The sequence below is a fragment of the Armigeres subalbatus genome, chromosome 2 (assembly GCF_024139115.2).
Source record: "Armigeres subalbatus isolate Guangzhou_Male chromosome 2, GZ_Asu_2, whole genome shotgun sequence".
Taxonomy (NCBI): domain Eukaryota; kingdom Metazoa; phylum Arthropoda; class Insecta; order Diptera; family Culicidae; genus Armigeres; species Armigeres subalbatus.
Genome location: NC_085140.1, coordinates 243,369,769 through 243,441,857, shown reverse-complemented (window position 1 = coordinate 243,441,857; position 72,089 = coordinate 243,369,769). Strand labels below are relative to the sequence as shown.

The window sequence follows — 72,089 nt, the reverse complement described above, 5'->3', positions numbered from 1 at the left end:
CAAAAGGCTTGCAATGTTTAAATAGAAGACTAGGGCATTGATGACTTGTTTTCAATATTAATCACCTGCTTATGATTTCAGGTTATAAAAGCATCAAACATGCTCGATCTTTATTGATCAGTAAATCGTTGACACTAGTGGAGTAAATACCAAATCATAAGACAAACTGAAAGAATGTGGTTCGTACTTGGCTATACGATTTATTATATGATGAGAAAAGTAAGGTCGTCTGCAAAGGACTTATTTCTATAGAATCTTTCAAGCCTTTTCATGACATGGATTAAAAATAAAGTTCTTTTTTGTTTTACCAAGAAACAACGTCATCATCAAGTTAAGCAAGCATGTTGCCTATTTCATTGCGTAATTTAAAACAATAGCCTGTTGGCGAGAACTGTTGAGATTAGATTACATTTTTTTCTTTAGAAAATCCAGGCAAAATAAAGGTGTTGAAGTGGTCAATATTTTTAATTTTACTTCATAGAATTCTAACAAAAAATAGCTGACTTTCACTTACATAAAATACATGCAAGTGTTGTATGCCAGAATAATTTTATCCCGAGATTTCTATAAGCTATGTTTTAGCATTCGGCCTACCGCTGAGAACTGTACTGAAGTTGTTACCTTGACAAATTTAGAAATTAATCAATTTAATTTATATCTTTGAATATAGGTATAATGCTCCTGGTTTTTATCAAGATCGATCTAGATTGTGTAAGTGCTTTTAGGAGTACTCTAATCTAATCAATCAACGAACTAGGTACGCATTTTACTGAAGAAGATACAGTGTGCAGTTATTCGTTGGTTTTATATTTATGTTAGCGGTTATAAATCGGGTTCTGGACCTGTTCACCTAAAAATATGTCTCAACAAAACACACAATCCTGCTGACTAAAGCCATTTAATATTTATGACAGTCTAATTTTTTTATTCGTATCCGTGATTCCGATTCTTTAATTAAGAGCCAAGATTAACGGAGAACTTGAAGAGGAATGGAATCGTTTGGAAGAAGATGAAACTTTGGTAAAAAAAATTGATTAGCGAAAATATCAACTCGTTTGAGGACACCAACGATATAAACGAAAAGCGAAAAAAGAATTAACAAATCAAAGATTCCACCGGGTTCTAATGAAGAGTATCAATTCTTGTTTTAGCCATGGATTTCGTTTGCATATCAAATGGACGCTATGGGACTAATAAGTTCAAGATCAACTGGATTCTGGACTGGTCCATGTGTTACTCATTTCTTGGCAGTCAAGAAGATTTAGAAGATCGAATAATACTTCTCGCGCTGCGACATGTGGGGTCGTTGATCCTATATGCGATGTCCAGAGATGTGCAATGGAATTGATAGATAGGAGATGGTATTTTTGTGTTTCCATACGAACCGTCTATTATCTCCAAACAATCATAGCATCACGATTGAGCATGACATGTAAAGACGCTTAACGTTATATTTATTTACTTGTACTTCACTGAAGTACGCATTCGCCCATCTATGTGTTAATGTTACTATAGTGATCACCATCTAAACCATAATTATTGTTTCAAATGAGGTTGTTATTTGAGCCTCTACCATACAAGATATTACGGAACGACTGATAGTAGACAACTTTACCATCTGCAACTTTGCAACCAATAAGTCAGCAGAAGCATTTATATTGTTTGACACTTGTTTACGTAACCACGTGTCTGATTTGTGATTATGAATTCGATAGCGCTCAACGAACAATAGCTCGCGAGGTGGAAACTGTTCACTTGGAGAAAAGTGGTTGGTTCTACGATTTAATCTTAGGTAGGTATAAACTGGTGAGCTGTAAGAAGTCCTTTGATTTTAACTGAAGTTTTATATCTGCCTTTTCCTACTTACCCGTTAGATTCTCAGTACATTGGTCAATATAAACAACCAACAAAGCTTTTGTCCCATTACAAAGCGTTTGATTATTATGACAATAAAGTCTGGATGCGTAGTAAAAATGATATTTCCGTGGATGCATGATAGCACATTTGAAATCTTGCCTTCGGTGGGGTTCGTCGCTTATGAATTTCAAAGGCTTGGAATCAGTCGAAGTCTTTTGCATATTTGAAGTGTTGTTGTTGTGCATCATCAAATGACCCCGACAATGCGATATGTTTATGTCACTAGGACTGTTGTTCAGAGTCAAACGTGGCTAAACATTGGGCGGCTACAATACGGTAGATTAGCTGAAACTCGCTAGCTCACGGGAGGGTATTCTACCGGGTCGTTAACGCTACTTCAATCACCCCAATACTCAAGCTGAGGATGTTTCTGTTCTTCGCAGGAGTATAAAACAGAGCCGTCATAAAAAGCACCAATGCGGTAGGATGGGCAAAGCTATTACTCAAAGGGGGGGGGGGGTATCTATGTAGGGATCCAAGAATGACGAGGCTTGGTGGTCCCTTTGTGGACCCGGGAAAACGAAAAAATAGAAAGATGGTGAAAGACCTTAAAATCAAGGGTTACTCTTTCTTAAAGATGGCTACACCTGGCTTATACATTTTACAATTTATTTTGTGACGTCACATTCGGGGGTACTTGCATGCTTGTTGTTGGATTCGGTGTTTTCTGGTGCAATTCTGGAGAGATGGCCTTGATCTAGCCGGCTTGGTGTGGCACTGAGAGATTGATGACGTGGCTTTTCCGTATCGGTGTTGGAAGATGGCGGCCACACTTCTGCCAGCGATGACGCTGCTTTATCGAAGCCAACGGGCACTCGCCAAATCTTCCCGGAAATCACCTCTGTGGCACTGCACTCTCGAGACCTTGGAAAAAAGGTGCATTAGAAAAAGGCCCCTTTGTCGTGAACCTGGACACACCGGATTAGCACCCTGCGACGTCACTTCCTAACCTCTAAACTTTGTTCTACTTTCTGCACTTGATATTTACCTTTATCTTGGTGGTTTTTTAATTTGTTTGTTCCTGTCGTTTTTGTTGTTCTTATTGTGTCGGATTTCAACTATAATTTAAGTAGTACATTAATTTAGGCTAAGTTTTAAACACTAACATTACTAACCGTACTAATAAATTAACACAACTAATTTCCGTACTTTCTAACAAAAATTATCAACGTACTTTTGCTTTCAACGACTAACACAATTAACAAATCCTATTTTAAGAAAAGAAACAATACAAAATTAAAAGAAACTTCACCAACAATTATTCAAACAATCAACCTTTTACAAATTAAACATGCGCGTACTACAACTTCATTCAAGGATCACTGGTTGAAAGAGGGAGAACCCTTCTTTTTCCGAACGAGACACTTTACAAACAGGCGTGGAACAGACAAAATTCGACTTTTCGAAGGAAAAGCGTCAGCAGGAAGATCGAGACCGTGAAGAGACGGAGCAACTGTATCGTACCCCCTATTTTTTAGCGTAACTTATAAGATATATGAAAAATGAAATGTTATTGTTTGCAAAACAACATTGCTTTGAAAGGCAAATTCGATGCAAGACAGATAGCAGTTGGATACACACCTTCAGAAGTTCTTTGCAAATCTGCCCTCACTGCATAGATCATTGGTTCTGAAACTCATCCTGCAAAACATTGAATTTCGTGGTTCTGAGTTTCTTGAAAGTAGGCTTCCAAGCCTCTTGAAAGAATAATTCCGAGCCCTTTAAAGGGAGGCTTCCAAGTCTCTTGAAAGGAGCTTCCGAATATCTTGAAAGGCTTCCGTCCCTTTTGAAAAGAGGCTTCAGAGCCTCTTGAATGGCGGTTTTCGAGCCACACAAAAAGAGACTTCCTTTGCATTTTGCAAGGACGCTTCGGAGCTTCTTGAAAGGAAGCTTCCTGGCCTCTGGAAAGCGGGCTTACGAGTCTTTTGAAAGGAGTTTTCCGACCCTTTTGAAAGAAATGTTTGGACATTATCCTCTCCAACAACTTGGTAGACATGTCAGCACCAACAGTCATCGACGAACTATCCTCCGACCACCTGCCAGTAGTTTTTTCCGTCGATTCCAGCCTTTCAGTTACTCCACCAAATACCCGGTATTGTTATGCTGAAATCGATCGTAGTAATCATCGCTTACAAGCTGACGTGTTTTAGGACTTAAAATTTTCTTCCTGCTGATTTGCAAGATACTGTGAAATCGAGTCTATTATTGGAAAAGAGTAAACTCTATACAAAAAACCGTCATTTATTCACGGATAAAATATAGTCCCTTGCATGAAGTTGAATTCTGAAGGCCCTTGATTCGACAATCCATCCTCATGCAACTCAAAAAAGTGAGGATTTGAAGTTTCAATCGCAATTCGTATGACAAGCTGGAGTCCCGTCTACTATGGAATGGCTCAAATAGTATCCTAAGCCAAGCGAAGAAAATTGAACGAAGCGCATCTCAACGATGATTTACCTGGTCGAGGCCTGTTTTCCGGTTATCCTGGCAGTACGAGATCCTTATCAGCGCTTGGCATTCGGCCAACAGAATTGCGGCCGTCGAATGGTCACGTATGTTGGTGCTGCACATTAACAGAAACCCTTTAAATCTAGTGCAATATGGTAAGTGTTTCCTTCGTTAGATGAATCTGTGGTCGTGTGTTGCACGACAGATATTCCGTGACAACCACATTTTGCCGCTAGTTCTAAATTGGTAAGTAATTTCGACTTATAGATATTCACAATGGCATATTCAACGTGGATTTTAAGCAAAAATAGTCAACTTATGAATGATATATTGATCAACTTGGCTGCCCTACAGATTCTCTTTGTTAAAAAAAACTTTTCATAAAGTAATTTGAATCTAACGCGGATCAAACTCGAGGTACAAAATTTCCATTTTTTGTAGCATTAGATCTCAATACTTACTTTTTTGCCTTACTTGTCCGTTGCGTGGGATGCAAGTGTAACAAAATTTCCTATGTGTTGCGTTTGGTTGATGAGACAAATTCTAATTAAATAACTATTTAAGTTCAAGTTCTAGTTTTCTCCGACAAAATATTTTTTGGATGCTGGAGAAGTTCAACATATTGAGCAGGGCAAGATTTTTCAATGAGGTTTGCGTTTATCAATTTTAAATTTGAATGACAAGGGTGCTCATTCCAAAAAATGTATTTTTTCGTATAATTAATAAGCTTTATAAATTCCATATCAGAGATTGAATCCTAAAGAGAAAGAGCAAGTCTCTCACTTATCTTCTCTGTATACATATACGATATGTAACATACCGCGAGAAACATTTTTCGCAAGTTGTCATGATAAAGAACTGATTCGGAATTTTAGTTATTGAAGTCGGGTTTTGCAGTACTTTCCAGTGAAAGTGGGGATTAGTTATTATAAACATTACGTGCTAGAGCATTCTGTATTGTTTACAAATTATATTATAACCGCTTACTTCCGACAGTTAACCCTTGTTTGAAAAAACACATCCGTTACAACGCAATACAATCTTCGTACAAAAAAAATGCAATTTTATAAATCAAATGAGGATACGATTCGTTTCAATCATCTATTAACAGGACTAGGGTGATTGTTTCACACAATATTTTTCTATTTTCAGATTATTTCGAAGAATGTTTTGTTCTACGTTGTGCGAATGAGTGAATTAATTAACAAATACAGAACGATCATGCGATCTTCGAAATATTTTAATCTGCTTTGTATGGGTAAATAAATTAATTAGCAAATGAAATATTAGTGCGCGTCCGATCTTGTTTCCTTTAATATGCAGAACGATTGCGCGGTCATTGAGATATTTGGCTCTGCGTTGTGCGGGTAATTAAATTAATTAACAAATAAAATTTAGTGCGTGTTCTATCGTGTTTGTATTAGTACGCAGAGCGATCGCGCGATCATCGGAATATTTTGTTCTGCTAAGTGTGGTTGATAAGTAGATTCATTAGTGCGCGCTCGATTGTGTTTTTGTTTAAACTTCATCAAACTACACGCTATACACGCCAAACCGTTTACCAAAACGAACCCGGCTACAATACCTTCCTCATGTATCCAACATTCCAGTGATTTCTCGTGGAAGTGCAGATGACTCGTCGGCTTCCATCAAAGCGAGTATCACGTCAACATGCTCCTACCCATTCCTTAATTGACCTGCATTCGGACACGGCCGGCGCTGGTATTGCTTAATATTTGGGTCACCAGTTCTTACACTTTGAGGATGATGTTAGTCCCAAACATCATCTGTTGGTTCTCTGTGTAATTACAGCTGACCTGGCAATAGCGGAGTAGCAACCGTGGGCGGTCAATCATGCTCATGCTGCTCATGCTCAAATACCCGGTATTGTTATGCTCGAGCAAATTGGTCAAGATTCCAGAGAATTGTCAACAATTCGATAAACCTCACAGCCACAATCATCCTGAATATGAACGATGTGGCCTCAGTCGATGATTCAATAGCATTTCTCAGTAACACAGTTCTTAATGCTGAAAGTCTTTCCATTCCAAAACGACCAGATCGTCCATTTGACATTCCACAAATTTCGCCGCCCCATACCAGAAATCTCATTCACCTCCGTAACGTGCGGCGGCGTCAGTGGATAAGATCAAAAGATCCACTCTACAAAGTCATCGTTTAAGCACTCAACAACAGAATCCGGAAAGAATGCGCGCAGTCCCATTTTGATAAGTACGGTGATGTTATCAGTGACTTAGCTCCTGGTGAAGATAAATTGTGGAAAATTAATAGAGCACTTCGTAACAACTGTAAGTTTACCCCTCTGCGGAACGGCGAAGTCCTAATTGCATCTCCAGTACAGTAAAGCCGAATTACTCGCCGACAGCTTTGCTTCAGCACATAATAATTCATTGGACAGCGACAATACAACGACATCAGCAATGGCTGAATCGATACGTTTGATTGGCGAATCACCAAATCACCCGAATGGAGCTCGTCTAGTCAGACCAAAGGAAGTAAAACAGTTAATTGCTAGGCTGAAAAATAAAAAAGCACCTGGATGTGACCAAATTTGTAATAAACTTCTGAAACACCTATCGCGAAAGGCTACTGTTGTGCTGGCTAAAATATTTACAACGTGCTTACAGCACTGTTACTTCCCTAATGTTTGGAAACACGGTGCTATAATACCAATTCCCAAACGCGGCAATAACATTACCAACCCTTCGAACTATCGACCTATCAGCCTGCTCCCGTCTCTTAGCAAGCTACTAGAGCGCATTATCCTTTCCAGAATAGAACGGCACCTGGATACCGTGGTGCATCGAAACCCGGGCAGAAGCCATGAACAGAATAACAAAACATGATATGGTTTTGATTGATATAAGAGATAAAAGAACAGGCAACAATATCAAAAATTTGCACCGAAATATCATTTGAACATCAAGATATGCTATGGATAAGAACAAACTAATGGCACATGATATTGATCACTTCTTACAAATAGCATAACTTGATCTTCTTATGATATTTTAGTGTAAAATTTTGATTTTGTCGTCTGATCTTTTATCTCTTATATCAATCATGTCAATATCTCATTTTGCTATCTTATCAACATTTGATATTAATGAGCTATTTTCGTCTACTCGGGAACCCGTACACTTAAGCACTTATTGTTATTAGAAATGCTCTAGAAAAAACGAATTAAATTCGAATAGAACGTTTGTTATTGATACAGGCGCCCAATGGCCTCTACTTTTTATGTGCTCTACTGTATTGCATTGAAAACAACGAAAAATATGATAAAATGATGAATAAAATTGATGCATTCTGATTCGAAATCCGTACACCGTGGACGGAATTCGAATCATAGGATCATAATCCGTACAGCTATTATCTAACTAAATATTTAATATAAAGCAGACCGATTGACCAGGCTACCACTTTAAATAATTCAATACGCATCTTGAGAAGCGATCCCTTTGATGTTTATTCTGCTGATCTTACTCTATTTATTGCAATTTGCAAATTAAAAACAGTCACTTTCGGTACAATTTATCCGGCACGCAACAAAATGGCGGCTGAAACTTTGCGTTTTCTGGGTGGCGATTTGTTTTTCAATTGTGATATTTTAATTTCAAAGCATATTTTCCATTTCAACGGCCAGAAAGCTTACTGTCAAGCATAAGTTTAGGATGAGATAAATGATTTGTAAATGTGTTCCCCTAAACACCCTTTAATGTAGTGATATCTCACGAAGTGGACGGAATTCGGTGCTGTACGGGTTTCGGTCCCCCACGGTACTACTCGATTAATCCCCGATGAACAATTTGGATTTAGACGAGGTCACTCGACGACCCATCAGTTAGTTTGCCTAGTCTCTCATGTCAAAACTGGTCTGAGAAAGCATACGATTCAGTATGGCAAGATGCCATACTGCATAAAATGGCACGTGCAAACTTTCCGATCCATTTGACAAAAATCGTTCAATCCTTCATTAAAAACCGAAGCTTTCTAGTCAACGTGAACGGTGCATTATCGTCTAAAAGAGCCATTCCCTATGGAGTCCCTCAGGGTTCAGTCCTTAGCCCAACTCTGTACAGCATATTTACAGCAGATATCGTAATGGTTGATGGCGTGTCTTATTACATCTTTGCTGATGATACTGCATTCATAGCGACAGACTCAGATCCTGCAGTCGTGATCATCAAATTACATGCAGCACAAAATGCGCTAGAAGGATATCAACAGAAATGGAAAATGAAAATTAATTCCACCAAACCCCAATCGATCTCGTCTGCGCGTCACCAACAAACTATTACTCTACAAAGCTATAATTCGTCCTACCATCACTTATGGCTTTCCGGCATGGAGCTATTGCGCCAGGACCCATCGTAGAAAACTTCAAATAAAGCAGAACCGAGTGCTGAAAATGATATTGGATCTGGACCCCCACTACCCAACAGATGAGCTGCACAAATGAGCAAAAATTGGCACAATCAACAACTGGATCCACTGTGTCGAACCGAAATTCTGGAGTAGCTGCGATTCGTCGGAAAATCCATTGATAGAAACCATCCCCCGCCTACTGTGATACTATATCTTAAGAAAATTTTCTTCTAACTATGCCATCTACTAAAAGCAATTGATAAGGTTTTTTTCTCAGCATTTTTCCTTACATGCTAAATTTGTTATAGAACCCAAAATAATGTCAATTACAATGAATCAATATTACTGCTGAAAGGACCCACCAAATCTCAGTTAACATAAAGTATCAAATTAGACCTAAGCATCAAACCAATAAATTATGAATTATGAATTATGAAAGAAATGTTTCCAAGCCTCTTAAAAGCAAGCTTATGGGCATCTTGATGAAGGCTTCCAAGCCTCTTAAAGGAGGTTTCCGAGACTCTTGAAAGTAGGCTTCCAAGCCTCTTGAAAATAGACATCCGTGCCTCTGAACTGTAGGCTTACGAGACTCTTGGAAGAAGGCTTCCAGGCATCGTGAAAGGTGGATTTCAATCTTTTTGAAAGTGAGCTTCCAAACCTTTTGAAAGCAGGCTTTCTTAGGCTGCTTAGAAGGCTTCTGAGAAGGGTAGAAGGATGCTTCCGAGCCTCTTGAAAGGAGACTTCTGAGCCTCTTGCAAGGAGGCATTTTAGCTGTTTTGAAGAAGGTTTCCGAAAAGCGTAGATCAATTGGCTTCGATTTACTGATCGCCATGATTATTATGTACAAGACAAAGTTTTAAAATAAAAAAAAAAAAAAAAACAATTATCGAAACTTTATCAATCCCCATGTACCCCAGGTTGAGAACCGCTGTTCTATGAGAACGACTGGCGACGACTAACACCAATTGGAAGAGAGTTCGTGGGGCAGTACCAGGCGGGATTTATGAGTTATTGCAAGGTGGTTGAAGCAGTTTGTACTCCGCTAGACGCTCCGATCGAATAAAGTTCGCCGACGTATCAAACTGACTATCAACAAAACGCCCATTAGACCGTTAGATTTCTACAGGCATGAGACCTGGACAATGATCGTGGAGGACTAACGCGCACTTGGAGTTTTCGAAAGGAAAGTGCTGCGTAACATCTATGGTGGGGTGCAGATAACGGATGGTACGTGAATGAGGTGAATGAACCACGAGTTTCATCAGCTGTTGGGAGAACCTGGTCCGCGACGTTAGGCATAATTATGTTAGGCATAATGGACGTTAGGCATAATTCTGCCTTCTTCATATCATAGGCTGTTCTTTGAGTCATTTTATGCCTAACGTCTTTATGCCTAACGGAGGCTTCCAAGCCTCTTGAGATTTATTTATTTATTTATCAGACTAAGCCCTCCTTAGCCGTGCGGTAAGACGCGCGGCTACAAAGCAAGACCATGCTGAGGGTGGCTGGGTTCGATTCCCGGTGCCGGTCTAAACAGTTTTCGGATTGAAAATTGTCTCGACTTCCCTGGGCATAAAAGTATCATCGTGTTAGCCTCATGATATACGAATGCAAAAATGGTAACTTGGCTTAGAAACCTCGCAGTTAATAACTGTGGAAGTGCTTAATGAACATTAAGCTGCGAGGCGGCTCTGTCCCAGAATGGGGATGTAATGCCAATAAGAAGAAGAAGATCAGACTAAGCCCGGAGTGGCCTGTGCTGCACATAAAAGTCTTCTCCATTCAACTCGGTCCATGGCTGCACTTCGCCAACCACCCAGTCTACGGAGGGTCCGCAAATCGTCCTCCACATGATCGATCCACCTTGCCCGCTGTGCACCTCGCCTTCTTGTTACCGTCTGATCGTTGTCGAGGACCATTTTCATCAGATTATTGACCGACATTCTGGCTACGTGCCCGGCCCACCGCAGTCTTCCGATTTTCGCGGTGTGTGCGATGGATGGTTCTCCCAACAGCTGCTGCAACTCGTGGTTCATTCGCCTCCTCCACGTACCGTCCGCCATCTGCACCCCACCATAGAACTTCCAGTGCGCGTTGGTCCACCACGAGCATCGTCCAGGTCTCGTGTCCGTAGAAAACTACCGGTCTTATAAGCGTTTTGTAGATAGTCAGTTTGGTACGGCGGCGAACTCTATTCGATCGGAGCATCTTGCGGAGTCCAAAGTACGTACGATTTCCTGCCACTATGTGTCTCCGAATTTCTCTGCTGGTATCGTAATCAGCGGTCACCAGTGAGCCCAAGTACACGAACTCTTCAACCACCTCGATTTCGTCACCACCGATAGAAACTCGTGGTGGGTGGCTCACATTGACCTCTCTTGAGCCTCTTCCTACCATGTACTTCGTCTTCGACGTGCTGATGTCTAGTCCAATCCGTTTAGCTTCGCTTTTCAGTCTGATGTAGGCTTCCTCCATCCTCTCAAAGATACGTGCCATGATATCAATGCCGTCGGCGAAACCAAATAACTGGACGGACCTCGTGAAAATCGTACCACTCGTGTCAATCCCTGCCCTTCGTAATACTCCCTCCAAAGCGATGTTGAATAACAGACACGAAAGACCATCACCTTGCCGTAATCCTCTGCGCGTTTCGAAGGGACTCGAGAATGCCCCTGAAACCCGAACTACGCACATCACCCGATCCATCGTCGCCTTGATCAACCGTATCAGTTTATCCGGAAATCCGTTTTCGTGCATTAGCTGCCATAGCTGGTCCCGATCGATTGTATCATATGCGGCTTTGAAGTCGATAAATAGATGATGTGTGGGCACGTTGTATTCGCGGCATTTCTGCAATACCTGACGTATGGCGAACACCTGGTCTGTGGTAGAGCGTTCACCCATAAATCCCGCCTGGTACTGCCCCACGAACTCTCTTGCAATTGGTGTTAGTCGGCGGCATAACATTTGGGAGAGTACCTTGTAGGCGGCGTTCAGCAATGTGATTGCGCGGTAGTTGCTACAATCCAGCTTATCGCCCTTTTTGTAGATGACACGCGACACCTTCCATCCACTCCTGCGGCAGAACCTCGTCCTCCCAAACCTTGGTAATCACCCAGTGTAACGCTCTAGCCAGGGCATCACCACCGTGCTTTAATAGCTCTCCTGGTAGTTGGTCAACTCCAGGGGCCTTGTTGTTTTTCAGCCGGCCGATCTCCTCCTGGATTTCCTGGAGTTTCGGAACCGGAAGTCGCATGTCCTGCGCGCGTGCTCCTAGGTTCATTACTATACCGCCACCGTTGTCTGCCATATCGCCGTTCAGGTGCTCTTCGTAGTGCTGCCGCCACCTTTGGATCACCTCACGCTCGTTTGTAAGAAGGTTCCCGTTTATGTCCTTACACATATCGGGCTGTGTCACGTGGCCCTTACGTGAACGGTTCAACTTCTCATAGAACTTTCGTGCGTTATTAGCGTGGTACAGTTCCTCCGTCTCTTGACGGTCTCGATCTTCCTGCTGGCGCTTTTTCCTCCGGAAAATCGAGTTTTGTCTGTTCCGCGCCCGTTTGTATCGTACCTCGTTCGCCCTCGTGCGGTGTTGCAGCAATCTCGCCAATGCTGCATTCTTCTCCTCAACTAACTGCTCACATTTTCTGCATATCGATCGTTTCAGCTGCTTTTCCGTTGGAAGTGCCATTTCCAGCTGCTGCGCGTAATCTTGGACTAGTCTACCGTCTTGTAGCCGCCCAATGTTTAGCCGCGGCGGACGACTCCGACGCGTGTAGTACACCATCGAGAGTTTTGAGCGCAGACATACTGCAGCGAGGTTGTGGTCGGATTCAATATTTGCGCTGCGGTAAGTGCGTACGTTCGTGATGTCGGAGAAGAATTTACCGTCGATTATAACGTGGTCAATTTGGTTTTCCGTTACTTGATTAGGTGATTTCCATGTGGCCTTGTGATATTCTTGCGGGGGAAGAAAGTGTTTGCGGGGGAAGAAATTGCTAGCCGTTGTCGTTCGATACGGTATGCAGACTATCCGGTCCGATGACCGGTCTATATACATTTCCTCTGTTCCTACCTGAGCGTTCATGTCACCGATAATGATTTTGAGGTCCCGCAGTGGGCATCCATCGTATGTCTGCTCCAGCTGTGCGTAGAACGCTTCTTTCTCATCGTCGGGTCTCCCTTCGTGTGGGCAGTGCACGTTGATGATGCTATAGTTGAAGAAACGGCCTTTAATCCTCAGCTTGCACATCCTTGCGTTGATTGGCTGCCACCCAATTACGCGTTGGCGCATCTTTCCCAGCACTATGAAGCCGGTTCCCAGCTCGTTGGTGGTGCCACAGCTTTGGTAGAAGGTAGCCGCTCGATGCCCGCTTTTCCACACTTTCTGTCCTGTCCAGCAGATTTCCTGCAACGCTACGACGTCGAAGTTGCGGGGATGTAATTCATCATAGATTATCCTGTCGCAACCTGCGAAGCCTAGCAACTTGCAGTTCCATGTTCCAAGCTTCCAATCGTGATCCTTTATTCGTCGCCTAGGTCGTTGCCGATTGTATCGAATCGTATTATCTTCTATGTCGTTCGTAATGGTTGTTTTTAAAGGCAGCTTATTGGGCCTGCGCAAACCTCCTGTCTCGTCAGAGGGCCGTCGTGTCAGGGCTGTTTAGCGTCCCACCTAACACTAGGACTTGGGCTTGTGCGCTTTGAGCGGCACACGGTCGCTTTGGCGGAGCCTACTTGCGGATACATGCAGCTTTTTATAGAGGTTTAACAGGGCCCACTGTCAAATCCCACCACATCCTAGGCAGGCGCCACAACTCGCAGATGGCCTGGGGAGGGATCGTCAAGCCCTTGGACATAGTCCCTGCTGCCCGCGCCTCTTAAGCCTCTTGAGAGGAGCTTCCGAATATCTTGAAAGGCCTTTTGAAAAGTGGCTTTTATAAATAGGCTTCCGAGCCTCTTGAATGGAGGTCTTTATGCCTAACGTACTTATGCCTAACGGTCCGAAGCGCTCCCTCCTTCTTTCTTCAGCAAATTTGATGTTCGAAAAATCTAAAAATAGATTCTGTGTGGATTCTGGCTGCAGAATACCACAGTAGATCTCGGCACAGTAGCCGCTAAGTAACACAGAGTGCCTACCAAATAAAGAAAGAAATAATAAAAAATTGAGGAGAAATATTTGCGATTTTTGCAAAACATTTATTTTTTAATCCAGCAACAGGGAGAAGCTAGTAATAAGTTGCCCTTTAAAAAAATTTGATGACCAATTGTCAGATCCTATCCTATGGTTTGAGAAGCAACTATCTCGGTTGCTTCGTGCAGTCCCTAGCAACGTGTCTTTCTACACCTGCGAAGACCGGATCTGTCCAGTCTTTTGCATTTCACATTCTCGTGGTAAAAATTTGATCAGGGTGGTCCCTATTTCAATTAAAATCTGAAGTCAAACTTTTTAATCAAAAAACATACGTGGTTGTGCTCTTCAGCAAACTTATAAAAAACCTTATTTCGAAAAAACATTGCCAGAAAAACCGTTTATCTAGCACTTCAATTTAGCTCACTAAATCAAATTAGGGTGATCAAAACAAAACAAAAAAATATTTTATAACAACAACTTTTATGTTTTCAATTTAACGAGATTTGGTTTTCAGATGAATTTCAGTGCACGAAATGTTGCATATCTTTGCTGAACATTACGGATTTATAAGTCTTGTCATTTTGAATATGCGTGTCATTAGCATTAGCATTGAGCAATTCGCACAAATTCGTAGGTGGTACAAGCAAAGACTATTGTATGAGAGTAGTATCACTTTCATTCGTTACCACAGATATTGATTTGGGACTAATCACTATCTCTTAGATGGAAGCAATGCACTCTCCAATAGTCGAGATCTGTCCTGGCCACGTCCTTGCGAATGCTGAGGAAGGGGAAGGATGGTTAGTTGGACACCTACTTAAGAAAGATGCAGAGAACTCTACGACCTTTCATAGGTGCCACGGGAGGTTTTGGGATTGTGTGGGAGGTTATAACAGTAGGAATCGTTTTGGTAGAACGTGAAACACAGAAAGCACTAAGATAGAAATACAAAGTAGGAAAGGGACGAGCCTGGAATTGAACCCACGACCTCCTGCTTATAAGGCAGAAGCGGTAGCCACTAGACCACCGAGCTCGTCAGTCATTTTGAATATGCGTGTCATTTTCAAAAAAAGAAAAGCTTCGGGCCCTCAAAGTATGATCGATACATTTTTTCAAAGGTTAACAACTTAACAAAATTTTATTTTTTATCTACCTATTTTGATACAAAAAATATAGAAGGTGTGGACTGACAAAAATAGTTTAATTCTGATCGTTTGTTCACAAGGAATAATGTTACTATAATATCCGTCCCACTGTTGGTCCAAGTATTTTTTTTCATTTCAATCGATAGCAAAAAATAGAAAGATTAGTCCTATATGAGTGAGCCATTTAGTGCTTATTTGTTCGTCAAATGAAACGTAGTTATATTTAGAAAAGTTTTTAGGGATTCAACGATCTTGTAATTTGTTCAAAATTTTGCTCAACAAACGGTGGTGAAAATAATCCAGAGTTTACTAATGAGTTACAAATATGAAACATCCCCCTAAATGCTGCATCTGTATGTTAAAACAAATTTGCTTGGAAGCCTTCAAAACATCTAAATTTATGGAGATACCGATTTTTACCGAAAAATCGCTATTTTGAACCACTCCGCAATGTGTGAAACCACTAAACCACACCAAATGACACATAACATTGTTTCTTCTAAAGTAGAACGATTTTGTTTCTATCAAGCTGTTGCTAATAGGAAACTAATAATAAAATTGATGCTGATACACGTTCATAGCCACACGATGGCTTTCCGGAACTTTGTCCTAGTTTGCCATTATCTTAAAAGTGACGTACTTGCCATTTTTCTGATAATAGTGTTACCAGGAAGTTAAGTTTTCAATTTGACTAATTTATGGAGTTTGCGAGTGATCTTCTGAGAATCCAACACCCCCACCCCCTGGCGAACCCCCTTCCTAAATCTAACCCTATGCAGAAGTATTGATTCCATTCTCGGTAATAGTAAACCAGATTGCTCTGATTTCATTACAGATGTTCCAGATCTTTCAGGATGCCAGGGTGAATATTCGCACATCATGGGTTAATTAATTTATGTACTACCTATTAGAAATCATTTTGAAAATTGAAGAAAATGCGTCGATCCAAGACGACATCCATGAATTAGCTTAGTGTTGATTATAGGACCATAAATACGTTCCTTGCAAACTCGTTATTAATTAAGAGCCACCTGCTATAAATAAAAATTGAAATAATAAATACTTAGCAGCATCGACTCTATTTTATAGTTCCTATAAGTAATGATTACAAAATTGAACCCAGTTTCTTTATTTTCCGTATAGACATTGTAGTCACTTGTTTTATTACTGCTCAAAAAAGGCCCTTCAAAGTCGGTTTCAAAAGTTGGCAATTAGTTTTACCAGGTTTTACCTATAAAACATCTTAGTTTGACTAAAAGCCTGAAAAGTCGTTGAAAAAATCTGGATCAATATGGACCGTTAATTTTGTTCTTAACTTTCTCGTACAACAAAATAGAATAAAAATGCTATTATTTCACTCCAAAACCATTTTTTATAGAAGGCTCGGAGGACCATTGTGTTATATACCAATTGACCTCAGCTCGACAAATTAAGCAAATGCTTGTCTGTCCGTGTGTACTGCACAAAAGCTAAGAAAAACATTAAACAACCAATTTTCTCACAACAAGTTGCATGGTATGTATGTGCTTTCGACTAATTTGGTAGCATTTTTCCAGTATATAAGGATGTGTATTCTTGGATAAACTTGACCCTAAGCCTAACATCACATTTATAAGCCAAAAAAGATTAATAAACGATTATTCGATTGTAACTTTTGGCACAAACCTTCATCATCTCCACATGTCACCACTTCGTACCATCAATTCAATACTATATGGATGGACATGACCCTTTGTGTGCAGTTAAAACAAGCACCACCATCGAATCGATCAGCAGCCAGGAGCCCCAAGCGAGATCTCCAGCATACCGACCATTCGACCGGACCGGTGTTCAAGGCGAATGTGTATAAAAGTAAACTCAAGACGATTTCAATGTTTAGTCGAATGAAAACGGTCGTCGCGAGGTGTATTTGATTGGCTCGCGGTACGGACTTTAAGGTGCGCGCGCCCTATTAAAGTATTCTAGCGGGATCAAGATCGATCGGGGTGTGCTGCTGTGGTGGGGGTTACTTGTGTCTGATTGTATATGCAAGAACTGTGTTCTTAGTGGAGCTCTAACTCTATAGAAAATAGTAAACAGAGTGGGTGGATAGGAGGAAAGCGATACGGTGTGAAGTGTGGCGGAAGAAAAACTGGTCTAGTTGGTATCCTTGTAGAGTGGAGGGTTCAGCCTGGAGCGGAGATTTTCAACACTGGTAAGTTTCGTTGTGAACTTATGATTTGCAATAAGGTGCAATGACAAATGTGAATAAATGAATTGACAAAGCTCAGGTCAAATTTCCATCAAATTAGATTAATAGAGCTTATTTATAATGTCCAAGATTTCTAAAACAATTCAAAGATGGTGCATTCAAAAAGTAGAATTCTTGGTAATCCAAAATCTGAATTAGAATATTTAAGAACAAATTCAGAAGGAATGACAAACTTTCTCACGAAACAAATAAAATAAACTGTTATTACATACACTATGTGGCGGAAATAAAAAATGGAAAAGAAGTATTAAAAAAATGTTTTGCTATATATATATATATATATACTGCCTATCATCACATATAAGTCCCATATTTGCTGAATTTCCTTTTCATATAGGACAAATATATTGTGAACAGTATATTTAGTCAAATAATCTAAGAAATAACATTTAAACCAGTGGTCTCCGGAGTGCTTACTATCAAGGGCCGCTTAGCAATTTTAAATGGTTGAAGTGGGTCAAATTCAAAATTATTACACAATACTAGAAAATGTTTGTTTGTATATCTTTGTATATTAGATTTGAATAAACAAAATGAATTCTTTAAATCTTTTTCAAATAATATACACACACTTAAAATTCAAATTATTACGAATACCAAGAATCCAACAGCCGAGATCTCGACAATGATTTTGATGAATCTTGGTAAAAGTTTTACCGAGATTTCGGTAACCTTTTTCCAATTCGTTATTGGTAATCGTAATCAAGATCTTGATAAATATTATTTTTGTCGAATTTCGAATTAACGAGATCTCGGCTGTTGGAAGGTTGGCGCAAATTTTTCTGATGTCGGCTAAATCAGGTAAAATTGTCGTAGCCGGCATTAGTCAGTATTATTAATGTGGTGTATACTACCCTTTTAATGACAGGTTGTTAAACTACAATAAATCCAACGTACTATTGTCTGAAATAAATGAATAGACATGTGGCGCTAAGAGTTGAGCCCTTATCGTGTTATCCACTGACCTCAAATAGACCGTGTTTCAATTCAACTGATTCGTCTAAAAGAAAACCTAAATTAAACTGCGCCAGATAATCAATATAGTATTCGTATTATGAAATTATTTAAAAATTACTTTTGCAATAGTGAAATCAACGCGATTTTTTTTTCGCGACATCTTTTCGGCTCAGCTGGCAGAACATATTTGTATCTAGGTATTTCTTTAAATGATCATATGTCGACCAATTTGATTTTGATGTTATTAATATTTTCATTCTCGAGGATAATTGTTCTCTATAACTTGTCGTGGCAAATAACGACAACACGTCTCTAGCGTGTTTTTAAAGCCAGTTGAACTTACCAGCAGCGTTGAAAAGAAAAACGAGTAAATCTGCATTCTGGACTTTCTAGCGTACCGTCGTCGGGGGTGACAATGGGTCAAATGGGGGTGAGAATGAGTCACTGTTTCAACTACTTAGAATGCTTGTAGAATGGACTGAATGTGTCTAAGGGCAAGAAGACTAAAATATAAGAGACCTTTTTGAACGATTTTGCTCTACGAGTGGCAGGCTACCGGTTAGAGCAATGATTTATTCTCACCCCAGACCCATTGTCACCCCCAATGGCGGTACTTCCATTATTTCCGATCATTTGAATTTTATTTAAACATGAGAAATATTGATTTTGTTAAACATTTCTCGTGAAGTTCATTGACACGATTGTTGGTAGTAAACGTATTTTCTGGAGTTAAAAATCAAACAATTTCAAAGTTGAATTTTGCCTAACTTATTTTGAAAAAGGAAAAAATTCTTGCTGCAGAGCAGTGTATGACAATATTATTTTTATCTGTCGTTCAACATTGAGCTCGTTTAAATTTGAGACAAATACATATCTATTATTTTCATAACGCAAAAATTCCGTCGAAGAAGGTTTGCCGTTGGCCTACATAACATCTATAAAGTGGTGAATTTTTAAATCATGATGATTAAATGATTGATGGTTTATATGGCACCTCAACATCATAATTGTGTGAATTTGACAGATTCAACAATCTTTTAGGAGATTTTTTACCAATGCCTTATATGTGGAAAAATAGGCTTCATCACTGAACGAAACCTTCATATTTCCTTACTTAATATTGCTGAGTACTGCCTTCGCATCACAATATTGAAGCTGTGTAAGCATTTATAGGAGCTGCAGAGGATTGGGCAAATACTCTTTTTCCCAATTCTCCTAGCATTCCCTATGAATATCCGTACAGCCGTAAAACGTTCCACTAAGGATAGACCGAAATAAAATCGTTTTCTTTAAAATATTTGTTGTTCAAAAATGTTCTGAAAATATTTTATTTCTTTGGAGTTTATTTGTTTATATTTCATGACGCATTGCTTAATAGCTCTGAAAACTCAAGTTAAGTAATCAATTTCTAGGAATACGAGATGTTAAAAGTTTTCCAAAACGTTCTCGAGTACAGCCTAAGGCAGGGCTGCCCAACGTACGGACCGCGGGCCGGATGCGGCCCTCAGCACCATTTTTTGTGGCCCGCGCACCCTGGTAGAATATACTTCATAACCAGCCCACAAATTTATCTATAAGGCTTCTATTTAGGAGCATTTTTTTATAATTTATTAATACGTACAATAGGATATCACTGGCTCAAAAAAAAATTAAGTCTTTCTTTAACGAAAGGTTGATGTGGAAAACCGCGTTTTCACGTTGAAAGCCGGTTTGCTGAATTTCTTCGGAAAGTATTGCTGTGTTGAAGGAATATGATTTGAAACGGCATTACGAAAACAAGCATCCTAAGAAATACGATATTTACACTGAACTAGGAAGACAACAAATGTTAAGGGAGCTACAAAGATAAGGTGCTCATTTAATTTAAATTTCCATTATTGTTTCAAATTATTGGTGGAACAGTGGATTATCGAAGCACCAAACTCTCTTCATTGTGACAAACATAAAGCCGGAAAATGCAGTACGGGCCAGTTTTGCTGTTAGTGAAATTCTGGCAAAGCGAATAAAACTGTTCTAGGACAGAGAACTTGTTAAAGAATGTACATCGGCTATTGCCGGCATCGTGTGTCCTAAGGAAATGTCTCCGTGACTTGAAAAGGTTGGACAGGCCTGGCCTAAGGTATCTGCCTGATCAACCAGGAATTTGTTATTTCCATCATTGGTTTAAATCCAACCGGCTCTATAAATATAAGATGTCCAAAGTCTTCCAAATGATTTTGAGTTAAGATCAAAGTTCTTCTTCTTCTTCTTCGTTGGCATTACATCCCCCATTGGGATATTGCCGCCTCGCAGCTTAGTGTTCATTAAGCACTTCCACAGTTATTAACTGCGAGGTTTCTAAGCCAAGTTACCATTTCTGCATTCGTATATCATGAGGCTAACACGATGATACTTTTATGCCCAGGGAAGTCGAGACAATTTCCAATCCGAAAATTGTCTAGACCGGCACCGAGAATCGAACCCAGCCACCCTCAGCATGGTCTTGCTTTGTAGCCGCGCATCTTACCGCACGACTAAGGAGGGCCCCTAAGATCAAAGTGTCTAAGCCAGATTCACGAAAATGTAAATCATCCAGATGCAAAATCTTTTACAATAGTTTCATTGGAAGCGTGGACCATGTAGGGCCAATGGCGGCATATGACTCGGGCACAAGAAGCGCAAAGGATTTTTAATATACTATTTCAATTTGCTATTTGCAATGCCTGTATTTTTTACAGAAGTTCGAAATATCTCTAGTTACCTTTAATCAATTTTCTTATTGCTTTTGCTGAAATATAAAAATAAAGAGACAACGAATGAGAAGCATATTCAAGGAAATCTTCTGTATCAACATTTTAGAAACAATCATTTAATCAAGATGGCGAAGTGTCGAAAAATTGACTTCTTTGTAAATTGAACGGCATGGATTTAAAGACTGATTATTTGGATCGGTAGTAAAGTTTCTAGGGGCCCTCCTTAGCCGTGCGGTAAGATGCGCGGCTACAAAGCAAGACTATGCTGAGGGTGGCTGGGTTCGATTCCCGGTGCCGGTCTAGGCAATTTTCGGATTGGAAATTGTTTCGACTTCCCTGGGCATAAAAGTATCATCGTGTTAGCCTCATGATATACGAATGCAAAAATGGTAACTTGGCTTTGAAACCTCGCAGTTAATAACTGTGGAAGTGCTTAATGAACACTAAGCTGCGAGGCGGCTCTGTCCCAGTGTGGGGATGTAATGCCAATAAGAAGAAGAAGAAGAAGAAGTAAAGTTTCTTGTGCAAGTATTCTTTTTGTGATTAGAGGAAGGTAAGCAGACTTGATCCTTTGGGAGACTTGATCTCCTTATGTTTAACCGATTTTTTTAGTATAGATTCAAATGGTCGTTATGCAGTGGGTTATTTTTGGGTTTGATAACCATATTTGATCATTTGTTTAAGAAACTGCATATATCCATTTTACATAGGTCCGAGAAAACAATAAAAATCTGCTTTTGAACAAATTGGCATTTCGGTTTCTTTAATTCAGATCGATAGTTTTTGGCAAAACTCAATTTCCTGGAACCCTTCCAGTTCGATAACTGTAAGCAATACTTCATAATTGCTCTTCAAAGTGCGTGCACGTATGTAGTTTCTCAAACAAACGAAAAAATCAATACATTTGTTAACATCATTTTTTTCCTATTTTTCGCCAGAATGCGTATTTTTCAAAATATATAAACATCTCATTTTGGCCAAAAATGTTATATATGCAGTTTCTCAAACAAACGGTTCATTTTTTTTTTGCAGAACAGTTTGTGTGTTTTGACCCTCCTACAGATTTTTTTTAGTGGTCACGCAAAATTTGAACAACTTCTCCTAACAATGACCAAATGCTATAATTTTTGCACAGCACAAAGCCATAAGTAAATTTAAGGATATGTAGTGGTAAAAATGTCAACATTTCATAACAACTTTAGGATATTTGGACTTTAAGTTATTGCCTCAATATAGGGAACCTGTCCCGGTTCTGTATAGGCCAAACTCTAATCGACAGTCGACTACTGTATGGACTGGAGCTGATTTTCCGACCTCCGTATAGTTTCCTGGCCTTTTTCCTCCACACAAGCTGAAAAGCGGAAGCAGGTGTCCTCCCATTCGCCATCGTGTGCAGGCAGCTAAGTGTCTTGAAAGTGCCATTTTTGCTTCCACTACTTTCGGAAGCACAGACTACACGGACCATGAGCACCGCTATACCGACGGGTCTGTCTCAACACAAGGCGTCGGCTTAGACGGCACCGGAAACAATATCACATTTTCTGACAATCTCCCCGAATAATACATTTATTCGGCGGAAACCACTGCACTATTCATCGCAGCATCAATTCCCTCCGATAAACCCAATTTCTATGGGCTCCGCCATCCCTGCGCATCGCTGTTAGCTGGGGTCAGTTATCTACACCGACGATGCACCACATACACACTTAATACCGGGATCTCAGCAAAATGTTGAACTTTTACCGAGAATCGCACAGCCCCAGCAAACATGTTTTTTGCCGAGATTTCTGTCAAAATTGCTGATAATCAGCAATTAATTTGCCAAAAATCAGCTAACAAACGCTATTTTTGCCGGAATATCAGTTATTTATTTTGCTGGCGCACGGCTGTGCGGATTTTTGCCGAGCTGCAGAAATAAAAACTGAGTGTGTAGGTCCCCCGGCCGATGTCAAAGCCTGGGCAGTGGAATGTCTTGAATATCACCCAAATCCTTTACATAGGACCTGTAACTAATGGCGCAGCCCTCACTTCGGCACACATGAGACTCCCTCCTCAAAACCTCAGGGTCGGCATACGCGCTTGATTCTCTCGCGACCAAGAAAACGCCTGAATACTGTTTAGCAACCTTCCCACTTTATTAAGCACACAGGTACCTTCACTTCTCCCACTTCCTTAACCGTCTATCTCCTACCTCCACACTGTTCGCGTTGCACCAACTGTCGGCGGGGCCCCTTCACCGTTCCGCTTCTCCGCCTGCTTTCTCCCCGTTATCGCCGCTACCACTTTCAGGGACACTCCTGTGGAGTTCTCGACTCCTCCCCGTGCCGTCACGGTTCTATCACGCTCGAGCTGATCGCGGACAGGTTTTACAGCGTCCCGAAACTGATGGCCAAAATGGCGGCGCCCACGAACAAAGCTTCTGTGGATCTACTCGATCGGAAATGATGCCTCGAGCGTCGCTTCCGAATCCTCGCACTTCTGGCCGGCAACGTGATCACTGTCAGTTCTGACCCGGTCGGAAGGAGATCACAGGTATTGCCCACGGTAAGAATTACCACCAAGTAAAAGAGGGGTCCTGCGAGCACATTGGGGAAAGGTGGTAATAAGTACCGTTTTAATTAGGGAGGGGTTTGAGTTCTGGTCGAGGGTTTTTTTACCTGGATGGTTTTTCCACTTTGTCGCTTCCACTGTCTCACGTCTGTCGAACCAGGCTGTCGATTGGATAATGATTCCTAGCAGCGGCGCATCTCCTTTTCATTCCCTCGACCTAGCTCATTTCCCCTCCAAGCTTTTCGCTCATCATGGCGTCTTCTACGCCACCCCCCAATGGCCGCCCAGTTTTCCGTGATCCTACAACTGGTGGTGAATAGCGGAACTGTGTGTGGTGTGGCTGCATCCTTTCCGGTGGGTGATGGGTGGTTGTGATGCTTAGCGCATATTCAAACATGTTCTTGGTTTGTCAATACATATATTTATTACACGGAATAAAAAACGCGAAAATCTCACACACCTCGAAACGACAGACACACCACTTGTTACAGACCAGCAAATTATTTCCCACCTCCACTCCGGCCAAAGCAGATTCTCGCACAATTTTGGAGGGAGTCCTTTCCAGACAGTGACGCTCTAGTCGACGATGGCTGCCCTCATATAGCATTCGTGATCCGCAAATGAATACGGCGATTGTGAAACCCAGAAAGTCCAAAGATTAGGCAAGGCAAGGCCATAGGCAAGTTTCCAACTGTTTTCCAAGCTGAAGTTCAGGCTATTCTTGAATGATCTTATCTATGCTTACGCCAAAATTACAGGCATTCAAATATTTGCATAATGCTGACAGTCAAGCCGCGTTGAATGCTCTGAAATCAACAAAATGCACATCTTAATTCCATTGGCGTAACTAATGAAAAATTCTAGGGGGGGCTAATTTTTTTTTTAAATTTTTCTAGTTTAACACTCATAACACAAAGAGTTTACCATTTTCGCTCGATTCAACTGATGTATATTGTTGGTCTACCAGATATCAATGGACGGACGACTTAAATATTTCAGATGATGTTCATCGACGCTCAGCCTGGTTACAAAAATATAGAAATCTCGTAGGATTCCCAAAATCCTTGTTATGTTCAGAAAACCATAGGTGTTGCGCTCGCCGTAAATAGAATGTGAAGCACGATCCTAATTTTCAAAGGATTTTTTGATTTGCTTCGAACCTAGAATACATTATAAATTAAATATGGGATAAATTAGTTAGCTAAACTCTTTTCACCAGCTTTCAATTCAGTGGCCTGACAATTCCTACGAGCTTTCAAACGACGATCTGACCACAACAAACTAACCTTTCTTTTCTGTTAGAATAACTTCTAGGATGATTTAAAAAAATCAGTTTTACATCCCAATACAACTTATTGGTCGTTAGTTTTAAATTGAGTTAAAAAAATGCAACAAATTAACTTATAGGAACATTTAAATAACACATCTTTTCTCTCAGTAGGTCTGGTTCACGCCTACTGAGACATTTTCACTGGATGCAGCGACAATAGGAGTTTAAAGAATTAAAAAGTATGCGGAGTTTTTAAAATCCATCCGGAAGAATACAAAGTTCTTTCTTATTCAACTTTTAGTTACCTCTACTTGAAATCTAAGAGTTTTACCGAGCCTTTCTCAAGAGCCTACAGTGATAATTAAAATGCGCTGCAGCTTTTAGGATTGGTATTAGTTAGGAAGGTTAAGATCGTACGCTCGATTTAGATAACAATTACTCACAAAACCCTGGAAAAAATTGAAAATCTCAAGGAATTGTCCATTATCCATTAAGTACTTGTAATACTAATAAATAATATATTTTTAATTCACTTGTTGATGAGGATTTCCTTTGGTATTTCATAAGTTATAACGTGTTTTGAGGGGTCCAGATTTTGTCGTGAGCAAGCCTTATAACAATTGCTCGAAGTTCAAAAACCTGAGCGAATAGATTCAACTTGTTTCGAAGAGAGGGATTGGATAATGAAGACAATCCTTTCTCTGCATTTATCCCCGTATATAATCAGTGGACTAAATATGTGCAATAATTATACAAAGTAACAAATTTTCTAGGGGGGGCTAGCCAGATCCTAGGTGGGGCTATAGCCCATCCCCCCTAGCCCCCTGTAGTTACGCCAATGCTTAATTCGTTTTGGAATGTGTTCAGTCACTTCAAACCTTGAATAGTCGTATTAAAGTAAACCTGTATTAGGTTCCTAGTTATTGTGGCATTGAAGGCAATGGACAAGCTGACATGCTAGCAAGACTTGGTTCATCCCGACAATTCATAGGTCCCGAACCATTGTGTGGTGTATCTGCGTGTTATGTTATAATGAAACTCAAATGTTGAGAACATTCTAGAGGGTATCTGGAAAACATCTTTTGATTGTGAGGCAGTCTAAAAGTTTCATCACACCAAATGTTTTCATGACACGCCAAATTTTAGATCTTTAAAAAAAATCTTATAATAGGCCATTGGCCGAGCTGATATCACTTGAAGGTTTCCTAACACCTAACACTTGGGAAAAGTTAGAAAAAGATGATGTATGTTGTTTCTGCGGTATACATGTAGAAGACTCAGAACATCTGTTATGCCATTGTCCGGCAATTTTTTGAAAGAGATTACAGTTAGAGGTGTGCGCCGCCGCGCCACGCCGCCGCCACTGACAGTTTTTGGCACGCCGCCGCCGCCGACATTTTTGCATCGGCGCGCCGCCGTTTAAAATTTGTCACGCCGCTGATCTATAATTTTCCACAGCGATTCAAATTTTCAGTGGAAACTCCAAAGATTCAGTGCAATTTTCGTATCATTTCCTGATAGATCTTTACAAGATCACGTTGAATCTTCAGAGAAAATCCCATACAATATCTTGTTAAAATTTTGAAGAGCTCTCCGAGAATACTAAGCGTAAAAATTGCGAAGGAGTTCCGTTGAAATCCAATAAAATCTAATTGAAATTGGATTTTTGAACAGAAAAGGTTTCTTTCTAAAATTATGTAACGCCAAATTTTGTGATTTTGGACCCCCACCCTCCCCCTCGTAACACTTTTTGTACGGAAGGTTTAATTTTTTTGTATGAATCGTAACGCTCGGCTTGACCCCTCCCTCCCTCTTCAGCGTTACGTAATTTGTGAAAGGCCCCAAAGAGTCGTTCGGCAGAAAGCCACATGGCTGAAAGTTATTTTGCCGAATATGTCGTTTAACCGAAAAGACTACTTGGTAGAAACCTACCCGAGAAAAGCTTAAGAGCAAATCAATAACTTGTTTTAATGTTGAGATATCATCGATTATGTTTACTTAACTTGATATCTTTTTGGTCGTTTCAACGGTTAAAATAACAAAACGTAATAGCTGAAATATCTTACTGTGATATCTAATCAAAAACTATTACTGCTGTCGATGAGAGCAAATCGAAAACAAATTTTGATATTGTTTTTCGATAACAAAATAAGTACACAGTTTGATATCATATCATTCAATTTAGTAATATACAGCAAAATGAGATCAAAATATGTAATGAATCATGATGAAAACAAATTATGAATCAATTTGATGTCACAATCAAAATATGTTTTCTATATGATCTCATTATGTTTTCAGACTTTGCTAGGATATCTAGCCTAAAGTTATTTGGCCGAGAATGTCATTTGGTCGGCCGAAATAGTCGTATGGTCGAAAGGGCCATTTGGCCGGAATGGATATTCGGTCGAAAGTTTCGTTCGGCTAAATTGAGCTATTTCTTCTTCTATATATAGAAATGAGTTTAAATGAACAAATGGACCTATTTGCAGGATATCCTCACTAACCGATTCGTCTTGGGATCTGCTGTGTTTATATAAAGGGCAGGTTTGACTAGTTTTTGATATTTTCAAGACAATAACGGGAGAATCTTTTGAATTTCGCTTCAAAGTTTTGATGAAAGATTTCCAGTTTTTCCAGAATATTCGTTTGAAAATTATTTTCAGATTTTCCACGGGAACTACTTTCAAGTTTCGAGAACTCTTTGGATTCACTAAGAGGAGCTCTTTGTACTTACCAAGGAAAGTTGTTTGGGATTTACATGAGAATCTATTCAGAGTTTTCACGGGAAGTTGTTCCAAATTTCTACAGGAAAATATTCGAATATCCACGAAAAGTTCCTTTTGAGTTTCTGTTGAGTATTCTTTGAAATTCACACAGAAAATTGTGACTGGTAAAAGAGATGCTTTAACGTTGATTTCCCCAATCTAGATTAATAAGGACGGTTAGTTTTTTTTATCCTTTATGTATTAGAGTGATTTTTTCGCCGGGAGATGTTCATCACTCAACGGCTAGTTTGGCATAGCCATTTTTAATACATCGGAAAAATGCTCGAATGTTTTGAGGATTTTTTTTTCGATTTCATCAGAAAATTCTTTCTATTTTCGATTAGAAATTCTTGATAAGATCCATTGACCGAAAGCGACAGACGGCCGGAACTGGTAATTTGGCCGAAAAAGCCGTTTGCCCTAACAGGTTGTCCGGCCGAAACGATCGTTGGCCAAAAATGCTATTCAGCAGAGATAGTTTTTTTTTTACAGAAAATGTCATTTGGTCCAAATACGGCCAAATTTTAATTAACCTCGTATTGAACAGATAATATGGTCAGAAATGGCCATTTGTTTGGCAAAATGGTGTTTTTGTCAATAATTGACCATTGAACAAAATTCCGTGGCCTCTCTATTTTTAAGTCGATACTGGCCTTTAGGCCAAAAGATATAAAACGAGGCACCATTAAACAAAACTAAACGTTTAACGGAAACTGTTATCAGGTCAAAACTGGTGTGACCGAAAATGTAGTTTGGTCTAAAGCAATAGACAGCCAAAAGGAAAATTTGGCCGGACTTGTGAAAAGTTGTTTACCCTAACAGGTCATTTGGCTGAATTCCGTTCGGATGAAAAAGTTGTTTGAGCAAAATTCAATATAGATCATTTGACCAAAAATGCCGTTTGGTAAAAAATGTCATTGCAGAAAGAGCCATTTGGCCCAAAAATGTACTTTTTGCAATCTTCTGTGAAAAGTGTCATTCAGCTGAATTGATCATTTGACAAAAAGACGTTCAATTCGGCTTAATGGGATTTGGTTAGATGGTTTTTGGCTTAAAGGCCAGTATCGACTTAAAATTAGAGAGGTTTCGAAATTTTGTTCAACGGTCGTTTGACAATAGGCCTTTCAACGTGAATGTTAAGGCCAAACTGATGGATATTTTGGATTAGATTACCCGTTCAGTTATTGACATTTGGCCGTATAACCTATTGGCCTAAATGATATTTTAGGACAAATTTTCCATTCTGTCAAACGACCATTTCGGCCATACAGCATTTCTGGGCCGATGACCTATTAGGCCAAATGACTTGTTAGGAAAACCAACTTTTCGGTCAAATTACCAGTTCGGCCAATGAAATTTCCCGAGAATTTCTTATGGATAATACACTAGTGGTTTGATAACTGCAACATGTTTTCGTTTCAGTTAGCGAATAGCGTTCGATAACTGCGACGCCTTCTAGACGGCAAACAATTGTCAGACGACGTCAGAATAGAAGTGCACCTGACTATTCAGCGCTATGCAGCTATCATCGATTTTGACATGGTTTTGAAGCTCAGCTGTCCGATAACTGCAAAACTGATGTAACTATCGAAATGCAGTTCAAAGCATTGCAGTTAAATGACTTTCAGTTATCGAACAAAGAATACTACTGTACAAAGAATTTTCCGTAGAAATCCAATAATTTTGAACAATTTTTCGTTGAGACATTTTGAACCTCCGTTAACCTCCGCGGAAATTCGTTAAACTTACGGAGAATTTCTCGTTAACATTCCAGAAAGTTTTTCTTGAAAACTGCTTGAGTCCCCCGTATAAATTCCTAAGAATTTATTGTTTTACCGTTGGTCATGCCAAATTAGCCGTCTTTATTATTGTAGACTGAGAAAGCCAACGGTAAAACACCCATTCTACCAGCTCTCCTACAATTATCAAGAATTTCCTGTGAAAATTTCGAAGAGTACTCAACAAACACTCAACAGGAACTTTTCGTAAATTTCCGTAGTTTTTCCTGTAGAAGTTAAGAGCATTTTTTGTGATAATTCTGAAGTTTCTTGTGTAATTTGCGACGAATTTTCTGCTGAAATTCCAAACAATTTTATTTGGTAATTCCAAAGACTTTTCGAAAATATTTTGCAAATTTTGGAAAAACTTATAGATTTTTCTGGTGATTTTTTATGCAAAATTTAAAAGATTATTCTTTTAAAGTCTTGAAAATATCCCGAAAAAATGCAACAAAAAAAAATCTTAGAAAAACGTAATGAGAAAATCGCCACGCCGATTCACGCCACCGCCGTCGCCGGCTAAAATGGCTTTCGGCGTGACGCCGAAAACGCTGCCGCCGACGAATATTGGCGCCTCTAATTACAGTTCTTCAGCAGGGGCTGATAGAACCCTTTGAAGTTTGGAGAACAAGTCCCAATACGGTAATACGATTCATCAAAACCATAATTCCATATTGAGAAAACGCTGGTAGTCATGGTGATATAATTACTCTACATAGTAATAATGATGCGTCAATTTGACATAGCTACATCAAATAGGGCATATACCGTGGGGCATCGAAATTCGTACACTTAAGCACCTTAGTATATGAAAAAGTCATTAGAAAATAGGAATCGAATGTAAATAAAACATTTGTCATCGATACAGGAGCATGAAGGCTTCTACTTTTGAACTGTTTCACATTTACTCATTGAAAACTACGAAAAACATCATAAAATAATGAATTAAATCAACTACTCCTGACTCGAAATCCGTCCACCGTGGACGGATTTCGAATCAAAGGATCAAAATCCGTACAGCTATTTGTTAACTAAATATTTAAATTGAAACAGTCTGATTGACCGAACTACCACTGTAAATAGTTCGATACACACCTTGTGAAGCGATCCCTTTGATTTGTATTCCGCTTATCTTATGTAATGATTCGCAATAAGCAATAAAAACACAGTAGGGGTATTCACTAAATGGCGTAGGTTGCTGCGTATCTGTTTATAGAAATGTTTCATAGGCGATTTGAAATATGTCCCTTGTGATTGTGTGTGAAACATTTCTATAATCAGATACGCAGCAACCTACGCTGTTAAGTGAATACCCTTAGTTACTTTTAGTGCAATTATGCTCTACCCGAAAACAAAATGGCGGCACAAACTCCGCGTTTGGTGGGTGAAGATTTGTTTTTGATTTTTGTTGTTTTAATTTCAACGCCTTCTTTCCAATTCTATGCCCTAAAAGCTTACTGCCAAGAATTTGAACAGGATAAGATTAATTATTCCTACATTAATTACCTTTAACCCCCTTTAATTTATTGATATCTCATGAGGTGGACGGATTTCGGTGCTGTACGGATTTCGGTCCCGCACGGTATATCACAATATTTTTCTTTTTTTTTAGTCTTTATTAGAGAGGATTTCAACCCTAGAATGGCTCACCTCAGATTCACAATAATTTCTTCTTTGTACACTTTATGCAGCTTGTGACTCATGCGTTTGCAATTAAAAAATAATCTGTTTTGAAAAAGTTGTTAAAGTGAGTTTGTTATCAATATTCTTAAACTGTTTGCTTGTCTATAAATGTAATTTATATTTTAAATTATTCGTAATGCGAGAGGTTCTTTTTTTCAAACATTTGACATCGATATTGGAGGTGATGATGATGATGATGGTCCCGCCACATACCCCTACAAAGGTTTGAGCTGGACGAGTTATCTTTAAGATAATTAATTAAGATCAATTTAATCAGATTTGCAAACAAATAAAAAACGATCCGATTATTTCTACAGATATAAATTTGCATGTAACTTTCCATTACTATACAGCAAAAACATAAATTTAAAAATTAACTGCTGATATCAACTTTAAACTTTTGCAAGCATCAGTAGTGATACTTCGAGCCCCACAAAAGGCAATACTTGTGAAACCTCTCGCACAGATTTCATAAGTTTCACCAAAACCGTATTCATGTCATTTTATAAGACCGCAATCTACAACTCGTAAGCATCATACTTTTCTACGAAGTTCGAACATCACAAAATCCAAAACTTGTGGTACCTCTCCGTCGATATCAAAAGTTCTGAGTTCAGTCGCGAGGTAAATAATCTACCAGATGACTTACTACTAATCTAAAGAATCCTTCAAACAGCTCGAAACTTGCACAATTGTAAATAAATGTGAAAAAATCATCTATATCTGTAATACGCGCGCGAGGCTCAAACTTTTGTAGACTACACAAAAAGTCAAATTAAAATTACGTCAACTATATAAAATCCATCATCATCATCGAGGCGAACTAATAGATCATTAAAGCCCCAATAATTAGGTAAATAAACTTGTTCATACAAAATATCCGTTTAAAAACAACTTCGTCAAGATACAAAATTAGTCAATAATAAAAAGTTGATCGAGTAGCTGTTCAAAAGGCAGCTTTCACGTGTGAAATACATTGTCGCTTAAACTGTGTTAGTGTCGCTGCACGTTTGATGTGCGTAGGCATCGAATTGAAAACATTTATTCCTTTGAAAAATAACGAATTTTGTGAAGCGCTATTCAAGAAATATGGTGTTCGTACATCATTCGCGGATCTAGTATTATGTCTATGGACGTCACTTCCTCTTTCAATTCGATCACACAAATATCGAGGCAGCAAACCATTAATTAGGTACTTTAAAAATAAACACCATTGTTAGATATACAATCCGTTGCTTCACTGACAACCACTGTAAGGCGTCCAACAAAAAAATTGAGGAAGTGAATCTGTTGCACCTTAAAACTAAACGCATTATTTTATTCTGCAAACGCTGTAATCTCGATATTTGTGTCGCGTTCGACAAAAATAAAATGGAAGGGCAAAAGTCTAGATGAGGAGAGATGATTGATTTATACAATTGTATCTTACTTGCAATAGTTAAGTCGTTTTTCAGCCGGCAGAGAATTCCATACTTCTTGGCTATTTTCTTGATAACATTGTCAATGTGCTTGTCAAACTTTAGCTTGTCATCAATAATCACGCCAAGATATTTAAGGTCGAATGACAAAAGCTAGAAGGAAAAATGGTCGAAAAGGACTTAATGTCGAAAGGGATAAAAGGTCGAAGGGACAAAACCACGAACGAGACAAAAGGTCAAAGAAAAAAACGTCGAGCGGGACAAAAGGTCGAAAGAGATAAGGTCGAAAGGGGCAAAAGGTCGAAATAGACAAGAAACTGAAACGGAGAGAACCAATCTCGCACAAGTTCATTCCTTAAATCAACAATCTTTTTTATCCCTATCAGAACTATCTAGATATTCAAAATATTGTTTCATAGAAATTACTCCTTGTTTGGAAATTGCTCATTCTTCAGCTTTGATTGATGAGATGATTGTATTACTTCTGCTTGAAGTTAAATGAAGTTTCACAAACTCCTTGTTTGTGACCGACTTGTTATCAACATCCTTTCTCCTTTTCGACCTTTTATGCTTTTCAACCTTTTGTCGTTTCGACCTTCTGTCCTTTTGTCCTGTGGCCTTTCGAACTTTTGTCATAGATTCCATTGGAGTTCAAAAGCTGTGATGAACTTTTTTTTTAAATCACGAATGGGCAAAGCTATTTGGTTAGTCCCGCCATTTTGAATTATTTTCTCATCTAGCTCACCTAGGTCTGCCAGGTAACCAAACGGGGTCGAGAAGTATATAATCGGCTTTCCTGCGACCGTACGCGATTGATCCGATAGCATGTCGGATCATCACCTAGGTCTTTGCCGATTATATCGAATACTGTAGCTTTTTATAGAAGTTTGGCAGTGCCCACTTCTTTAACGTTTTTTTTTATTGGAATGTTTTTTACTTGTCATTAAATTATTCTTTTAATATTTTTTGGAAGCTTGGGAGCGAGATCGAGATCGTGAACCAAAGGGTTCTCCCAACTCACTGAAACTATATTTTCTGTCCGCTTATGTACTTCAGAAATCAGTGGCGGTATTTCAAACATTAAGCTGTCCCATCATCTTAGCCTGTGGGAATAAGTTCCCTGATGCAGTTATATTGTCAGCTTTAGGCTCCATAGAGTAAAATTTATTATCCAACTTTTATCAAACGATTATGGTGCCGCACCGGTAATGGGGGCAACTTGGAGCACGGAGGTCCAAAACCACGATACCCATGCCCTCAACCGATCCGTTTAGCCCAGTCCGAAGAGAAATGCGATCACTGCTCTCACCCAGCCGTACCAACCGACCGCGGGCTTTACGTTTCATAATTTTATGCCAACCGTGCGATCTAATTACGCAACATTTGATAACGGAGCAGCGAAAAGAAAGCAAAACAAAAAGTTAAAAATCGGGCAAAGATTTTGTACTTGATCGCCGGCGCTGGCGCGATGATCGATGCACTGTTTGTAGCAATTTGTATGGACGCTGCCATGCACAGAAATATTAGGCATATCGTCGTAGCATCGAGTACCGCTCGAGGGAGCATTCCAATGCCACCGCCGGCACTTGCTTCTGCTTAATGATCGATTTAATTGGGCCACATTGACGAACGGCCACATCCAGTTCAGTGCGGAGTGCATAGAGCTGCAACTTGTTCCATAATCAGCTGAAAAGGCCATTTAAACTGCCAGAGGGTTATATGCTTTGTTGTCACAAGTCAGCAGTGTGCAGATTAATTGGATCATTTCGCTCTTCGTTAACTGTTTCTACTGTGAAGATTGCAACGGGTGATTGATCGAAGATCATCGGTGAAGGTCGTCAGAGTGGCATTGGAACTTTGGAGACGATTAGTTCAAGATTAGATTTTATGGTTCCAGTTAGTGGCCAGCTCGGCTTCCGAAGATCCGGCTTTACTATGAAACGTTAAAGGTTAGAGATCATAAATTATATAGAAGAAAAATCATAGCTCGTTCGTGAGGATCTATCCAAAGTGTTTAGGCGATTATGGTGACTCTACAAGTTTATTGGAACAAATTGAGACAATGTTGTGTGGAGTAATAGAATGACGTTGGTCTTTCCATTATGTGTTTGTAGGGTGCTGATGAATACATGGAGATGAAAGTACATACAGCCATCGGGTTGCTTTTGAATCTGGTTGCATCAGTGTGATGTGATCGAGAGGTGAGCTGGGTATGGAGCCAGAATGTCGACCAACGAACCAAGGAAAATGGGTTTTGATGGGGATATAACTAGAACAATGAAAAGAAAGTGGTATTAGGTGAAATGTTACTTACGTGAAACAATGGGAAGAACTTTTACTTATTACAGTAAACTGTGCAGCTATAATATGAATAAATAATAAAAATAGTTTCAATTTTTTACGGTCAACTCGGCAGAATAATCTTGAATTTTCTAAAAAGATTTCTTTTTTCTACTTTGATTTTTTCCTTTCTTTTAATATTAATACTATAACTATTACTCGAGATCTTTTTTCATCTTTCATTGTGTTTTTTATGATTTTTCAAATTAAGTAGTTGTACTGTCTTATGTGTTGTTCACCTTGAAGCGTTCTCCGACTCTGATTAATTATTGCCCTTTTCATAATTCAGTCGGAGCTTTTTCTAAACAGTTGTAGGGAAATTCTAAACATTCTTCAAATATTTGCGCCTCTGTAACCGATGACATTTTGTTTTGATGGTATTGTGATTTGATTAGCATATTAGCAGTCAAACTGGTTCCACGCAGAACGACATGCTACCGCATATGGTCAACCAGATTAGAATAGACTCACACGGAATAAATATAACTCGTCCTGTTGGGACTAGTTATTCATACGACGCAAACTGCCAGACAACTTAATATTTCTGGGTGAGCCACCTTCCAGCACAGAATGAGTAAGTTGTGAATGGAGACTGCTTCGTGTTCGCGATCCACCTAGCACATGAGGCCAGGGCAATGCGATTTGTTTTATGCTTTCCAGTCAAGCTGCAACCGAAGTAAGTAAAATTAATGTTCTCTTTCAACCAAAGCACAACATCGGTTATTTGCGATCGATTACATTTGTTTTTGTTTGCTTGCTCGATTGTTAGTGCGCCGAAATGGCATGTAGAGCAAGGTTCGCAACCGATCGATCGTCTGGTTTGCTTAGCTCACACCAAGATTTGACCACATCTCTATAGATTTGTGAATTACGAACGAAATATTACTTAAAACATAAAAGAAAAATGGATGTTATGCATGGTCTGAGGTGAACTAGAATTAACATGATTAGTACACCAAGGTGCATTGAACTGGTATGTATTCACATTAAAAATATGCGTAAAGAGAAGATTTTCAATGCTACATAAAATAGTCTATTCAGGTCGACGATTTTAAATCATCAATGAATGATAGTAACAATAAATGTTCGTAGTTGTAGAATAAACGTAATCTATACATTGAATAAATCAGAAATGATTCATGAAGTACTTCATTATTGATTCAAGTTTTGAACAATAATAGACTAATCGTGTTAATGAAGATAGTCAATTAATTCCACATGTTTTCGTCAAGCTTTGACAAGAAAACCTAACCGAATTAGTTTCCGCTTCTTTAAATATAAGTCAAGCTAAACCACCGCTAGGTGAATTATTCTGTGATTTCCCTGGTTGAATACCCGCGCGATCGCTACAGGCTACACGAATTAATGCATTGAAAGCACCCACTGCTGAGAACCGCCGCGAGTTGATCAGATTAGGAAGATAAATATAATCAAGCTTTGAAAGCAAGGCGATCGTTTACCCGTGTGAATCGAAATATGAATTCGACTCTTTGTGTCCGTTTTTGGAACCGAAAATTCTTTCTCGAACAGGCAGTACGGCACGAGACATAGCGGCCAAGGTTAAAGCCGGTTTTCGGTGACAACGGCGGCGGCAAGGTAGAGATGCAACGCGTACTTGGAACTTGGGCTCGGACGGACAACCACTTCGCGTGTCCCTGTAGCGACAATAAATTTGTGGTGAATACGGCCGATTATCCAGCGATCATAAAATAAAGATGTACATTCTTGCCGACATTGGTGCACAATTAATAAATCTCCAAACGAACAAAGAATGTTAAGTACTGATTCCAATTTGTTGATTGCCGTTGGGGATTGGCTCCTTGTAAGGTGACAAAACAGTGGGCAGTTGACGTGCCTCCGTGAAAACAACATTGAAAGAAATATGCCTCCGGGCTATTTAAGTTTTTTCCCTTTGATTTATCGTTCCTAATCGTTGTCTATTTGCTACACCTATAATACTACAATAAATCATGGCATAAGTTATCTAAAAACCTTAATTACATCATTCGTATGTTTCAGTAATTCATTAGCCACTCTTTTACTTATACGTAGGTACCTTTTTAGCAAGAAGAGTAAACGAAAATTAGTCAATTATAACGCTTTGAAGTTCAACGAACAGTTCCTATCCGATCTATTAGAACCAAGGTCTTAATCCCCTCGGTCCGCACTTCAGGGACGGACGGACGGATGCTTTCACTTATGATAACGGACAAGGCAATTAGAGAAGAACCATTAATTACGTAACGCAAAAATCGACTCAAAAATGATTTGAACCCTTTTAATAGGCACTTAACCTTAACCGATTTACTCTCAACAAGTTTTATTCATCAGAGAATGTTTTTCCATTGTTCCCTATTAGAAATGGGCTAAATCGGACTATGTGTTAAAAAGCTATGACCAAAATACATTTTCTTATAATGCACGAGAAAGACAACATTACCCCTAGGGTAAGGTTTTTTGGTGAACTCTTTTTTTTCCAAATTTCATCAGAATTAGGGTAATTCGCCAAATGTTGAACGGCTAATTTCTTCGCCTATTGTTGAACCCACGTGCATTTCTTATGGGAGTTCATCAATAGGCGACAAAATTAGCCGTTCAACATTTGGCGGTTTCCCCTACTCAATAATAATGGGAAGTTCAGTACCGCGATACACATCAATTATGCCACTTAATTGAATTTGGCGACGAACACAATTTGCCTAACATTTTGAGGGGAAGGCTTATGTCTTAACCCTACTTCTGAATTTGCAATTCAGACATTACTACAAAATAGAAGCGAATTATAGGTTTAACAATAACGTGTCACGCTATGTTTAAAGGCAACTATTATGCAAAGTGAATGCACCTCGGATGTTAAGCCGTTAGGTCATAGTTTTTGACCTCTAGTTTGAGGATCTGTGTCGATTAAAATATTTCATCGGTGAAATTTTGACTTTTTTACTATTTATAGTAATATTTGTAACCTAAAAACCTTTTCTAATTTTTTTAAATTTTTTGAAACAAGTTATAGAAAATCCAACCACTTCTTTTTTTCCTGATGCTTTAGGAATTATTTTCATATAAAAACATTTTTCATATGATGAAAATACTAGAAGTTATATTAAAATTACTGCCAGCCTCAAATGTTCTTACGGTTTATAAGGAATAGATCTGGAGCCTTCCTTAGCCGTGCGGTAAGATGCACTGCTACACTGCAAGACCATGCTAAAAGTGGCAGGGTTCGATTCCCGGTCTTGTCTAGGAACTATTCTTGCCTTCCCTGGTCATAAAGTATCATCGTAGCTTCATGACATACGAATGTGAAAATGGTAACTTGGACTAGATACCTCGCAGTTAATAACTATTGAAGTACTAAATGAACACTAAGCTCCGAGGCGGCATATGTCAGAGTGGTTGATGTAATGCCAATAAGAAGTATTATTAAATTTAAGAACATAATATCACTCTTTAACATTTGAAATCAACAAACAATTAAAACTACGAACTAGTTCAAAGTAGTATTTATGTTCTGCATTTCAAACTTGATTGAACCTCAATCTACGTCTGCATTATGTGATCACTGTTATAAGCTACCGCCGTGGATAACAGTTTACTTGCATACTGTTCGCGGTTATCTGCATTTTGTAGTTTTGCTAAATAGTAATTTCTGTGGATGCCTTCCGTGGTTTGTTCCGTATACTTTGTAAGGCCTCACTGTAATGCGCTCAATTCAAGAACATGGAATTTCAAAATAAGAAATTGTTCGATGATTGGTAGCCCGGCTGCTGTTGATCTGTCACAAAAAGCTCGTATGGCGTCTGAATAGAAGTCCAACAATGTTACACTAAAACAGCAATCAATTACCTGTGGTAGGCTCTCCAATACCTTGTAATAACCATTGCATTATTATTTTCCTTTCAAAACACCCGTTTACCTAGAAGACTTCGGCAGTAACGCCCAGTGAAATCAAGTTGAGCGTGATGTGTTGCGTTGACCTCTGATGTCTAGACTTTAGATTTGTCTGGACGTTTTTTTTTGCTACAGGCCCGAAAATTTGGTAGAGCAATCCCACCAGCAAATTTAGCGCTGCAGGAGGGGTTTTGTCTAAAATTATATCATAGTCTCCTTCTTCCAGAAGATGATTATGAATATGAACACAATTGAAATATAATCGAGCTTCTTCCTTGACCTGTCCAGCGTTAAATTCTGTTTCTATGGTAACAAGTGGTGCAGGGTTGCTGTTTTTTTTTTCAATCGACTCGTGTGAGTTATGTAGTTACACAAGAATTCGCTATCGAAAAATGAAAGATATGTTCGGTGTCAACAGTATTTTTAGTATAACTTCTGCTACTTTCTTCATATGAAAATTATTTTTATATGAAAATTTTCCTTGAGGCGTCAGGAAAAAATTTGGTGCCTGGATTTTATATAACCTGCTTCAAAAAAATTAAAAAAATTAGGATAGATTTTTTGGTTAAAAATATTCCCTTAAATGGTAAAAAAATCAAATTTTCACCGATGGAATATTTCAATCAACACAGATCCTTAAACTAGAGGTCAAAAACTATGACCTAACGGCTTAACATCCGAGGTGCATTCACTTTGCATAATAGTTGCCTTTAAACATTAAGGGTATGCGATAACACACTTTTTTCTAACGAAACGAAACGAAACGAAATTTAAAATGTCCATGTTGATTCGGATCGAAACGAAACGAAATATAGATTTCTTTCGAGACTTCGAAACGATACGAAATCAAGGTTCATTTAATTCGAATTTTTTCGAAACGAAACGAAATTTTGTTTTTTCCGCGGAATTTTAATTGAATTGGTTTTACATTATGTACGAAATTCTAATTCCACTTTTTCGAAGTAGAATAACTGGTTTGGGACCAGAAGAGTTATAATAACTGAAGTGGCAATCTATGATAAATCGTCACATTCTCGCCGCATATACAATTGGTGATAAGGCAATACCCCAGCAGTTGTGCCGCTTTCAAAGGAATTAATCGTGGAGCGTGCGCTCCCGAATCTGATCAGTTTTATATCAGTAAGTAAAAAATAAAGAAATTGTGAGATTTTTCATATACGGATTCAAATCTCGTTTAAAACCTTAGTTCACCTAAGAATTATGTAATTATGCTGAAGCTTAATTCATATTTTCTTGTCAGCGTGGTTTAACAGTATTGACATAGTCAAAATTTGAAAAAGAATACTTAGATTTTTTTTAGTGGGATACTTAATTATGTATCCACATCTGCCAGGCGTATACGCAGTTATAGAATTGATATTACTAGATCAACATTTGAAAAGGGCGTATCTGCCTAAATTTGTTCCTTCTTATTTTTCGTCTACATATATATCATATATTTGCTCATTAGAAGAATCCTGTGCAACTTTCTAAAATGCATAGTAGGGTGGTTCAAATTAGTATGGAAAAAACTTTTTTCAATTTTTTTTATGGGCCGCCCTCTTATTCGGTTCTATTTGATGCCCTGATGCTCTGGACAAAATTTCAGCCAAATCGGTCAAAGTTTGGACGGTGCTAAACTCGTTGGAAGTTTATATGGAAAAATGTATCCAGAAACATCCAAAAACAGTGATTTGCAGTTAGACGTCCCAATTTACGATGAAGAATTATGATACTCATACAGATGGTGAAGAATTTAATACAGAATGTTATGCTGAAAACCGCAAAAAGATTAGAGTATGTCCGGCGAAGTTATTAGCATTTCTCTGACGTGGGGTTTGAGCAAATTTCGTTTCTTTTACCTTTGAAAAGAAATAAATTTTACCCTACAACACTCCAGTAAAATGCTAATATCTTTGCCTAAGAAACTCTAATCTTCTCGCGGTTTTCAGCATAACATTCTTTATTCAATTCTCTAAAAACTGAATGAATAGCATAGCTTTTCATCGTAAATTGTGCCATTTAACTGCAAATCACTGTTTTTGGATGTTTCTGCATACATTGTTCCATATAAACTTCCAACGAGTTTAGCACCGTCCAAACGTTGACCGATTTGGCTGAAATTTTGTCCAGAGCATCAGGGCATAAAATAGAACCGAATAAGAGGGCGGTCCATCAAAAAAATGAAAAAGTGTTTTTTGAGCCACCCTAATGCATAGAGATGTGTATCTCAGATTGAATTTCACAGACCCATACTGCCGCTAACCGCATGGGCGTCCATATACAGATGTGCTCGACTTGCGGTTAGTGGCAGCATAGTCTTATATACAATCAGCTAGACAAACTGAGCTATTGTGTGTGTTTGTGTGTCCTTGAAATATGAGAACAGCTGTTATGGTCAGTATGTGCTGAAAGCAATCATAAGTAAAGAATTCTCAGCAATTTTAATGATCTTTCAACCCGCCCTGATTTTTTTTTTGCAAATTCCGTGCGAAGATCTAGAAATGCCCACAAATCTGCAATGTTCCTCACATATTGTGCAAATAGTCAAAGAAGAGCTTATTAGCTTAATTAACTATACACATCATAGTTGCTAATCATGATTGGCCGAGAAACAGCAAATATGCCCAGCTCACCAATTAAATAATATTCTTGGGATACAAAAAAGTTATTCTTATTGTATACTTGCTTCGGAGTTTCCAATTCATGACCAATAACGATGCTGGTCACGTGCTTATAGTCAATTTAGGATTAGGAGAGGAAAATTAGTTTAACACTCATTGTTTTAAGAGACCGAGGAATGCTCTGCATCTCCGTGAGCGCTACGGAAAAGGAATCGTTGGTTGAGAAGGTAATTCATGTGAAACCCCTTGTTGAGCGACAAAATATTTATTGTAAACGAAGTTATTTTGAAAGCAAGAAGGTGAAAACTGTGTTTCAAATCAATCCAACGCAAGATCAATGTGCTTCGTTTAATAATCTTCTACAACACGATCGATTCCGCACTAAATAATTTTGTGCTCTTCGATGCAAACATTAGTTTTATCACTTCGCGTTCTCCCACACTAGCTGGCGTGATCAGCATCAACACGATCGATTGCACACTGGTTAAACAATTTTCTGCTACGCGAGGTAGATTTTTTTCACTTCGCGTTCTCCCGGACTAGCTGCCGTCCTATGACCAGCAGCAACACGATCGATTCCGCATTCATATTGTGCAAATAGTAAAAAAAAAACATCAAAAAAATTTAATGATGGAAACACTGATGACGTTTTATAGAAGAAAACTACTTACGTATTTGTCGACTAAGAATGGGGTTATGTAGTAAGCGTTAATAGAAAAAAATGTATAACCTAAATTTTGGTAACAACAATGGTTTTGTTCAGCGGCGCAGCCAAAAATTTTAATAATGTAAAGTATGGATTAGTTTAAATTTGTTTCGAAATTCCGCGGAATTCCGTTTAATTTCGTTAGAAGCTAGTTTTTTCTAGCGAAATTTTTGTAATTTTACGAAACGGAACGAAATCGAGAAAACAGATTTCGCCATGCCTAAATTCCGCGAAATTTCGCGGAATTTCGTTTCGAACCACCTGAAACGAAATTTTTCGAAATACCGCATATGCTTATTAAACATAGCGTGCGTGTTGGATGTATTCATGTGTGCGTGTGTTGAATAACTCCTTGCCACAATACCTTTTATAATTATAAAAGAAATCTTAGACTGGTGATATCTACTTGATATAAAGAATCTTGACATGAGATGTCCTATGCATTATTTGCAGTGCAAATAAGATTTGTGAACTTTGATGTCAAGCTACTATTATTATTATTATTAGTATTTATTCAGACTAAAGCCGAAGTGTATATAAGAATCTTCTCCATTCGGCTCGGTCCATGTCTACACGTCGCCAACCAAGCAGTCTACGGAGGGTCCGGAAGTCATCTTCCACCTGATCGATCCACCTTGCCCGCTGCGCACCTCGCCTTTTTGTGCCCGTCGTCGGATCGTTGTCGAGAACCATTTTCACCGGGTTACTGTCCGACATTCTGGCTACGTGCTCGGCCAGTATAGCTCATGCAACTCGTGGTTCATTCGCCTCCTCCACGTACCGTCCGCCATCTGCACCCCACCATAGATGGTACGCAGTACTAGTATCAGCCAGGTCCAGCTACTATATCAAGTAATATAGCACGTAGTCTGGAAGGCACATTAAAGAAATATCAATCAAATGGAGTTTTAATTCGTTGTTGTCATAATATGACGCTAATTGAATCTATTCTACCTTTCTTGTTAGTTTAAGAAGTTTTACTCAATGAATTTTGAACACCAGAGCCTAACAGTGCTTTTTTGATCATTTTAGGAAATCTGTATTGCGTCAATTTGGCTGTGACTTGAATATACGGTTAAAGCCATAATATGATCATTAGTTTTTTATCTAGCATCAAACAGCCTTATTACAAGCCAAAAAGTGACCAAATTCCGTTTGTTTTGTAGAATATGACAAAAATCAAATGTCGAAAATTGGTCCGATACCCCATTGAAGTCACAGAAAAAATATGTTTCTTATCTATTTATGTTCGTTAATAACGAGCGCCAACAATTAGGCCTCCAGACTTCTATGACGAATGGCGAACTAGAGGCAGACTCTGTATCGGAAATCGCCAACATGTTCCGGTCTCATTTCAGCAGCGTATTAACCAACGAGCCACTCATTGGACGTAGAAGCTGCTGTTCAAAATGTACCTCAAAACACAAACCATGGTCTTCGGATTTCCGTTACCCCTGGTATGGCGATCTCAGCGCTGAAGGATCTGAAAACATCGACAGGTTGCGGGCCAGATGCATACCATCTCTAATACTGAAACGTTGGGCATATACTTCGCGGCAGTGTTCAACCTATCCTTATCTACCGGTATATTTCCCGAATGCTGGAAGGACTCTTTTGTGTTTCCGGTCTATAAAAAAGTGTACAGACGAACAGTTTCTACCTGCCGGGGAATTGCTGCATTATGTGCTTCTTCTAAACTATTTGAGAAAATCGTTTTGAAGTATCTCGCTCAAACTTTGAAGCAGTATATATCACCTGACCAACACGGTTTCATGCTGAAGCGTTCAACATCTACCAATCTTGCTTTACCATCATAATTATCGCTTGGAAGGAACCAATTTGAAACGGGAAACAACTGTAAAGGATTTGGGTGTTATGATGGATTTCAAACAAACCTTCAAGGATCACATCGCTTATATTGTATCCAAGGCGTCATCACAGCTTGGTTTTATATTCCGGCTTGCAATGTTTTGTTCACTGGTACGTTCACTCCTTGAATACTGCTGTGTTGTTTGGGCTCCTTTCTACCAGAACGAAACGCAGCGAATAGAAGCAATTCAACACAAATTTATTCGATTTGCCTTACGGCATCTACGGCAACTGCTTCAAACAAGAAGGGACATCGCCAAAGCCTGTTTTATTGCTGACCTCCTTGAATGTCACATTGATTGTCCTACTATACTCTGTGAAATTGGAATTAATGTATCTTGTCGTAGACTTCGTCCAAATCCATTCCTTTTTATTCGTCCTGCTAGAACCAAATTTGAGACCATGCAAAGTATGTGCCGCGTTTTTAATAGCTGTTCCTATTGTGTTTGATTTTAATGTTTCACGTCTAGAGATTAAGAGTAAATTAAAAAAAAAGTTAGCATCATAAGCTGTTGTCATTGGGGTTAAGATTTTACCTGTTGACCAATTAAATAAATAAATAAATACAACCATTTATTGCGGGATTTATATTTTTTGTCAGAAATACCTCTTATTGTGCATTGTAACAAAGATTCTTTAGTTTAAAAATTTTGAAAAGGTGTTTGGGAATTTTGAGAAAATTTAGAGATCCAGAAAGGAATATTATATACTGAGTTTGTACAATCCCATTGAATTCCACCACTTAATTGTATCTTGACAGATACGTATTTCGACCTCACCAGTAAGGCCTTCCTCAGTGTCTCGTACTTGACTCGACGTACGAGACACTGAAGACGGCCTCACTGTTGAGGTCGAAATACGTATCTGTCAAGATACAATTAAGTGGTGGAATTCAATGAGATTGTACAAACTCGTCTTACGACAAGTGAAGACATTCCACTAAAAAGCTCAAAATAATTTTCTTAACAAAATTATATAATGTATTAAATGGAAGGCTCGTGAGTTCTAGGGATTTAGAAAGGAATGCTAAGATTCCTTGAAGATACATGAGATTCTACTTGAATTTCACTTGAAGTTCTGGTCATAGTTTTAAATTTTTATGATTATGCATAGTGAGATTCCAAAAAAAAACCCAACTTAATTCACCGAGTGGTGATACTGCCTTTCTCGTATTTAGCCAAGACACCAACCTTATATGGCGCTTATATAGTGCGATTCCATTTACTTAATAACTTTTAAACGCAATGGTCGATCGTTATCAAATTTAATAGTGATCAACAAGGCTTTGTTCCCTGTCGAATGCAACTTGTTGCGAGAAAATCGGTTAAGAATTACTATATGAAAAAGTGGCTAATGTTTTTCGGTTTTCGTGTGCACACACACACACACACATACACACGGACAGACAGACATTTGTTCAGTTTGACGAGCTGAGTCGATTGGTATATAACATTATGGGTCTCCGAGACTTCTATAAAAAGTTCGATTTTGGAAATGATAGCCTTTCGGTACAACTTTGTTGTACGAGAAATGCAAAAATAGAATCCATTTTACTTGAAATAATTCTTCTTCTTCTTCTTCTTATTGGCATTACATCCCCATGCTGGGACAGAGCCGCCTCGCAGCGAAAAAAATAACAATTTCTTGTAAAAAATTTGTCTCTGGGAGGGTTTATGTCCAAAACCACACCCGTGGCTACGCCACTGGTTCAGAGATATAAGTTCTTTCATTGTTCAAAACAGGGATATCTTTCTGCGGCAGAATTATATTCAGAAGGAAAACAAAGAGCTTCTTAGGAATTTGATCAACTGCTAGTAAAGCTTTGCGGCATACCTTGCAATTGACTCGAAGATTATCGAGAATTATCGCTGGAAACTTCATTGGCCGGATTTGTGTACATGTGCACATTTTGTTGTGAAACTACTTAAACCAGAATATAATCTAGAATTTAAAAAATACATAAAGTTCAAAAGAAAAGATAGTTTCTAAAATGCTTCAGTCTTTTTTGAAGCGGATCGGAGCTGGTAGTCTAACAGTTAGTCTACAGGTAGTCTAACAATAAACACGAATGTTTATATTTTTAAACAATTACAAAGTCTTATTTATGAGATAGTAATTTGAAAAAGAGCATCATTTGTTGATTAATGTCTCAAAATTCCAACTTTCTGAGAAGCCTCCACATTTTGGACACTCCTAATTAAATATAATTTTTGCAATTCCTGATCATAATACCTGGTTTCCAGTTGTCATTTGAGTGATAAAACGGCCTACTTTTCCATACCACTAGAATGGGTGCTTTAATGACCATTATGCAACTCAAATGGGTTGCATAATATTCATTATAGCACTCATTTGGGTGCGATAATGAAAAACCTACATTGGGACAGTAGTTACATGACTACATTTAGCTGAATTAGTTTGGGTGAGTGTTTAAATAGTGTTCTCTAAGCGTCTTGTAATAAATGAAAGGGTTTGTTGGACATAACATCACAATTTTCCAAAGGCTATTTCATCCATCGCTTCATAGCTTTTAAAGCTATGCAATTTGGCACGATAAGATGGAATCTTATTGTTCTCTGCCGCAACATAATTTATTGGCATGAATGATCATGTGGAGTAAACTCGATTGTACAATTTTGGTATAGATTTATTATATTAAAGCCCATTTTTCGTCATTGCAAAACATTGCGTATGCAACTCGTTGCAAAACTCGATTTTTTCAGCACTCGTAGGATTTATCCAACTCGGCAAGCCTCGTTCAACTCGTGCTGAAAAAATCATCTTTTTGCAACTAGTTGCACAAACTACTATTTTAGGCTCTGCCGAGACATTGTAAAGTTAATAGTTTCGCAGTGTTGATTGTAGATGGCCATCATCTGATTGAGAGGTCCGAATTTTGCATAATTTGTACGGCAGTGATTAATTAAAAATGTTTGTCGATAACGCAGTTGTCGAGATGGTATATAGAAATTTAATTTCGATAAAATGTATGTCGAATCAATACGCTGCGAAACTATATCGTTAATGAATGAAACCATTGCAGTTTCACGACGCTCTTTCAAAGATTGAATGTTTATAAGCTTGCAGCGTACCTCATATGATGGAAGTGGGAATGTTGTCCAACCTAATTTACGAAGAGCAAATAATATGAATTGTTTTTGTACTGATTCTAATCTTTCTTCGTGTGTTATTGAAAATGGAGACCATACAATGCTGCAATATTCCAGTATCGACCTTACATAAGCAATATATAATGTTTTAATTGTGTATGGGTCATGAAAGTTAAAGCAGAAACGTTCTATAAAACCCATCATATTTTTTGCTTTATGTATAATTGTGTTGTAGAGTCGATGAACGTTAGTTTGGAGTCTAAGATAATTCCTAAATCCCTAACTCTATCGCATTTTTCTACAACCTGGTTTCCTAATTTAATTGAGAGATTTGATGCTGTTCTTTTTCTGCTGAATGATATAAGGTTACATTTTTTACATTCAGTTGCAATAGGCTTTTATTGCACCATTCGTAGAATGTGCATATTTCGTTCTGGAATTCTGAAATTTCCAAAAAGAGCTTCATGTCATCTGCATAGATTAACACTTTAAGTTTGTCAAGAATAAAGGAAATGTCGAATTTTTTACACGGATTTTCACATTTTGAACTAAAAACTTTTTTTTACACGGAACGCATCCCCCGTGTAAAAAAAGAATCGGGTGTATTATGAATAATAGAGGCCCCAAATGGGTTTTGATCTATTGTTGTTAAATTTTAAAATCAATTGGCGATCAGTTAAGTAGGATTCAAGCCATTTGAGTAGTCCCGGCTCAATTCCAGTTTTTTTCAATTTGAATAGAAGCATGGGTTTATCTATGCGATCAAATGCTTTACTGAAGCTTCTACATGGTTTCCTTTATCCATTGCATTCCGGGTATAGTCATCAAATTCAAGAAGATTAGTTGAGCTTGAACGCCCTTTAAAGAAGCCAAGAGATAATGGCTATTCCACGATAATTACGTATGTCTGATTTTTTTTTCAGATTTGAAAATAGGTATCAAAAATGGTTTTTCCATATATTTGGGAATTTTCCTGATTCTAGTGACATATTAAATAGCCAAAATAATGGAGTGGTTAGTTCCACTACTAGGGTTTTCATAAATATAGGAGGGATTCCATCAGGACCAGGACCTTACGAAGCATCTAAACTACGTAGGGCCTGCAAAATGTCATGGACATGAAGTTGATTCACTCCAATATCATTTGAAAAGTCTGGGAAAAATGCAAAATAGTCGCGATCACGATCATTTTCAGAAAATGTAGAATATTGGCGTTGAGTTTCTGATAAAACTTGCGTGTTTCGTGATAATGGTTGTTCCTTACACTCCGCTTCTTCCAGGTGGCATTTCTTCATTGAAGAGGCGGGTCTGCTGTCTGCGTATGCGTATGCAGTGGCGACATCAGATTGCTTTAGTCGCTCTAGATCGGCCGTCGCGTCGGTTAAGGACATTGTTGATGATGGATAGTTTTGGGCGGAGTTTTTCCATTAACAGATAGTGATCAAAGTTAACGCCAAGATATGTCCTGACGTCGATAAGTTTGGAGAAGTACCGTCCATCAATCATAACGTGATCAATTTGTGATTCTGTCTGCAAGGATGATCTCCAGCTGTACTGACACGGAAGGCTGTGTTGGAAAGAGGTGCTGCGAATGGCCATATTCTTGGCGACGGCGAAATTAATTAGTCGTAGGCCTGCTGTCTACACAACGGAAGGAAACAATATCCGAAACTTTAACGCGTTTATTGATGGACCGAGCGGGAACCGAACGGTTAAAATTTTCCTGAAGTACATTACTAATTACATTTTACATTACTAAATGGTACTATTTTTTAACCTGGAACTGCTTACGTTTGTGATTCCGATGGTTTTCTACCCGGGCCTAGCAGAATTCGTCGTGTTCTAATTAACCGTAGTAAACTGGTACTACCAAACAATCGTAAAATATAATTTACATCCATCCTTACGACGGTACAAATCTAATTCAACTACATACTTACGTACATTCTTGCCTACATAATTCAATTAAACTTCTTCACACGTGGGTTATTACCGCAATTCAGTACCGGCTATCGATGGGCCTAGTTGTTCAAAGAATACATGGTATTTGAGGAAATATAATTCAATGGTATTTAACTAATTTATCTTGCCGTAACTATAGTATTAAACAATTAATAGTCTTCAAAAGAATATTGAAATTTTGTTCGTGAGAAAGAAACTCGCTTTTGGTTAAACACTCTAATGCTGTTGAATAGCTCGAACGTAAACAATCGTTAGCTTTCCAACAGTCGATCTAAACTCCTCCTCTTGGCCAACCTGAGCGTCCAAATCTCCTATGATAATCTCTCGTACTCACGTTCGAGCTGCGCGTAGGATGCGTCTTCATCATCATTAATGCTTCCAGAGTGTGGGCTATGGCCATTGATTATGCTAATGCTAAAGAACCAGCCTTTGAACCTCAACCTGCATATTTTCATAATGAACGGCCACCATCCGATCACGCGCCTTTGCATATCTCTCATCAGTATAAGCTCAACACCAGCTTGTGTGTGTTGTCTCAACTCTGGTAGATGGTATGATTACCTCTAATCGTTCGCACCGGCTCCACCCTCATTATCCCGAAGGCCACTACCTCGAATGGTACAGTACCCCAAAAATCATTACCCCAAAATCCATTACCCGGAAAAACGTTTCGAAACAGATACCGATGAATCGCAAAATTAAAATATTTACAGAGAATTAAAAAAATATAGTACTTAGAGTTACTTAGAGACACGAAATAATGGTTCTGTACAATCAACATTTTTGATTTTCGTGGTGCCGTGGTGTCCTACTCTACGACACTACCCATAATTCCATTACCTATAATGCCATTACTCCGAAGGCCGTAGAGGAGGCCGAATGGGACAGTACCCCGAAAGTTATAACCCCGAATGGGACACTACCCAGAAATCCATTACCCCGAATACATTTCGAATCTGTAGGTTCCCATCACTATTTTTAACACCCACAGATACCGATGAATCGTAAAATGACAATCTTTGAAAAGAATTTATTTAGAATAAAAGTATATACTACTTGAGTAACTTAGAGAAATGCACTAAAGGTTCTGTTTAACCAACATTTTTGATTGTTCGTCTAATCAACTTAAACTCAGTACATTCAAAGTTAATTGCCTATATGCCGGGTATTAAGCCACCCGGAGTGGAAATTAATTACTATGTCTGAAACTTGATTATGCATATGTGCAACATGTGATAGATTTAGTTCGGAAAAGGTATTGGAGGGTAACCGCCCCTTCGGTGGGGTTTGATCCCACGACCCCAGTTCGCATGACAGGTGCTTTCCCTACTAAGCTACGAAGGACCTCCGTCGTCCACCGCAGCTTAGCGGGTACTGATGAAACCAAATTCCCAGCACCAGGTACCAGCCGATCTCTCGCAATACATTTTCAGAACTAACTCTCTCAAATGTATTTTTGTACACATCATGTCAACCAAGTAGGATGAGTATTTAGTATTGTCCGGCTCCTACACACTTGCTTCATCAGCAACGGCGCTCAATGAAGTAGGGTTGTGTGAGGTTGTGCCAGTTTGGTCGTCAGATCCCAACACGACCACACAAGCGAAGAGAGATCGCCACTCGAGATCAGTACATTCAAAGTTAATTGCCTATATGCCGGGTATTAAGCCACCCGGAGTGGAAATTAATTACTATGTCTGAAACTTGATTATACATATGTGCAACATGTGATAGATTTAGTTCGGAAAAGGTATTGGAGGGTAACCGCCCCTTCGGTGGGGTTTGATCCCACGACCCCAGTTCGCATGACAGGTGCTTTCCCTACTAAGCTACGAAGGACCTCCGTCGTCCGGAGCCGGACAATACTAAATACTCATCCTACTTGGTTGACATGATGTGTACAAAAATACATTTGAGAGAGTTAGTTCTGAAAATGTATTGCGAGAGATCGGCTGGTACCTGGTGCTGGGAATTTGGTTTCATCAGTACCCGCTAAGCTGCGGTGGACGACGGAGGTCCTTCGTAGTGAATATTGGCTCGAAAAATAAGTACACCCAACCGGCGGTTGTTAGATTTTCCAACAATTCCGTATGAGAATCTACCAAAACCTGTATAAGAACTGGGCATATACGAAATTGCTAGATCTAATATTTTTTTTAGGCTTTTCTTATATTTTTGAATGAAAATCTAACAATTTCGCATATGCCCAGTTCTTACAGGTTTTGGTAGATTCTTATACAGAATAGTTAGAAAATCTAACAGCCGCCGGTTGGGTGTACGGATCTACGCTAAAAATTCTCGTGGAAATTGATAGGAATTATGGGTAGTGTCGTGTCCTTAAGAAACATTGGCGAGTATACTCCCAATTGAAAGGTTTGCAGTTCCACGAACCGAGTTTTCCATCGCAAGTTCCTTTTTGTCGATTGTTCTGGTGCGTTTTCTCTTGCTAATTCTTCGTTGCTTGTTTTTTACAAGCTGGCTTGCAGGGCCTGACACCAAACCCTCAAAACTTTCGTAGGACCATTCCCCCTTAATTTCCATTTTACTCGCAACAAGTTTCATTCGCTGATAATACCAGCGGATAATCTATTTTTGCCTTACTCGTACAATAAAGTTGTATCGAAAGGCTATTATTTCAGTATAATATCAAACTTTTCATAGAAGGCCAACAGCATCGTTTTGATCCTTAAAAGCGTTGATCCTTTTGACACTCTGCGGTGTCTTCCGATCATGCTCCAGCTACCTCTATCTCGCGCTGAGCTTGAAGTTCCTCAACTCGTCTTACACGCAAAAAAAAGCGTTAATAAATTCGTGAACTAACGAGTTCAGGGTGTATTTTTTCGTGAACAACAGCCACGGATTCGGGAATACTGTCACGTTTTCTGGAACGTTCTGGAAAGGTGTGTTGTCCATGAATTAAATCACGGTGTATTTTTGCTGGTTCACGAATTCGGGAACGCTCCCAAGCTTTCTGCTTAGCGAGTAGTTTCATCTGCGCCTCAATTTGGTTTGCGAAGGTCTTCTCCGTAATGAGTTGTTCTTTTCTAATCCGATTATCAATTGAATCTACATCAGAACCAAGGCCTTAATCGGATCCTCTATCGGTGGTCGGTGTCGGTGGTTCATACCTCTATGCGTCTTGCTTCTCGTATCAGCCACCTTCACCTACTGTGCAGTAGCACACACTTGACATAGCCAAACGGATTTTAAAACCTCCTGGTCTACAGCAGCGCAGGAGAAATGATTCCACTGCTTGCATTTCCCTAATTGGAATCAATTCACATCCTCCGTCATTAGGAAGAACTAACATAACTCATTTTTTGAAAAAAAAAAAAAAGAAAGCCATTCCGAAGTTATTAGAATTTTATTTGGTTCCGAAGGTCGGATATAAAAAAACGTGTTTGGGAATAAACATTAGCTTTCAAACTGTGCAAAAGTTAAATTTAAATTTTAAATTTTAGTTTTCAGGGCCAATATCTTCACACCTTCTTAGACCTTAAACCAGGTTTAAGCGTATGGGTTAGCATCGTTTAAGCTTCTGGGACTAGCATGGTCTTGAATCACTTACGCTCTTGTGAACGGAGTTCTTCATGTGGTACACCCAACCAGCGACTGTTAAATTTTCTTACAATCCTGTATAAGATCCTACCAAAACCTGTATAAGATCGGGACATATGCGAAATTGTTAGATTCTCATACAAAAAATGTATGCCAACAAACAATTATTGTAAGAAAAGCAAAATTTAAGGTCTCATACAATATTTGTATAAGAATCTAGCCTTTTCGCATATGCTTAGTTCTTATATAGGTTTTGGTTATACAAAATGGTTAGAAAATCTAACAATCAGCGGTTGAGTGTAAGAACTAATCTTCGACAGAAATTACAGGACATTCGTACTAATCTCAGAACCTGCCAACGAGCATGCTTTGTACATATGTAATGTAAAAATGGAAATCTGTTTTATAATTTAGCTCATAAAAAACAATCTTTCTAAATGCTAAAGATAATCACGAAGCATAAAAAGAACGAATCTCAATGGCCGGAAGTCGTTCATCTTTTACTGCCGATATTTTTTGGCAATTAACTTTTCAGTCAAGCTTAATCCAGGCACCCTAGCAGAACCTAAATGTAAATTAATTCAGCGCATTTGTTTCTTCGAGTGTGTTGTGGGGTCTGAGAAGTTTAAATTTAGAGAATTTTAATTTCTTGAGCCATTCGGAGCTTTCGTCTTTTTGTTTTTCTATAGTTCACTACTTCTTATGGGCCTGCAAGTCTACATCCACAGAACTGTAATAATATTCATTCTGTTTTAAAGATGCCACCTGATGCTAGGTAGTGACGTACATTTGAATAGCCTTCAAGGTCGTCACGTAGGTGGAACGAAAGCGATTATATGAATATTGTTAATCCAAAGACTGCTTTCCATGGGAGAATATGATTGGTCGTCATGCGAAAATTATTTTAGATTTTGTCTTTAATGATTCTACGTTTGGGTTCTTTCACAAATTACGTAACGCTAAATATGATGATTTCAAAAACCCACCCTCCGCCACGTAACACGTTTTGTAGGGAAGATTTAACTTTTTGTATGAATCGTATCGCTCAGATTGACCTCCTCCCTTCCCCTACAGCGTTACATAATTTATGAATGCCCCCTTACCAACAGAACTCATAAACTCTTTGAGGATCTTGAATTTGAATATGAATAAGTTTATAAAAAGCAGTGCATTTATTATTAGATTTTTTTTTAAATCTAATTCTTTTATAATTCTGTAATCCTAATATTGAATTTTCCCTCATTCTTTTCATATTACAGAAATGAGAATCATCCCGGCTATATTTCTGGCGACGGTGATCGTCATCACCGTGGCATTCCCAACACCCCAGGAGAGCAAAACGACATCCAAAACGGAGCCCGACGAACATGTGCTGATGGTGAAAAAGATAGATATCCACGTTGAGGTCAAGTCTCTACCGGTTGAAAAGGACACACCAACAACGGCCTTAGTTTCAGAAATTAGTGAGCTCTTAAAAAATCCCAAAAAAGACGTAGAAAGCCCTGAAACTCCGAAGCTTGCAGATGCGGAAACGCCAGCTCCAGCTAAATCATCGGAGTCCATTGAATCCTCAGAGGTGGTTAAAACGCCAGAAGCGTTAAAGTCGTTTGTAACTGAAACATCACCAGAGGAGCTAAAGCCGGTAGAAGTGGTTAAAGAAACACCGAAGGTTGTCGCAGACTCTTCAAAAGTGGCTGATACAGCCGGAGCTGAAGAAGGGCCAGCGGAATTAAAGGACGAGAAATCCGATGTAAAGGTACTACACACTTCGCTAGACCAAGCTGTTGAAGCTACATCCAAGCCCAAACCAGCCATAGTAGAAGCTTTGCAACAATCTGTTATCGACGCAACAGCAGAGACCAAGTCAGATGCAAGTGGAGTTGAAAAAACAGTTCCTACAGAACCGAGTCAAATTTCGACTGTTTCTGAGACCAAGAAAACTGTAGAGCTGGAGCAGAAAATCGCCAAAGAAACAGAAGATGAGGTTAAAACTGTTGTAGGAGAAACCAAAACTAGTGAAACAAGTAAGCCAAAGGCTAATAAAAATGATTCTGAAGAGAACGACTCTAGCGAAGAAGCTTCGAAAGAAACATCTAAGGAATTATCAACTAAGACTTCGGCAGTTGACACTAAAGCCACTTCAGTTGAAACTGTGAAGGTCAAAGATACAAGTGTGGTAAAAACCAACGAAGAAGCAAGTGAAGCTAAACCTGACGAAGCAGCACTAGAGAAATCACTACCAGTGCTGACTGAGAAAAATGAGCAGCAAACTAAAAGTGTTGTAGAGAAAACTGTTACATCAGTTGAAAAAGATCTGGCGAATAAGAAACAACTTAATGTGGTAGAGCCGCAATACAGAACAATTCCAGTTACGATCGTACACGATGATCCAACAGTAGAGAACATTGCTGTTAAAACAGTTTCTTCGGAAGAAATCACACAAAAGAAGGAAGTTCAACCTGATGGTCCAGTAGGAAGCCAGGTGCCACTGAACAACGACCCTGTTATCAAGACTACTGTTGCAACTACTGCTTCTGAGGATAATCCTGTGACCGTGGTTGAACCTGTAGCAGTGGTAACCCCGGAGAAGTCTGAAGCCAAGTTGTCTGCAGTAAAAACAACTGAAGCAGAGATAACCAAACCTGAAGAACAGAAAACGACCACAGCCGAAACAAAAGCAGAGGACAGTCCTGTTGTGGGGTCCGCAGATAAAGTCATCAGCCTTACTGGAAGTATTGATGATGGCTTGAATAAGAAAGAAGATACCTCTGTAGTGTCTGCTGTTAAAGTTGTAAAAGCAGTAGAACAACAAGATACAGTTAAAGCAGAACCACCCAAAGAACCCAGCGTTAAAATAGTGGAATCCGTGAAAGATGAAGGGAGTTCAACTAAAGCCGCCAGTGAAGATAGCGAATCGTCTGAGGAGAAAGTTGAAAATTCGAGTATCAGTCGTAGTACAGTAGTAACTAAGGCATTAAACGATGCGTCTAACAAAGGTGAAGTTACGGAGGAAGCCAAGGAACCGGCTACAGAACAAGCAGATACGACGACGACAGCTGCTACAACAACTGCTTCCGTGAAGTCGGAGGGCAAGAAGGGGAAGAAGAAGTTGCCAGGTTCGAACAAAAAACAGAATACAATGTAAATGAGATGTTTTGAATGAATATTTGCTGCTTGTCGTTCCTAATGCCGATTTAGTGCTTTCGCAAACCATAACAGTGCTTAATGTTTCATTTTTGCTACTAACTTATTAGAGCTATCCTTGCATAATCCATTTTTGCTTATTATTTTTGTACAGGTGTTCAAAGTTCTAAAAAGAATTTTATTTTGTCATTTTAGCTAATATTCGAGGATACAGTAAGCGTTTGCATCAGGACCAGAAGAAATCGGAATGAGCATCGGTGACTCAACTGGAATGTGTCCCACTAAGCAAAATAAAGATTGCTACATCTTCACCGGAATGCACGTGTAATCTGTGGACAGATTGTAGCCGCGTGCCGATAAATTCTATTTAAAATTTTAAAATAGTTTTACTCAAATGAAACGTAAAAGTTTTGCCAATATGATGGAATCAACATGAAGAGAGAACAGCAGATCGATCAGTTTGTCCAGTGTTGTTATATTACGCTTGTAATAGGTTAAGATAAATATAATATTTAATCTAGGTAAGAGTGATTCAGTTTTGAATATGATGACTACCAAAAACCTAACAACTAAATTTATAAAATTTGTGTATCTACACCATAAACATCACCAACCAATGTCATATGTTTAGCAGCATGCGACAACTAGCACGCCATTTTGCTAGTTGGGTCACTTTTGTTTTGCGGATTGTTCTTGAAAACCTAATTCAATGCATTGATATTCGATTAAAATCACGTCCTGTTTGGCATTCAGAACGCATATTTTACCGTCGTTCAAGTCGCATTGGTCTTCACATTTTAGTGTGATTTTTAGAAAGATCATGTACTTACTTGATACTTGATGGGCTACACAGCCGCTAACCGCAAGTCAGATGTGCTCGACTTGCGGTTAGCGGCAGTACAGCTCTTCGATGAACCTACGCCAAATGGAGTATCCTTCTCCACTGGACTTGATCCTGGGCCAATCGCTTCCAGTCGCCCAGAACGTTGAGTGCCCTCAGGTCCTCTTGAACTGCAAAAAGCCATCGTGAACGCGGCCTTCCACGAAGTCTGCGGCGTTTTCTGGGTTTTCTACTAAATATTATCTTCGCTTGACGTTCTTCCGGCATATGAAGTATCCAGCCCACCGTAGTCTGCCGTGTTGTATAAGCTTAACAATATCCAGCCCTTTATACACCTGGTACAACTCGTAATTCATGCTACGCCGCCAGATATCGTTCTCCTGTTTACCACCGAGTATTGTCCGCAGCACCTTATTCGCAAACACTCCGAAAGCTCTCCGATCAGCCTCCTTCAACGTCCATGTTTAATGGCCGTATAAAGCCGCCGGAATAATCAGAGTAGTATACAGTCCAACGATATTCGAATCAGCCGTATTTGTTTCGCCGTATTTGTTCTAGCATAATTTGCCATGATTCATTCCGTTTCACTGAATCGTACGCCGCCTTGAATTCAATAAACACATGATGTGTCTGCAAGTTGTACTCCCGGAATTCATCAAGGATTTGTTTCAGGGTAAACATTTGTTCCGTCGTTGATCGGCCCTCACGAAAACCTGCTTGGCTGACGAATTTCAATCTGTTGAACAGAATACGAGACATAATTTTGTACGCCGAATCAAGGAGGGGTTTTTTTCCTTGCTGGGTACATTTTCCCTGCGACCAGTTGGTTGATCTATTGTGGCAGGCCCCGTTTTAATGTTTGTGCCTTGTCAGTGTGTCATATCACTATGAATTTGAGTGACTTCCACTTACTGATTGTAGGCATTTTCCCAATAAGGTATAACATATCTTATGAAATGTATTGCCTTACTGGGAGAAGTCATCCATACATCTGATGGTTGTATTAGTCCTTTATCGAAAAATTTGCGCCTTTTTGGAAAAGTGCTTCACAGGTACACAATAAATGTTCCGAATCTTCCGTGTCCCTTTCACAGAAACGACAGGTATCATCTTGAACTTTACATAGTTGTTTCAAATAATATTTACTCGGGCAGTGTCCTGTTATTAAACCGCAGAAGGTATTTAAATCTTTTTTAGATAGACTGAACAGTTTTGTTGGGTGATATAAACCTTTTAGATTGCCTTGCTGTTATTGTTTTTTTTTTTTTCAGATTTCATCAATCACATTTTTTTTCCAGGTTTTTAGTTCCATTTTGAGGTCCCTCAAAATGGTTTTGGTCCTAGGAAATGTTTTGATGATCCAAGTCTTGCTAAACAATCTGCTTTTTCGTTACCTTCATTTCCACAGTGCCCAGGTACCCAAAATAGACTTACTGAACTATTTTTAGCCACCGTGTAGTAATTGAATGCATTACCAAACTAGTTTAGAAGTACATGTAAAAGATTTTAATGCTTCTAGGCCAGCTTGACTGTCACAAAATATACATATGTTTGCATTTCTATAGTTACGCTGTAAACAGACAGAGGCACATTCAATAATTGCTTGTATTTCTGCCTGAAATACAGTTGGATATCTACCCATAGATATTGATATGGTAACTCCAGGGCCTGTGACACCAGCTCCAACCCTGTCATTCATTTTGGAGCCATCTGTAAAAAAGATTACTGAACCTGGTCGAATAATGGGCCCCCCAGATTCCCACTCAGCACGACTTGGGAAAGTCACATTGAAAAGTCGTTCGAAATTATATCTCCTCTCCATCCAGTCTTCATGAGTGACTAAAGGATTGATTTTAAAATCTTTCTAAATACTAAGATGACCCCTAAGATCTCCATCAAACAGTGTTTTTGTTCTTGTCAATCTTAGTGCGTTTTTCTCAGCTTCTAGTTGTACAAATAAATGTAAGGGTAGAAGATTCAACATTGCATCTAGTGCTTTAGTAGGCGTACTACGTATAGCCCCTGCAACAGAAATTGTAGCCAATCTTTGGAGCTTTTCCAACTTCTTTTGAATGAATTTAGCTTTAGTTTTTGGCCACCAAATTAATGATGCATAAGTTATCAAGGAGGGTTATTCCTCGGTAATTGGCGCACTCCAGCCTGTGGCCTTTCTCAAAGAGAGGGCAAATGAGGCCGTCCAACCGCTAACAGGCAATTCCTCGACTTCCCATATTTTCGACATAATATGAACACTACCATGTTAAAGAAGTTCAGCCGGGAGCTGGTCCTTCCCGCAGCTTTATTGTTTTTCAGCTCTTTAATAGCACTTTTAACCTTATCTAGAGTATGCGAGTCTACAGCTTGTCCATCGTCGCTAATATTTATTCTGTTCACCGATGCACCGTCACTTCCACTACAAAGTCTCGAAGTGTTGATTCCACCTGGCAGACACTTCGGTTTTATCTGTCAGCAAATTCCCTTCTTAGTCGTTGCACATGACGGAAGATGGCGCTGTCTTTCTCCGCACGCCATTGACAGTCTCATAAAACCTCCGCATATCGTTCTGCTCCATTTTTTCCTGCGCCTCACTAATCACTTGTTCTTCGTACTTTTTTTTCTTCCTACGGTGGGTTCGTTTTTCGGCTGCTGTTGCTTCCTTGTACCGATCTTTATTCGATCCGGTACCCGACACCAACATCCGGCTTCTGGCAAAGTTCTTCTCGTTAGTCACTCTCTGACATTCCGCATCGAACCAACCCGTCCTGGGTCGCCTCTGTGCACTGACTACCACTTCTCGCGCTGTTGTGCTCACCGCTCCATGGATTGATTCCCATAGATCGTTGATGTTGTCGCTAACGTTGATTGCACTTATCCGTTCGTCGAGCTTCTGGCGGTACTCAGCCGATACACCTTCCGCCGACAATCACTAGATATTGCAACGCGCCGTTCGCTGTGATCTTTAGTTCGATACAGTTGACAACCGTGATCGAATTTAACTGACATCGAGGTAGTGATCAGAGTCAATGTTCGGACCTCTGAATGTCTGCACATCGATAACAGCCGATAAATGGCGCCCATCCACCAGAACATGGTCTATCTGGTTGCAAGTTTCACCATTTGGGTGTCTCCAGGTGTGCTTTGATGGCCATCCCTCTGGCAGCAGCGAAATTTGCTAGCCGTAGGCCGTTGTCATTTGTAGCGGAGTGAAGGCTCTCCCTAGCGTTAGCGTCTCCGATAACTATTTTCACGTCATGCTTTGGGAACCCTCCATAGGCTTTTCAAGACATTCATAAAACGTGTCCTTCACGTCGTCGGATTTATCGTTTGTCGGTGCGTAGACGATGATAAGGCTGTAATTGAAGAATTTGCCCCGCCATCGAACTTCCCCTAGGCCATCGAACTTCCTGAATAGCGGCCACGTTCACTCCAACCTCCTGTAGTTCATGAGCCAGAAGGTTCATTTAGGGTCCTGACATTCCAGGTACCGAGTTTCCAATCATAGTCCTTATTTCGTCTGGGTCAGTTGCCAAAAATAACGTTCTCTTTTTATTCTATCTCCATTTTTCGTGGTATTTGAGAGGCTTCAGTAAGCTACTTTACCGGGGTCGCGTTAACTACATCGTGCTGATGGGGCTGCCACCTTAGGTATAGCTGACGCGATATAACATTTCGTTAATCAGCTACTGGGTACCAGGCACACGCTGTATGAGCCGCACCTCATGGTGAACAGACGCTTGAGGCGTACCTTCTCACTTAGAGTCAGAAGGACAGCAGTGTCCAGGCTGCACTACCAGCAAAGTACACAACCTTTAGCTGGCGGTCTTTTGTCGGTCGCCCCATAGAAGCGTGAGATAGGAACTTGTGGGGACCAGAGCTATGTTGGGCGCTTCCTTGATGTCAACCCACCATTTTGCAGCCTATAAAGATCATGTAACAATCGTAAAACTATACGATTTCAGAAGAGACTCTTTATGCACATCTTTCCCTATTAAAACTTTCAAGAAGTGTACTGCCTGTAGTCGTATAACTGTCCTTTATGTATAGGAAACCTAGCAAAGATGGGACAACTATGCGGTTACTGGCAGTGTAATTGTTGCTAAAAAACGCAAAAAAAACAAGCAACAATAGAGACTAACGATAATGTTTTTGTCCTTATCTACATAAGATAAGGACAATGTTGCATGCAATTTTATCTGCAACAAATATGGTGAGGTATTTGTTGTTATATTTTCCAGCTGCGATTATTTGTATATTTTTAAAAGCAAAATTGAAATTATGTCAGCAGTTGGCTTTTTTTATGTCCCGGTGAGCCAGCGAATGCGGATTCAACCCAGGAGCCGACGTCCTCTTCCAGGTTCTCTGGCAAACATAACTTTTGCTGGTCTCTATACCGTCATTCACCATTTTCCACTACGCTGCCAAGTATTGAGCACAGTATTTTACAATCAAACACTCCGAGCAATCTATAGTCTGCATCTTTCGTCCATGCTTCATGGCCGTACAGGTATACTGGACGAATCAACGATGTGTACAGAGCTATGGAATTCATGGACAACCTCAGATCGCATCCATCCATTTTCACCTCGGGACCAACTCCGTTTGGACTGCCAAGTTCTCTGCCAGCCACCACTTAGTTTTGTCAGAGTTTATGATCAGTCCGATTCTTTCAGTATCCCTTTTAAAAGGCACGAAAGCCTCTTCCACTGCTCTGTGATCTACACCAATGATGTCGATGTTATCCGCAAAACCAAGTAGCATGTAGGGTCTCTAGTTAGCCACGGCTTCAAGGCTTCAATTGGCAATCGCCAATTCGGAGATTGCGAGTTCGATTCTCAGTTCGGTCCAGAATGTTTCGGGTGGGAAACATTCTTGACTCCCTGGGCATAGTGTATCCATTGTACTTGCCACACAAGATACATACTCATGCATTGGCGGGCATAGAAAGCTTTCAATTAATAACTGTAGAAAAGCTAATAGAACACTAATTAGAAAAGCAGGACAAATTCCAGTTGTAATGTGGAGCCATGGAAGAAGAGCAGAGCTAGTTTTGTCCGTGTCGGTAGGCTGTGAGACTTTAGCTGGCTGTGCAAACCTTAGAAAGTCTTACTTGCAGCTATAACATGTCTTTTCACCCCGTGGCCAGAGATGCATCCTGAACAGAACATGAGCCAAGAGCGTGCCTTGGTGTTCTTAGTTTTGAACTCTGAACACAGTACAGTGTGCACTGGGTTGGTACGCAAGCAAAAGGATCATGGTAACTAAGATACCATAGATTTGGAACTATGCAAAAATATACGAACATGCTTGATTTCTATCCGTTAGATGCACACGTGTTCCATTACCAGCCGAAAAATGTGTAGCATGCCGTCGTTTGAATTTGTTTTCCTAGGATACAAGTTGGTAAGTTAGGTCAGTGCTCTTGAACAGTGTGCAGTGTTCAGAACGTTTTGAACACGAACACGCGTTCTCGTGTTCAGATGCATCTCTGTCCGTGGCTAACGTCATTATCACATAGAGTTTCCATTTCCCGGCCATTTTCGTTGTCCCGGGATTCGGGATGAACTTATTCGTATATCCCGGGAAATCCCGGGATTTTTTTATGTTTCCTTAGAAAGCTTATTTTTTGATTTAAAAACGATTTTATTCAATGTTCAGGGGTAAAGTTCATATTTTAGAAAGGCCAGATAATAAAGATTTCAAATTTTGAATCGATTCTTTCGAAAAAAAAAAACGACTTCAAGAATCCAATAATATTCAAGTTTTTCTCGGAAGGTAGAGTACCCTTTTGGAATATATGATCGCCGAGTCCTAAGTCCTAAGTTGGGTTTCGCGTTCAAAACAAACTTTTGTTAGAAGAAAAATTACACTGTTTGCGAAACGGAAATGAAACAGTATTCTTTGTCCCGGGTATCCCGGGATTTTAGGGATTTCAAAAATAATATCCCGGGAATCGAGAAATCCCGAATTTTCCTAAATCCCGGGATTTTTTGTCCCGGGATGGAAACTCTATTATCACATGTAACGAGTGTTCCAAGATATTTGAATTCTTCGACAATCACAAATGTTTGATTATTCCTAATTCTTTAAGTCTCCCGTTTAAAAGGCACGAAAGCCTTCTGAACTGCTTTTCGATCTAAACCATCCGACATCCGTCGATATAATTCCCAAAACCAAGGAGCATGTAAGACTTGATGATGGTGGTTCCGTTTCTTTGCACACCTGATCATCAAATTGACCTTTCACGTCAAAAATTGTATCTCGTTTTATCATCCCTGTCGATTATTTGTCTTATTTAATGTCAACTTTCTCGAAGAGCCCATATCTTTTGAAGCCTCTAACTAGGGGAAGTGTACCGGTTTTGGCCAACCCTGAAAATGCATATTTTCCTAGAAATATCGATCAGTTTCAACAGCGAAGAAGGATAAGGGATATATCCTCTGTTAGAGCTAATAAAACCTACGAAAATTGCTTTATTTTTGGAGTTATGCGAGAAGCTGACCAAATTAGGAACATGGCCCAAACTGGTACAGTTACCCTATTTTAAAAATCGAAAACAAAACCCGAAAAAGTGCTGCACGTGTGAACCGGTCTGAAAAATGCACCCGATGTTCGTTCAAAGTCGGGCAAATGTTAGCCCAATCTTGAAAAACAGCATTTTTTTTTATTTTTCGTTTAAAATTTTAGAAATTTACTTTGAGGTGTCAAAAACTATGAGCTCTTTGGGAATGGTGACCTTAAATAAAATAAAGAATCGATTGAGCGAATATAACTTTCCGACGGGAAAAGCCAATTGCACCGTCAGGAGCTATGTTGAATAGCATATTGAAGAGGAGAGCGAGCCCACTTCCTCAAAACGCTCGAGAGGACCCCAAACAAAAAAGGGTGAAGCACCATCTGGATCCGAGAGAGCGCGCCCAACAGTCCTCAAACCGCGCGCCTCAGAAAAACGTGTCTGGACAACAAAACCCACCCATGAGGAAAACAGCTGGTATCAGCTACAGTGATATGGCCAAAAGCGTGAAGGTCGGGATAATACCCAAAGACTTTCCCACCGTCCAACTCACTACAGCCCAGCTAGACCTTCTACAAGAAGCACTCCTGCTCAGAGTAGTTCAACAGCGAAACGAGCCGATAAAACCCAAATTCATCAACCTCCTCTACAAATCCGGCTACATGGTTCTAATCTGTAAGGATCAAGAGACTGCTGAGTGGTTAAAGAGAATATCCCCATCCATGAAACCCTGGGAAGGTGCAGAGCTGATGGCAATGGACGAAGTGGCGATTCCACGTCCAGAGATGATCCGAGCATTCTTCCCACAAAGCTCCAGCTATGATGACGACCGAATAAAGGCTCTCATAGAAAGCCAAAATGACATCACAACAACTAATTGGCGTATTGTGAAACGATCCATTCTGAAATATATTCATGCTGAATGGATCTTCACAGTAGAGGGTGCGTCGATGGAAAAGTTGAAGAAGTCCAAATACACCCTCAACTACCGATTTGGTGAAATCCAACTAAGGAAGATTACAGATCAACCGACTGCCGCTACCGCCAATACGACTGGAAGGCCGACCCAAGAGCAATCTGAGGAGGCCTCCTGTTCGGGCGAGGTTCGGCTAACTGGAAGGCCGACCCAAGAGAAATCTGAGGAAGCCTCCGGTTCGAGCGAGGTTAGTAAATCTCACCCCAAAAGCACCATAAAGGCTAGTCTGTCCGCCTCTAAAGGAAAAGCTCGAAGCTTACATGCGACCCCTGCTCTAGTGGTACCAAACCAAAGGTATCTAAACAGGGCAAAGGGGTGCAAAAAGCGACAGTTTGACCACAGAGGCGAAACTGGCGGGCCAGGTTGCTACAGGGAAGAGAGAAAACCCAGACTGTAATACCATACGACATCCTGATGATCCGCAACATCCAAAGCCGGACAGTCGTCGTCCGGAAAAAGCGGGAACCCGGAAATGGCGACTAAAGTTCTGCAAGTGAACCTCCACCATGCTGAGAGCGCCACGGGTGTGCTCTGTCGGAGGTTCACCAAAGAGAATTTAACCGTGGCCCTCATTCAAGAGCCATGGGTCAATAAATCCAGAATACAAGGTATTCCACGACACTCATGTAAGTTGGTATATGAGGACAGCCAGCTTTCTCCTAGAGCGGGTATTGGAGGACATAACAACTGTAAATACTTGCCGATTGCAGAATTCATAAAAGGGACATCGTAGCGGTCAGGATGGAGGTACCTTCCGCCAGAGGGAGTAGAGATCTTGGTGGTCTCGGCATACTTCCCAGGTGACGTGGACGAAATCCCTCCTCCAGAAATAGCTGCGCTCGTAGCCTACAGCCACCGACACAACATCCCCTTCGTCATAGGGTGCGACGCAAATGCACATCACACCGTATGGGGAAGTACCAATATAAACACCAGAGGTGAGTACCTGTTACAGTTTCTCTCTTCCAAGAACATTGACATTTGTAATGTTGGTGACAAGCCCACGTTTGAAAACTCCATTCGTCAGGAAGTTTTGGACTTGACTCTATGTAGTCGGTCTATCTCTGATAAAATAAAAAACTGGCATGTTTCTGAAGAAATATCAATGTCAGACCATAAACACATCATCTTCGAATGGGAAGGGGGTCTAACGATGGAAAAAACGTTTAAAGATCCTAAGGAAACTGATTGGGAATCCTACTCAGCTATCCTACGATCCGAAGAGTACATCATAGAAAGTCACATCAAGTCCATAACACAATTGGAAGATGCGTCCAAATCCATTAAAAACAAAATCCTTAACGTCTACCAAGAGAGCTGTCCAACTAAATCAACTAGTTCGAGTAGAGACGTTCCATGGTGGAATAAAACTCTTGAGAAGCTTAGGAAAACTGCGCGTAGGGAGTTCAATCGTGCTAAGCGAACCGGCGATTGGAGCCTATACAGAAAGGCCCTGACGAACTACAACAAAGAAATAAGGTCAGCCAAACGGAAATCGTGGATTCTAATGTGTGAAAGCATAGAGAATACACCCGTAGTGGCCAGACTCTAAAAAACTCTTTCAAAAGACCACTCCAATGGTGTGGGTATCCTCCGTAAGACGGATGGTTCGCGCACGGTAGAGCCTGGCGGTACAGTGAGCGGATTGTTAAAGATCCACTTCCTGATTCAATCCCTGAGTCGAGCATCGGCGACCAAGGCACTGGAATTGCTGTCTCAGATCCACAAGAGATCCAATCATGGGTTTCTGGGTCTAAAAAGACGCAATAAAGGTTGCAAAGGAAGCTTTCACTCGGGCCAGGGTTGAGAGGGCTGTGAGATCTTTCGAGCCATTTAAGTCTCCTGGCATGGATGGAATATTTCCAGCGTTGATCCAAAAGAGGAGAAAACACTGGTTCCACCCTTGGTTGAGATTTTTAAGGCGAGTCTGATTTTGGGGCACATACCTAACGATTGGCGTCAAATCCGGGCTGTCTTCATTCCGAAGGCAGGCAAGAGAGATAAAACCAACCCCAAAGCATTCAGGCCGATAAGTTTATCCTCTGTAATGCTCAAAATTATGGAAAAGGTACTATGCGAGTACATAAATCACAAATTTATGAAAATTAATGCCTTTGTCAAAAAACCAATTCGCTTATCAAAGTGGAAAATCTACGATCTCGGCACTACATACGGTAGTTCAAAAAATCGAAAAAATACTTAATGCAAAAGAAATTGCTCTTGTAGCATTTCTTGATATTGAGGGCGCATTCGATAACGCTTCTTATTCGTCTATAGGGTCAGCAATGTTGAGGAGAAAATTCGACCCATGCATTGTTACCTGGGTACATGCTATGCTAGCTAATCGGAAAATCTCCTCTGAGCTTAGCGGTTCATACATCACTGTTAAAGCAACAAGGGGTGTCCGCAAGGCGGAGTGCTTTCTCCTTTGTTGTGGTCACTGGTGGTGGATGAGCTTCTAGACAGCTTAGAGAGAAGAGGCTTCGAAGTGGTTGGATATGCTGATGACGTTGTCATTATTGTACGAGGCAAATTCGAAAGTGTTATCGTGGAAAGAATACAATCTGCCCTAAATCACACTTTTTCCTGGTGTCAAAAGTATCAACTAGGCATAAATCCTACAAAAACTTCCATTATCCCTTTCACCAAACGGAGAAAGGTACAACTGAAACCCCTTTTCTTGAATCAAACACAATTAGTTTATTCAAGTGAAGTAAAATATCTAGGTGTCATACTCGACGCAAAGCTTAATTGGAACTCTCATCTCCAATCAGTTGTGCAGAAAGGTCTCAATACACTTTGGGTTTGTTCAAAACCCTTGGTAAAAGATGGGGCCTAAAACCAAGTATGATCATGTGGATATATAAAACCATTGTCCGTCCCAGGACAACTTACGCTTCCCTTGTCTGGTGGCCTAAAACTAATGAGGCTGCTGCAAGGGCTAAGCTCAACAAAATCCAACGCACCGCATGCATAGCCATCACTGGTGCAGTTCGTAGTACACCCACTTTGGCCCTAGACGCAATGCTTCACCTGCCCCGGTTAGATCAATTCATAAAGCTGGAAGCGGAAAAAAGTGCTCTAAGGTTAAAGAGAACAAAAACACTGCTGTCGGGAGACCTTACGGGTCACCTCAGCATATTAAATGAATTTGCCATAAATCCCGCAATAGGAATTTGTAGTGACTGGATGGAAACGGTAGTCAATTATGACTTACCTTACGATGTGTTCATTCCTTCCCGCCAGGAGTGGTAAGGAAGGCGGCCTAGTGTTTGAAAAAAATCTATAAATTTCTTCACAGATGGTTCGAAAATGAATAATCTGACAGGATCCGGAATCTATGGCCCTACAACAAAAATTTCTGTCCACTTAGGACAGTGGCCCACAGTATTTCAGGCGGAAATATATGCAATATTAGAATGCGTGTTATTATGCCTGAGGAGAAAGTATAGATTTGCAAAATATGTATTTTCTCTGACAGCCAAGCGGCACTTAAGCCGCTTAATAACTACACTTGTAACTCAAAGCTAGTGTGGGAATGCATTCTGGCTTTGAAAACTTATCCATACGCAATCGAGTCTACCTATATTGGATCCCAGGACATACGGGTCTAGAGGAAACGAGATTGCTGATGAGCTAGCCAGGAATGGATCTAATGAAAGGTTCATTGGCCCTGAGCCCTTCTGCGGGATCTCAGACTGCTCTGTAAAATGGAACTGAACAAATATATGGTCAGTCAAATCACATCAAACTGAAATGCACTTCCCCATACGAGCCAATCCAAAAGGCTCGTAACGATTAACCCCAAGAAAACCCAACAACTATTAGGTCTCAACAAAGGGATCTCAACATCTACACCGGTCTAATAACTGGACACTGCCCCTGCAGATACCATCTACAAAAGATCGGAGCAATCCAAACCTCAAATTGCCGCTTCTGTGACGAGGAGAGAGAAACATCAGAACACATCCTCTGCTATTGCAGTGCACTCACCCAACGTAGGTTCGAAGTTCTCAGCAAGCCCTTTTAGGGCCTGCTGACATATGGATCTTATCCCCAAGGACGTGGTTGGCTTCATAAAGCTAGTCTCGCCAGAATGGGGGAGTCACATACTGTAACTCAGGATCTCTATTCATCAATAATAGATGGTCTTGAGTTCAGTCGATACCAAGGTATCTCAGTGACAAACATGTTACTGAGATAACTTGCGTATTTCACAGTAAAAGGGTATATCACAATAGTCCTAAAATCTGGACGCAGTGATCTTCACCCGACAAACGAGGAGAGATATTGAAGATAGCATCGCCCTGCTTCAATCCATGAACAGAATGGATTGAATGAATGAACACCTGGTCCGTTGTTGATCGTCCTTCTCGAAAACCGCTTTGATATTCGCCGTCAAAGGTGTCCGCAAACGGAAGCAGTCTGTTAAACAGAAATCAGGGGATTACCTTGTAGGCGATATTGATGAGTCTTATACCTCGATAATTAGCACAATCGAGTATGTGCCCTTTCTTGTAGATAAGACATATGAGGCTATCAAGCCAGCTCGAAGGCATTTCTTCTTCCTCCCAAATCATTTCAATCGCTTTCGTTTCGGATTCTTTCGTTCAGCCGGTCACTCGCAACTTTTAGAAACTCGGCCGGGATTCCTTCCTTCCCCTTGCCTTCTTTAGCCTTGCCGTTCTCCAGCTCTCGAACAGTTTTCTCAATTCGTCTAGCGTTGGTGGCTCCACTAAGTGTCCATCATCCTCAATCCTGATTCTATTTGTGCCTTCTCTGTTCGATTGTCCGTTCATCAATAACTCAGAGTGCTCCTCCCACCTAGTAACCATCGCTGGTCGGTCGGTCAACAGATTTCCGGAGCTGTCATTGATCATGACTGGCGTCGGTGCGCTTTACTTGCGTATCTTGTTGATCGTTTTGTAGAACTCCTTTTTGTCATTTCTGTTAAAGCTTCACTCTGCCTCCGAGAGTACTTTTCTGTCGTACTTACCCTGGTGAATTTTTTTCTCAGCTGCCCTTAGTTATTTATATCGTTCACTATTTTGGCGTGTAGCTGCCACTAACATACAACTCCTGGCCTGGTTTTTCTCATCTGTATCTTTTTGACACTCCACATCAAATCAGCCTTTCCGTTTGTTTTCTTATGTATTATCAACCAAGTATCTGATGAATTTCATGTCGTGCTTTGGGCATCCTACATAGGTCTTGTCAATGCTCCCATAGAAACTCGTCCTTCACATCATCGGATTTGTTTGATGCGTATGAATTGATCAAAATGTAGTCCAGAAATTTGCTCTTAATTCTCAACATTTAGATACGATCACTTACCGGCCTCCATATAATCATTTGACGCTGCTGCTTACCAATCATTACGAAACCAACTTCATGATCCGCCTTATCGTCGCTACTGTGGTAGATGTGCTACTAGAATGAAGTTTTTTGGAATTTGATACAATCGATTGAGATCAGCTATGTTGAATAGGTAGTAGACACGAAAGACTAGGTATCACCTTGCCGTAACCATTTGCGCGATTCAAAGGGACTCGAGAATACTCCTGAAACTCGAATTACGCACATCACCCGATCCATAGTCGCCTTGATCAACCGTATCAGTTTATCCGGAAATCCGTGTTCGTGCATTGCTGGTCCCGATCGATTGTTTTATATGCGGCTATAAATAGATGATGTGTGAGCACGTTGTATTCGCGGCATTTCTGCAATACCTGACGTACGCCGAACACCTGGTCCATGGTAGAGCGTTCACCCATAAATTCCGCCTGGTACTGCCCCATGAAATCTCTTGCAATTGGTTTTAGCAAGCGACATAAAATTTGGGAGAGTAGGTACCTTGAAGGCGGCGTTTAGTAATGTGATTGCGCGGTAGTTGCTACCTGAGTGCTGCGGATAGAGCCGCTTTTCTATTGTCAAGCGAGTAGAGGGATATTTTGAAATCAATCCCATAAGCAAAATTATTTTGCAGTTACTTGGCTGACATTTTCCGCTCTTCGAATTTCTCTTTCCATGCTGTATGAGGGCGCATAAATGCGCGAGACTCTACATGACTTTACGATGGTTTACATACATTTCTGCTTCAATCAGAAATTTCGAAATATAATGTGAAACTATGTGTAATACAAAGAATACAAAACTCAAAGCTTATTTTAATTTTTTCCCAAATAATAACAACACTTATCAACAATCTTCAATGTTTGGCTCCGGCACAATAGAAAAGTTTGGCTTCAGTTTGACAACCAAATCGATTCTATTCGCACCACCCAGGTTGCTACAATAAAAAAAAACAGAAAATTTTGAACCGTAAAATGACAGAAACATTTAGAATATATGAAAATAGCTAACGAAGATATGATGACACTGTTGAGGTGAACTAGCCTAGGGCTAAAAACCTCACTAATAAAGATTAAAAAAAAACAAAGGATTAGGTGGCAGACAGCTTAAATGAGCAGTCTAAAGTAGTAGGCGTCAATAAGGAGTAGAATTTGATGCAATAGAAGGTCTGAGGGATGAAGAAGCTCTCAATCGTTCTACCAAGAGAACAGAATTTATAACAACCAGCGTACCGTGCTACATCAGCCCAATCCCGGAGCCGAGCTCTTTAAAGGCCAAGATATGCAAAATGTCGTTCGTAATGATAATCCGCGATATTTGTAACTACATTTAAGGGAATCACAGTAAGAAAACAAAGACTAAATTATGGCATTATTTTGAATATTGGTTAGCCATCTTGAATTTCAAAATGGCGTCAAAAACTGATTTTCGAAATCTATTCATCGATCTCGACTGACAGACACCCATATTGCATGATTTTATTGCTGAGATTCCCGCGAAATAGTTATTATCCATAATTTTAGTCCGCCATCATAGATTCTAAAATGGCGTCAAAATCGATTTTTGAAATCTATTTATCGATCTCGATGGATAAACTCTCATATTGCCTCGAGATATACAAATGATATTTGAAACCGCGTTAATCCCAAAATTCGCGCGTAAAAAATTGCGTAGAAAGCGACCCTAGTGTACGTCAAATCAATTTAAATTTGGGATTGGGTCCTAATGTCTTACCTCATTAATGGTTGCTATTGCTGAAAAGGCAACATATCAGATTGACTGAACCCTCAGCCCGAAACGTTAGGCCCATATATTAACTGTCAAAGGTTGATTCAAGTGCTGTGCGGTGTTTTGCTAGTGCGTTTGAATCATATTATTGCGTACGTCGAACAAGACCGAAAATGTCGAGGAAAAATTTTCTACTATTTTGAAATTTCAAATTAAACAATGTTCTTTTCGACTTTTGATTCGGAAGAAAAACTGACGCGTTCAGGATGATTAACTTCATCGTTGCCTGAAAGAAAATCGAATATCGATTTTTCATTTTAGGACCCAATTATAATTAACATGTAAAGTTCAAACGGTCGTAATATAAAATTCCCGTCTTCAGCCAGAGAACATTTAACATCCAGCATTAGGCAACGGGCAAGATATGTATACAACACCCAGTAAACCAGGGAGGGCTTTTTCGTTTTATGATATGTTTCTTACTTATCAGGTCGGGAATCAAACCCACACTAAATATTACAGATGCCGTCAACCGCATGGTTCTGAAGTCCAGTCTTATTCATATATAAATTAACACTGTTTTCTTCAACATTTCTTCATAGACTTATATAAATATGAATTCTCTGAAAAATATTACAGTTTTCAGAGTTTTATCAAAATTCATTAAAGATGAAAATTTTCATGTAGTAAGAAGTGCCATGGGCACGATATTATGTCAAGGTTAGTTTTTGCATACTATTTTTCAGTTTTCAGATGGCAAACTATCGACAGATCTCTAAATAATTCTCCATACGACGGCCAGTCGTTTGTTACCGCATCATATCCTTCTCTTGAATCATACGCCCAACGCGAATGTTAGATTAGGTTAAATGTGTAGCATCAACCACATACACTTTACCAGTTAGTAAGCACAGTGAGGAAGTATCGTTTCGAAATAAGTATATAAATACTAACTATCGAAAATTGTGAGGCTCAGTTGATCGTAAATAGGTGACCGCGCGCCATCCTGTAAGTGAGCTCCGTTTCGGGAGAATTGC

General features: G+C 39.7%; 2 protein-coding genes across 3 annotated transcripts in view; both read left to right on the top strand.

The window, feature by feature from the left end:
* Positions 1 to 16,900: 16,900 nt before the first annotated feature.
* LOC134212013 (titin homolog) lies at positions 16,901 to 56,169 on the top strand. Of its 2 annotated transcripts, none has more exons than XM_062689489.1 (3): positions 16,901 to 17,230; positions 53,760 to 55,616; positions 55,840 to 56,169. In XM_062689489.1, the coding sequence occupies exons 2-3, from the start codon at positions 53,762 to 53,764 to the stop codon at positions 55,893 to 55,895; spliced, it is 1,911 nt and encodes a 636-aa protein (XP_062545473.1). In that variant the 5' UTR covers positions 16,901 to 17,230; positions 53,760 to 53,761; the 3' UTR covers positions 55,896 to 56,169. The 2 variants fall into 2 exon arrangements, with proteins under 2 accessions (XP_062545473.1, XP_062545474.1); XM_062689490.1 differs by having other exon boundaries at positions 16,902 to 17,230; positions 53,760 to 55,641.
* A 15,785-nt stretch (positions 56,170 to 71,954) lies between these two features.
* The window catches only part of LOC134216108 (VID27-like protein), a 1,890-nt gene continuing 1,755 nt past the window's right edge, over positions 71,955 to 72,089 (top strand). The window contains exon 1 of the mRNA XM_062695106.1: positions 71,955 to 72,089. This exon is cut by the window's right edge and continues 919 nt beyond it. The gene's annotated coding sequence lies outside the window, so the exon portion shown is untranslated.

What these genes read in the sequence shown, in the direction of transcription:
- LOC134212013 (XM_062689489.1), top strand. Translation starts at nt 53,762, where the DNA reads ATGAGAATCATCCCGGCTATATTTCTGGCGACGGTGATCGTCATCACC. An exon ending in GGGGAAGAAGAAGTTGCCAG is followed by an intron (nt 55,617 to 55,839) that starts GTTCGAACAAAA and finishes TTGTCATTTTAG; the next exon opens with CTAATATTCGAGGATACAGT.